Source organism: Theobroma cacao, chromosome 2 (assembly GCF_000208745.1).
Source record: "Theobroma cacao cultivar B97-61/B2 chromosome 2, Criollo_cocoa_genome_V2, whole genome shotgun sequence".
Lineage (NCBI taxonomy): Eukaryota > Viridiplantae > Streptophyta > Magnoliopsida > Malvales > Malvaceae > Theobroma > Theobroma cacao.
The window spans coordinates 23504403-23576491 of record NC_030851.1 but is presented as its reverse complement, the minus strand read 5'-3'; the positions used below and the strand labels follow the sequence as shown (position 1 = coordinate 23576491).

The 72089-nt window shown below is 35.0% G+C and overlaps 1 protein-coding gene and 1 long non-coding RNA gene across 2 annotated transcripts; one reads left to right on the top strand and one right to left on the bottom strand.

The window, feature by feature from the left end:
* LOC108660580 lies at nucleotides 48848-51193 on the bottom strand. Its single transcript, XM_018114706.1, has 2 exons — nucleotides 51187-51193; nucleotides 48848-50473 (listed from the first exon to the last, which is right to left on the bottom strand). The coding sequence occupies exon 2, from the start codon at nucleotides 50465-50467 to the stop codon at nucleotides 49064-49066; it is 1404 nt and encodes a 467-aa protein (XP_017970195.1). The 5' UTR covers nucleotides 50468-50473; nucleotides 51187-51193; the 3' UTR covers nucleotides 48848-49063.
* On the top strand, nucleotides 57502-58834 carry LOC108660881. Its single transcript, XR_001926580.1, has 3 exons — nucleotides 57502-57703; nucleotides 57921-57994; nucleotides 58663-58834. It is a non-coding gene; the product is annotated as an uncharacterized LOC108660881 (long non-coding RNA).

Below are 72089 nucleotides of genomic sequence, written 5' to 3'. Positions count from 1 at the left end.
GATGATGTAGAAGTCCTAGAAAAACAAATAGAGGAAATGAGCTTAGAAAACAAAAAAAATAATGAAAAAGCTCGCCTAGAAGAGAAGATGAAACTCCACCTCTAAAAAATCTACAAATAGTAGAAAATTAGCATGATGATCTACCAAGGAGTTGGAGATTTGTGAGAGATCACCCACAAGAGCAAATAATTGGTGAAATTTCTCAAGGAGTTAAAACTAGGAAAGCAACTAGAGAAACTTGTGACTTTTCAACTTTTATATCTCAAATTGAACCTTAAAACTTTGAAGAAGCTGAAAAAGAGGAACGTTGGATAATGGCCATGCAAGAAGAACTTGATCAATTCACAAGGAGTCATATATGGTCATTGGTACTTAGACCATCAAATCACCCTATTGTTAGTACAAAATGGGTATTTAGAAATAAGGTAGATGAGCAAGGAAATGTAGTTAGAAATAAAGCTAGGTTGGTAGCAAAAGTATACAACAAAGAAAAAGGAATAGATTATGATGAAACTTTTGCTCCGGTTGCTAGGATTGAAGTCGTAAGGTTGTTGCTAGCTTTTGCATGTTTCATGAATTTTAAATTATTCCAAATGGATGTAAAAAGTGCATTCTTAAATCGATTAATTCAAGAAGAAGTATATGTAGAATAACCATCTAGTTTTGAAGACTTTGAAAAATCTGATCATGTTTTCAAACTTCATAAAGCCTTGTATGGATTGAAACAAGTTCTTAGAGCTTGGTATGAAAGGCTTTCAAAATTTTTAGTTGAAAAGGGGTATGATAGAGGCAGCATCGATACTACATTGTTCATTAAGAGATATCTAAATGATTTAATTATTGTGCAAATATATGTAGATGACATTGTTTTTGGTGCAACTAATGAGGCTTTGTGCAAGAACTTCGCTAAGGAAATGCAGGGTGAATTTGAAATGAGCATGATGGGAGAGTTGAAGTACTTCCTTGGTTTTCAAATCGAACAAAGTGAGGAAGGAATCTTCATCAACCAAGAAAGATACACTCACGATATGCTCAAGAAATTTGATATGCTGAAGTTGAAATCAATTTCTACACGAATGAGTCCATCCACCAAACTCGACTTAGATGAAAAAGGTAAAGATGTAGATCAAAAGCTCTATAGAGGTATGATCGACTCTCTTCTCTACTTAATACCAAGTAGACTAGATATTCAGTTTAGTGTGTGCTTGTGTGCTAGATTTCAGTCACAGCCTAAAGAATCACACCTAACAACTGTTAAGAGAATTATTAGATACCTCATAGACACTCAAGAGCTAGGAATATGGTACTTTAGAGACTAAACTCTTAGCTTAGTTGGATATTCAGATGCTGACTTTGCTAGTAGTAGAACTGATAGGAAAAACACTAGTGGAACATGCCAATATTTAGGAAGGATGCTTGTGTCTTGGTCCAGCAAAAAGAAAAACTCAGTAGCACTGTCTGCAGTAGAGGTTGAATATGTATCATTAGGTAGTTGTTGTGCACAAATCCTTTAGATCAAGCAACAATTAAAAGACTATGGAATAAGTATGCATAATGTACCAATATACTATGATAACACAAGTGCAATCAATATATCAAAAAATCTTGTGCAACACTCTAGGACAAAGCACATTGAAATTAGACACCATTTTATTAGAGACCATGTGGTGAAAAAATATATTAAGATAGAATTTGTGAATACTTTACATCAATTAGCAGACATATATTACCAAACCTCTGAGTGAAGATAAATTCTGTGAGATTAGAAGAAATTTAGGGATGATTAGTGTGAACGAATTATAAGAAAACCTTAGGCTCTCACATAGAAAACATAATGCTTTCAGTCGACTAAGGATTTCTCAGTCAACTAAGAGTGGTCTAATAGCCTTAAATAATAAGACTTAGTGAGTTTTAGAGAAAGAAGAGTAAAATTTGGTAAAAATTTGGATTTACCGAGTGCAAAAAGAATGAAGGAAAAATTGTCAAAGGTAAATAACCAAAATTTAGAGGGAAGTTTGAAATTAGAAAGAAATAAAAAAGGGCAGCACTTAAAGGGAAAGTGAGGAGTTTTTTTTTGTAATAATTGCTGACTGCCTCTCATTCTTTCTCCCTTGAATCCCGTTGCTCTAAAAACAAAAACCTAAATCTCCCTGTTTGCCTCTGAAACTGACTCAAACCCTCAAAAATTTTTGCAACCAATATGGCTAGAACATTTCAAAGCAAAGAGATATCAGAGAAAAAGAAAAGGAAAAGGCCAATGGAGGAAGAATCAGGAACTAAAAGTCTGAAGAAGAAACTGAAAATCATGCCTGGTTCAATGAAAGATATATCCGAGAAATTAAGAGAAAAGAAGCAGAAAACTGGCAAGAAGAAAGATACAAAGCCTTCACTCCATAAAGGTATCGGTTCTTTTTCTTCAAAATTTAGGAATAAGTTGCATGAGTATAGATTCAAAAACATCGAGAATGCACCAATCTCTTGTGGAAAGTTTATTGATTGGAAGAGTTTTGAGGAAAATGTCGAAATCTAAACTAGTTTATCTGAGTACTTTGATGAACTAAAACTAAAAGGTTACAGCACCTTTAAGAATAAGTCTTATAGTCCAAGTCTGGTCAAAAAGTTTTACTTTGGAATTGCTTTGAAAGGAAAAAAATTAATAGATTCTGATGATTATGTAGAAGATGGGTTGAATGTTTATCTAAATGGAAAAGAGTTTATTGTGACTACTGAGGATTTAGGGAACCTGTTAAAAATAGAGTATGAAGAAGGTGAATTTGAACTGCCTGAAAAATATGATCCTTCCTCATTGTGGGAGATCATCACTAGAAGGAAAGAAAAATATTCTTCAAAAAGTAATTCTAGTTTGATAACTAGCCCTCATATCATAATTCTACACTATTTCATAGCAGCAAATATACAAGGCAGAAGTGGAAGCCTTAGCTACATCAGCCTCCAAGACCTTTGGCTGATGGAGCATGCTTTCAATGGAGTGTCTCTGAATTTGGGAAGATTTATGATTGAGAAAATGAGAAGTGCCTATAAACTTGATAAGGTAAATCTGCCGTATGGGAATGTGATTACATCCCTTGTGCAGAAGAATGGAATATGGGCAAAGAGGTATGATATGGACTTGGTAAAAACCAGAGACCAAGCTATTCATTTTGGTAACTTAGTTAAAATGGGGTATGTACTTGATGCAGAAATGTTCATTAAAACCTCCAAGACTGGTCTAAGAAAAGAACATAGCCTACTTGCTCAACCTGGAGAAGCTCCCTTCAGATTTTCAAATGAAGTGATTTTTAATTTGCTTGTGAGGATTAATGGTAAGCTGACTGACTAAGGAATGAAGCTTCAGAAAATGGAAGATAAAATCACTGAGTTGGAAAACAAGCTGAAAGAGAAGGAAAACATACCATTTGAACCTGAGGCTGCAAACAGTTCTGCCACATCCAGCACTGCACCTGCACAACAAGGTGTTGAAAGTTTAGCTAAGTTAGCAGAAAAATCTGCTTCTCATGTTGGAAGTTTTGGCATTCAGATTGAAGGTTCCACCCGCAAATCTGCCAGTCTTGCTCTGTAGACTGAGGACTCTCCCCAAGGGGTTGATCAACCAGCCAAAACACCCTTCCCTGAACCTCAAAGCAAAAATAATTCAAAGACAAAGAAACACCAGGCCTTTCCTCCAAACTTAGAGGAAGTTTCCATCATGGATATCTTCCACCAAATGGTTAAGGAAGGACAAGCTGAAAAGGACACTGCTAGGACAGAAACTCAAAAGGATGGTGAAGGTGTAGGAAAAGGAAAGAAATCAGCATCAGTTGCCAAAGTAAAGATAAAAGCAAGGAAAGACAAAGCCACTGCAACACCACCAATTGAGGCAAAACTACCAACCAAAGGCAAGAACATTATGGCAACCAAGATAGCTTTTCTTAAGAAAAGAAAGTCTTCCAGGTTGGCACAGAAATCCAGATCAGTTTTAGCCTCCTCTCCAATCCATGTCTTAGACAAGTCCTCACCAGAACCTTCCCCAAGATAGTCGTTCCCTCTCCGAGAGCCCTCTTCTTTTCCTCTCAACCCTTTCTACAACACTGAATCCTCACCCTCTGACACATCAGATGAATAGAAGCCCCTCCCTTTGATGCTGACAAAAAAGGGGAGTAGAATAGAATGGGTGCAAGAACCAGGAACTAGAGAATAAATTTAAAAAAAAAATGTTAGGGTAAAGGAACCAGGAAGGAACCTAGGAAAGGAAAGAAGATAGAATCAAAGATGAATGAACTTAGAAAAATAGAAGATAGGAAGCAAAATAGTCTAGGGCTAGTTTCGAAATACTTGTTGATTAACTGTTATTTGTGCCATGGTGGCACTTAAACACTCAGTTTTAATTATGTTATTTATGTGGATGTATGTGAAAAATGAATGCTGATATGACTATGTCGCTTAATTGCTAAAAATTGAAGTCTGCTGATATTTTGCTATTTTGGTATTTTGACTGTCATGAACAAAATCTGCTGGTGCTATGCTGATATTGATTTACATGTTAATAAATGATTTTTGTTATGGCATTGTGGATAATTTTTGTTTGAAAATAGATATAGATGGTATGATTAGTATATCAATTGAAACATAAATGAAGTGAACAAAATCTAAAATCAATAAACTATTGACAGCTGCTGGAACAGTGGTGAAAATATGTCAACACTTAAAGCTGAAAGTTTAATGATGATATGCTAATACTTACTTACTGCAAATCACTCTATGTTGCTAAACATATGTATACTTTAAATGTACAATATCACTTTCTATATGACAAGAATAAAACTGACTGAAATAAAATAAGCAAAATATGCACACACTAAGGGGGAGCTTATACTTAGGGGGAGCAATCCTCAATTTTTGCAAGAAACTAAAAAGAATTAAAATGACACTATGCTGTTAATCAATGAATGTTTTATCATCATCAAAAAGGGGGAGATTGTTGGCTCCATTAGTTTTTGATGATAATAAAACATTCCCATTTATGTGTGTCTAATACCTTTACTTGAGTGTGCAGGAAAGTAATATATGAAATTAATTTATTGACTCTTCAAAGAGTATTTTTGAAAGAAAAAAAGGGATAAAATCAATAAGATGTAACTAAATAACAAGGTGGAAGCTTAATGGTGAAATAAGGAAGAACATTGGTTGACCAAATTTCAAATTGGAGAAATGGTGGGCTAAAGAGTTTGAGAAATAGAACCAATTTAGTCAACCAAGTCAGTCGACTAAGTGCCCTCTGCCAGAATTTGCGAACCAGAAATAGAACCAACTTGTCAACCAAGTTAGTCGACTAAGAGCTCTCTGTCTGCAATTTGAACTAGAGCACTACAAGATAGATTAGCGGCTAGAACTCATCCTCAACTATTTCCAACGAATATAAACTGCCAAACTGCCATCAGAGTTGCATCTCCAAGTATAAAAGGGTCTTCCAACAATAAGAAAGAAGTTTTTTGAAGCCTTGAATGAGATTTGAGCTATAGAAAGTAGAAAAAACTAGAAAAGCTTCACTGCACCTTATTGCAGTTAAACGACAATCTTTGTAATAAAGTTCAACACTTCATCTTGTACCATCTAGATCAAGTAAGTGATCATAAGTACTTCTTTATTACTCTCTTGTATTCTTAGAGTGAGGGAGTCACTGTAAAGAGTTGTTCAAGCTTGGGATAACTTGATTGTTGTAGGTTGTGGTTGAGCCTTGGAAAACCACATTGGGTTTTAGTTGAGCCCGTGAAAAACTAGTGTAAAAGGTTTTTGGTTGAGCCTGGTAAAAGCCATTGTAAAGCTTGGTGAAAGCTTGTGAATTTCACCAGTCCATAATGGATTTGTGGGAAAGTCCTTGGTTGGATAATCAAGGTAGTGGATGTAGGTTTTGGACCGAACCACGCTAAATTGCTATGCATTTTATACTCTATTTTTGTTTTCTTAAGTTTTGAAAATTACTTTATAATCTTGTCAAGAGCCAAATTATACTATTCACCCCCATTCTAGCACATATTATCGAGACCAACATCAATGTTATGTCAACACATAGTTAATGTCACATCAATATTGTCAATGCCATGTCGACACACTTAATAGTAAAATTTTAACAATATTAGGTTTTGGACTTATATATATTGACAAATTGGAAAAGCACAAAGACTTAATTGACACAGATTATTGTACAAGTATTAAATTAACATTTTTATTGAGTATAAGGACTAAAAGTATAATTTGAACAAAATTTTAATTTACCTTTTGGTTCTTTATAAAATCTACTTTTTTACTATTTTGTTTTGGGTTTTAGGTTTTTAACTTTTTTAGATTGGTTAAAATTTTTTTTAACCCTCAAATATAAGGTATTTCTAGAAATAACTCTCTCCATAATTTTAACTATTTTTAGTCAAGTTGAACAAAATTACCCTTAATGATGTTACAAGCGATTACACGATGTTACATGCCATGTTGAAAAAATGTTATAGTTACATACCATGAACAAAAATATATTACACGTCATGGTTAAAAAAGGTTGTTACACGCCATGTCAAAAGAAAATATTGTTGTTATACGCTATGTACAAAAACATATTACACGCCATGGTTAAAAAGGTTGTTACACACCATGTTGAAAAAAAAATATTGCTGTTACATGTTATGTACAAAAACATGTTATACGTCATGGTTAAAAAAGGTTGTTACACGCCATGTTGAAAAAAAATATTATTGTTATACGCCATGTACAAAAACATATTACACACCATGTTGAAAAAAATGTTATTGTTACACGCCATGTTGAAAAATATTGTTGTTACATGTCATGTTCAAAAAATTTTTGTTACACTTTAATGCTTAAAATGTTGTTGTTACTTTCAAACCAAAACTTTAAATCCTCTCAACTCTCTTCATTTTTTTTTTTGATAATTTGGCATCGATTAAAGTGTTTTCAACATGTTTTCATAAACCAAACACAAATTTTCTTATCTAAAACACTTATATGGACTAAAAATAAAAAAATTCCCTTTGAAATCCTAAGTTTATAAACTTTAAATTCTTAAGTTTATTGGTATTTAGGTTTGAAATTGATCCAATTAAAAGTTATTTCAAACATTTGTAAGCATTTCTACCATTTTAGTTTCATCCAAAATAACTAAAAATCAAATTGCCCAAATAGCCACCAACCCCAAGCACATCAAAACCATTGCTTGGCATCTTAAAAGCGAGGGAGAGAGAAACTGGGAGCATAACAGACGAATGCCAAAGAGAGAATCGATAGATTTAGAAAGAGTTGGATGGTGAGAGAGAGAAATCGGAAGCACAGATGGGGAGAAATTGTGATGAATGGTTTAATTTATTTGAAATAGTTTTAAGGGTATTTTTGTCAAGTCATAACTAAATATGGCGAAAAATAGTTAAATTTATTTTAATACCCATTTTTAAAATGTCTTTATCAAGGAGGGTTATTTCTTCCAACTTCCCTTCTTAAATTTTTATGCTAACATCTTCCTATGGATGAAAATGTGAAAAAGGTTCAAGGTTTTAATTTATTTTCTGGTTACTTATACAATCCACGCTTTATTGTTCTGTTTAATATCTAGGTTTGTAATCTAAATAGTTTGGCTTTTTGGTTTTCTACGAAGATTATAATATTTGTGTTTCCTGTTTATGGTTCTTAAATTCATGTTTTCTTTTCTTCAATGTCTTTTAAATCTTCCTAAATTTGGTAGGTGTTTGAAATGATCTTACTTCATTTTAGGCGAACCAATCAAATTCTTTTTTTAAACTATTTTTTTAAAAAAAGTTTAAAATTAAAAGTAGTATACTTTTTATTATTTTAATTTCTTCTTTAATATTGTCATTACAATCATTATTACTATTATTATAATTATAATTATTATTTATCTTCCTGAGGAGGCTATGAATGTTCCTTTCCTTTCTATGGACGAAGAGGTGAAAAGATAATTAAAAGACAAATTCTAACAACATTTGTTGGCTCCATTAGTTTTTAATGATAATAAAACATTCCCACACATTTATGTCTAACTATACTACTTGAGTGTGCAAGACAAAAATGTATGTCATTAATAAATTAATCACTCAGAAACAAATATCAAAACTCATAAGAATAAGGAGCTACAATTGACCCACAAAACACAAAAGCCTCTTAGTCAGATAACTAGGGGAGTTAGTCAACTAAAATTCAAAAATGAAGTTGGTCGATCCAAAAATAAAAAAGGTTTAGTTGACCAAGAAGCATAGTTAGTTGACTAAGTGCTCACTGCCAGAAACTTCAATAAGAAAACAGAGAAGACTTAGTCGACCAAGAAGCATGGTTAGTCGATTTAGTGCTCACTGTCAGAAACTTCAATCAGAAAACAGAGAAGACTTAGTCGACCAAGAAGTATGGTTAGTCGACTAAGTGCTCACTGCCAAAAATTGGGATTAGAAGATAGAAAAGACTTAGTCGACTAAGAAGTACGGTTAGTCAACTAAGAGCACTCTCTTAGAAAATTTGAATTTGAATACTAAAAGATAGACTAATGGCTAGAATTGACTCCAAACTATTTCCAACAATCAGAAACTATCAAACACCCATCAGAGCTGGTTTTTTCAAGTATATAAGGCACTCCCAACAGCTAAGAACAAGATTAGATGTTTCCAAGATAAAAAAAAGCTCAAAAATAGCAAAAACTCTCTGCATACTTTTTGCACTTCACTCCAATCCTTGTAATAAAGTTAAGCATTTCATCTTGTACCATTTAGATTTGGTTGGTGATGATAGGTACTCCTTTATTTATATTCTCCTTGATTACTTAGAGTGTGTGAGTCACTCTAAGTGGATTGATCAAGTTTGGGTTAGCTTGATTGGGTGTATAGATTTTAACTCAGCCTAAGAAAAGTTAGTTTTGGGTATTGGTTGATCCCGAGAAAAACCATTGTTAAAGGTTGTGGCTGAGCATGTGAAAAACCATTGTAAAAGCTTGGTGGGAGCTTAGGAATTCCACGTTTATAGTGATTTGGTTTAAATAATCTTTGGTTGGAAGATCAAGGTAGTGGATGTAGGTCTTTGACCAAACCACTATAAATCTTTTTGTATTGTTTTCCCTGTTTTATTTTTCATTTCATTCTTCCTTAAATCATTCCTTCATCTTACATCTAACTTGTCATCATTAACCTTGAACTTGCCTTCAATTAGAAGTCAAGTTTAGCAATATTCAAAAAGATGTTATTCACCCCCCATCTAGCACATTTATTTGGGACCAACAAATGGTATCAAAGCCTATCCTTCATTCTTAAGGCTTAACATCCTAAGGGAGATCTAAATGGCTCTTCAAAAATCTATAGTTGCTAAGGGACAGTCCACAAATAGACCACCTTTGTTTGATGGATCGAACTACCTCTATTGGAGTACTAGAATGTTAATCTACATAAGGGCAATAAACTATGAAATGTGGGATGCCATCACTGATGGACCCTTTATCCCCTAGACCATCAATGTTGTGACCAATGAAATGATTCTTAAGCCAAGGACTAAATGGACTGAAGTTGAAACCAAAAAGATTCAAAAAAACTTTAAGGTAATAAACACTTTACATTGTGCTTTAACTCCTATTGAGTTTAACAAAGTGTCAAGCTGTACCACTACAAAAGAAGTGTAGGACAAACTTAGAATTATCCATGAAGGGACTTCACAAGTCAATGAGTCCAAAATAGCTCTTTTAACCCACAATTACGAAATGTTCAAAATGGAACCTGGTGAAGATATCACCATTATGCTTGATAGGTTCACTAACATCATCAATAAACTCAGTTAATTAGGTAAGCCAATCCCTGAACATGAACTAGTGAAAAGACTTTTTAGAAGCCTACCTAAAACTTGAAAGCCAAAAGTGACTGCCATTAGAGAAGCTAAGGATTTATCTGTCATCACTCTTGATGAAATATGTAGGTCTCTTTTCACTCATAAGCTAGAACTTAAGGAAGAAGAAGAAGAAGAAGACAAGAGAGAAGCAAAAGAAAGAAAGAAAAGCATTGCCTTAATGCAAGCACTCTTGAAGAAAAATTTGATAATTTGTCATGTGATGATTATGAAGAATTAGCCATGGTAGGAAGAAGATTCAGAAAACTTATGGGACAAAGAGATAAGAGGCTGACTAAGAAATAAAAATGAATCCAATAAGAAAGAAGATGTAATATGTTATGAGTGTAAGAAACCTACACACTTCAGATCAGAATGCCCCCTACTGAAAGAGGCAACTCTCAAGAAAAATAGAAAAACAAAGAAGGCTATGGTGGCTGCAACCTGGTCTGATAGTGATGTTTTAAGTTTAAATGTTGAAGAAGAGAAAGTGGAAGAAAGAGATAACCTATGTTTGATGGCCAGAGATCATGAATTTGGGGTATCTTCTGCTCCTTGTGATATTTCAATTGATGAAATTTAAGAAGAAAATGTGTCACGACCTGAAACTTCCATCGAGCCCGTGACAATCGCCACGATGTCCCGATAGACATTCATTACCTAGAATGCTAATCAAAATCTCGCAAGGCTTAACATCAGTTTTCTCGCTTCCCCTATGAGTATTAGTTACTAAAATCATGTTTTAAAGTGATATAAACCAATTTCAATGCAAAAACAGTCAAAGAGAAATTTCAACTACACAAGGGTATTTTGGTCATTTTTTCTAAACATTTCAAAACCAACTAAAACATAGTATATGAGAGAAATTTACACATTTCATAACCGAAAATAAGTTTAGATATCTAAAACATTCATTAAAAGTGAAATGATTACTATTTGAATATAATAAAAATATTCAATAAAATATTCTATTTTCTTATAAAATAATTTTTGTAGAGATATCCGTAAAAAAATTTTTGTAGCGTAAAAGCTAAATAAATTCATACATACTGTAATACAGATAACCAAAGCATAAGATTTAATTTACAGTGACACATGGGTGCACGAACAACCAAAAGTATCAGAAGCGGTAAACCTACAATTTTTGAGGACGCAAGTCCAACTGTAGCCCTCAATGAAATGAGCTATCTACCGACTATCCTGAGCCTGAAATGGGTGAAAAATAGGGTGATGAGATTATATAATCCCCATGAGTAAACAAATACCATCTAAAATATCTAAAGCTGAGTAAATGAAGACAGATAAAATAGATTAGCATAAAAATGATCCATAACATTTCGAATTCATTTTAATAAGATAAAATAGATTCATTTCACCCAAAATAAACAACGAGGCTTATGATTTTCTTAAAAGTTTGGCTCTTGCCAAAATCATTCTCATACTCAGTTATCAGGGATACCTTGGCCTGGGACTATCCCAACCGAGTCCGCCAAGGCTCTTAAAAATTCATTTACACATAAATCATGTTTTTATTTTAAAAACATAGCCGTTCCTTGGCGTTGGCTGAGTTCACCCTGACGTGGTGGTTTGGCATGAAGTGAACTCTAAAGTTGTACCTTGGGAGTTACCCTACGTTCCTATTCGATCGAGGTAAGAATATAACGGGATTCTGTGCCCTTCTAATAGGCTGGTCCACAAAACCCGCCCACTGCAACAAGCTAAACCCACCATACAATAAAATTTGCGGGTAGCATGACATGGCAATTATTTTATTTTACAGCCTCTCAAGGCAAATCAATAGTTCATACATTTTTAGCACATTTACCAATTCAACCATTCATGCCAATATTATCATAAGCCATTCAATTCAAACCATGATTTATAACACAACAATTAGTCTCCAATTACTCCATTTTCAAAATCATCTTTCAATTTCAAGACAATTTTATAAAATCATTTCATTTAATCACATTTTGCTTATAAAACATAAAGATTTACCATTTAAACTCATTTTTCTATCAAATCACAAAAACAAATAAAAACTACTTTAGATAATTAAGACGATAATAGGGTTACTCACTATTTTGGGAGTCGAATTCCGAGTACTTCGATTCTTGATCCTCGGGTACTATCTTTTTACTTTTGCTAGAAAGCTCACCACCTAGACGTAATGCACAATAAGCCATTTACTACATTTGTGCTAAACCATTGTAAAACCAATTCAGGTTTTATACTAATGCATGAAATGGGATGTGAAATACTCGGGTAACTATTTAAATACGGTGTTCAATATAAATTCAATTATGTACCTAAATAAAATGGTATTGGCCTAATTCGATCTATCACCCGATTAATTGGCCAATATGTCCAATTTAACTCCAATTAACTCCATTTTTCTTCCAATTCTCCAAACCATCAAACACAAGTCAAATAGCATAAAATTTAGCAAAATCATCTTCACATTTTCTCTTGAGAATTTCGGCCATGGTGGGTGCATCAATACTGTGATTTTTCCTACTTGATTTTCTCACCGTAATTCATCATTTCCTAACCAATTCACTTGAAATAAAATAAAATCATTATCAATATTCCACATGGAGAATTCGACCAATGAGGGTTATGGAAGAACATGAATTTTTCTTGCTTGATTTTCATGCTACACATCACCAATCAACTAAAAATACTAGAATATCTTAAAATCTAATCAAAACAACCATCAAAATCTCTCTCTAAGTGTTTGGCCAGCAAGAGACCCATCATGAAATCATGTGATTCAACCATGGCAAATGCAAAAGAATGTATGGGAAAGGTAGATCACAAGTCAAAGTCAAGAAATTTTACCTTTGATTGCTTGATTACTTGAAATCCACCAATTTCACAAGAGGGTTTTTGTTCTTTCTTTTCTTCCTTTGTTCTTGCTTTAGCCGGCCATAATAATGAATGTGGAAGAGTTCAAATTGGCTTTATAAAGGAAAATATTAAAGAAATAAAAGCTTGACACTTGTCACCTTACCATTGGTCCATTTTTAAATTCTTAACTATGAAGTTTTCTTTCTCCACCACATAAAATCCTTCAATTATCCATGATAATAATGGGTGAAATTCATGTGTTGGACAAATGTTGGGTGGTGCAAAATTACAATTTTGCCCTTAGGGTGGCAAAATGACTATTTTGCCCTTATCCTAGAAAAAACATCAGAATTAAGATTCTTCACTTCTCAAACTCAAATTATACTCCAAATGATCAATCTTAGTCAACAATTTCATCCAACACTCACATCTTAACCTTGGGTGGCAAAATGACCATTTTGCCCTTGGATCATGAAAATTCCAATTTGACTCCAAATCTGTTCTCGAACTCCAAATCACTATTTTAAGTCATTATGGGGTTTTAAAATTCTCAATTTCATCTTAAAATCTCTATTTGGACTAGTTTGAGGCTTAATTTAACTTAATTGTACCATTTGGTACAATACCATCCTTTAATGATTTCTGAGGTACCCCATTAAGTAAACATGCATTCTTATGTAAGAATGATAAAACAAACATATTATAGAGTTGGGCTTGACAATATGAATGCCTCTATGATGAGTTTGAAAAGCTGGCATCAGAATATAAGGCTTTAAAAAGAAAGACTACATCTCTTGAAAATAATTTGGAAAAGATAAGACATGAGCTCAACTCTATTTTTGAACAAAGAAATTTTCTTCAAACTGAATTAGAACATTCAAAAATAGATTTTGAAGTTCTAAAATTGGAATTGGATAACAGAACTGAAGCTTTGCAAAAAGCAATTGATGAAAATACTGGTCTTAAGAGTTTGATAAAAAAAATCAAGAAAAACCACATATTTTAAGAAAAATTCTAATAATTTCTCATGTAGATGTTATGTTTGTGATAAACTTAGTCATCCATCTTATGACTATTATAGAAGAAGAAGCACGCAGAAAACAAAAATGATTTGGGTTCCAAAAGAATCTTATGTAGCAGCTAACCTTTAAAGACCCATCAAGGTTTGGGTACCTGTTAGGAAAAATTGAAAATCTATCTTGCAGGTTGAGCCAAACCAAGAAGACATATGTTCAAGAGCTCAACTGAAGCAGAAGCAACCATGGTATATGGATAGTGGCTGCTCAAGACATAACTAGAAACGAAATATTGTTTGTTCAACTGGACAAGAAAAAAGGAGGTATTGTATCATTTGGAGATGATTCAAAAGGTAGAATTCATGGTATAGGAACTATTGGTAAGAATTCTCATGCTTAAATTAATCATGTGCTATTTGTTAAAGGTTTGAAGCACAATCTATTAAGTATCAGCCAATTGTGTGATAAAGGCTTTAAGGTATGTTTTGATTCATATAAATGAGAAGTGATAGACATTAGTACCAATAAAATTTCATTCATAGGAAAAAGAATCAAGAATATGTCTGTTATATTTCTTGAAGATCTTGAGCATGATTGTGAGACATGTCTTATGATAAATGATGAAAATGATAGTTGGTTATGGCATAGAAGACTTGGACATGCAAGCATGCATACTATCTCAAAATTAATGAGAATAAATCTTGTTTCTGGATTGCTTGAACTTAAATTTAAGAATGATAAGATTTGTGATGTTTGCCAATTAGGAAAACAAGTTAGAACATCTTTCAAAGCTCAAAAGGTTATTTCAAACACTAAACCTCTTGAACTGTTCCATACTGATCTATTTGGTCCAATCAACATAACTAGTCTAAGAGGTAAATCATATGGTTGTGTGATAGTTGATGACTACTCTAGGTACACTTGGGTCTACTTCCTTGCTCACAAAAATGATGCATTATCTGCATTTGCAAATCATTGTAAGAAAGTTCAAAATGCAAAAGGACTTGTCATTGTTAGCATTAGAAGTGATCATGGAGGTGAGTTTGAAGGAGATGATTTTGAAAACTTTTGCAATGAAAAAGGTTTAGACCACGACTTTTCTGGACCTAGAATACCTCAACAAAATGGGGTTGTTAAGAGAAAAAATCAAACTTTAAAAGAAATGGCTTGAGCCATGCTTTGTGAAAACAATCTACTAAAGTATTTTTGGGCAGAAGCTGTCAATACAGCAGCCTACATTCTTAATCAAGTTTCAATAAGGGCCATGATTTCTAAAACCCCCTATGAATTATACAAAGGCAGAAAACCAAACATTTCCCATTTTAGAAGCTTTGACTGTAAGTGCTTTGTTTTGAACAATGGAAAACATTCCTTTGGAAAATTTGATGCTAAGAGTGATAAGACAATATTTTTAGGGTATGCATTGAACTCAAAAGCTTGTAGAATTTTTAACAAAAGAACTTTAACAATTGAAGAGTCCATTCATATAGTTTTTGATGAAACTAATGCATTGCAAAAAGAATTCCTTGTCGATGAAAATGATGCAAAAGACCTTGAGAGACAAATGGAGGAAATGAGCTTAGAAAACATGAAAAACAGTGAAGAAAACTCTATTAGAAAATAAGCAAAAGCTCCATCCTTAGAAAATCTGCAAAGAGCTAAAAATCAACATAATGACCTTCTAAAGAGCTGAAAATATTCCAAAGATCACCCACAAGAGCAGATTATTGGTGATCCTTCAAAAGGAGTTAAAACTAGACAAGGAATTAGAGAAACATGTGAATTCTCAATCTTCATCTCACAAATCGAGCCTAAAAAATTTAAAGAGATAGAAAAAGAAGAAAGTTGGATATTGGCCATACAAGAAGAACTTGAACAATTTGACAAAAACCAAGTATAAACATTGGTTTCTTGGCCATTCAATCACCCATTTGTTGGTACAAAGTGGGTGTTCAGAAACAAAGTAGATGAGCAAGGTAATGTAATTAGAAAGAAAGCTAGGCTAGTGGCTCAAGGATATAGTCAAGGGGAAGGCATTGACTATGATGAAACATTTGCTCCCATTGCTAGGATATAAGCCATAAGATTATTGCTTGCATTTGCATGTTTCATGAGCTTCAAATTATTTCAAAGGGATGTGAAAAGTGCATTTTTAAATGGTTTCATTCAAGAAGAAGTCTATGTCAAACAACCCCTCAGATTTGAGGATTTTGAAAAGCCTAATTATGTTTTCAAACAACATAAGGCCTTATATGGATTAAAACAAGCTCCAAGAACTTGGTATGAAAGACTCTCAAAGTTCTTAACTGAGAAAGGGTATATGAGAGGAAGTATTGATACAACACTATTTATTAAGAAATAGTTGTATGACTTGATTATTGTTCAAATTTATGTAGATGATATTGTATTTGGTGCTACTAATGAAACTTTGTGTAAGATGAGCATGATGGGCGAATTGAAATTCTTTCTTGGCCTTCAAATCAAACAATGCAAATATGGCATCTTTATCAATCAAGAAAGACACATTCAAGACATGTTGAAAAGGTTTGATATCTTGAAGTTGAAACCAATCAACACACCAATGAGTTCCTCTACCAAGCTTGGTAAAGATGCAAAAGGAAAAAATGTTGATTAAAAGCTTTATAGAGGTATGATTGGATATTTGCTTTACTTAACTACTAGCAAACCTGATATTCAATTTAGTGTATGCTTGTTTGCACAGTTTCAATCACAACCTAAAGAGTCACACTTAACTGTTGTAAAAAAAATCTTTAGGTATCTTTTAGACACACAAAACTTGAGATTATGGTATCCTAGAGGAACATCTTTTAGTCTTATTGGATATTTTGATGTTCATTTTGTTGGAAGTAAAATGGATAGAAAAAGCACTAGTGGCACATGTTAGTTTCTAGGAAACATGCTCGTGTCTTGGTCAAGTAAGAAACAAAACTCTGTTGCACTTTCAACAGCTAAAGCTGAATACATTTCCTTAGGTAGTTGTTGTGCTTAAATTATGTGGATAAAACAATAATTAAAAGATTTTGGAATCACCACGCATAATGTTCCAATATTCTGTGATAACACAAGTGCTATCAACATCTCAAAAAATCTAGTTCAACACTCTAGACCAAAGCACATTGAGATTTGACATCATTTTATCTGAAATTATGTGCTTAAAGGAGACATTAAGATTGAATTTGTCAACACCCGGCATTAGTTAGCAGATATATTTACCAAACTCTTAAATGAGGAAAGATTTGGTGAAATTAGGAGAAATCTAGGAATGGTTAATGTACGAGAGCTTTAGGCAAATTTTTGAGCTCTACTCTAATAAGGCAGTAGATACTTAATTGATTAAGAGAATTACTTAACCAGCAAAAAGCATTCTGTGTTGATATTTTTTTTTTAAATGATAGACTTAGTCGGATAAGAGTAAAACTTAGTCAGTTAAGAAAATAAAATAAAAATAATAAAATTTAAGGAAAAAGAAAAGCATAACGGGTGAAGAAGAAAAGGAAAAATTGCTTAATTGAAAAACAAAATAGAAGGCAAAATTTTGAATTTTGAAAAAAGGGGTAATTGAACACATTTAAAAAAGAGGGAGAGTAATAACCTCTCTTAACTCCTTACATTCTCTTTTTATTCTCTCCCATCTGAAACCACCTCTCACAAAACCAAAACCCCTTCTTTCAAACCTTCCAAACCCTAAGTTTGAAACTGTCCAAAACCAATGGCCAAATCCTCACAACCAAGCGACATTCTAGAAAAGAAGAAAGGAAAGCGACTCATGGGAGAAAGCCCACCGTTCAAGGTCCAAAAGAAAAGGAAGAGGAATGAGCCAGTTTCAGCAACTGAGAAAGCAAGGAAGAAACAAGAACAGAAAACAGCGAAGTCAAAGAAAAAGAAAGAGAATGCACCCATCTCTTATGGAAAATAGAGAATGCACAAAATTTAGAAATAAAACTCATGAAGAAAGATTTAGGAAATTAGAGAATGCACCCATCTCTTGCAGAAAATATATTGATTGCGATAGTTTTAATGAAGTTCCCAAAATCAAAGAGGGCTTGTTAGAATATTTTGAAGAAATGAAAATGAAGAAATTAAGTGTTTTTGAAAATAGGACTTATAGTGCCAACTTAGTCAGAGAATTTTACTCTAGTATTGCATTAAATGAAAATGACCTGGATGATTGAGATGATTTTGTTAAGGATGGTATTAATGCATTTCTAAATGAAAAGGAGTTTGTAGTAACTGCTGCTGATCTAGGAAAACTGCTGGGCATTGAGTGTAAGTTTGGAAATTATGAAATTCCATAAGATTATGATCGTTCATCCTTATGGGAAGTAATCAGAAGGAAAAAGGAGAGATATTCCTCTAGAAGCTATGCAAGTTTTATCAAGAGTCCACAAACTAGGATCTTACATTACTTTATAGCTTCAAAAACTCATGAAAGAGGTGGCAGCTTCAACTATGCGAATCTTCAGGATATGTGGCTAATGGAGTACGCTTTCAATGCAACTCCACTGAATCTAGGAAGATTAATGATTGAGAGAATGAAAGGGACTTGTTGAGTTGACAAAGTGAATCTGGCTTATGGAAATATAATCACTTCTTTGGTAAAGAAAAAGGGGATTTGGAACACTAGATATGAGATGGATCTAGTTAAGAGCAGAGATCAGGCTATCTATCTAAGAAGTTTTCCAAAAATGGGGTTCAAACTGGAAGGAGAAAAATTTATCAAGAACCCCAAAGATACTTCAAGGGATGAGAATCCTACCTCTGCTCAGACAAAGGCAACTCCCTCTCAGATTTCAAATGAAATGATTTTGAATTTATTAATGAGAATTGATGGGAAACTTACTGATCAGTCTGCAAGAATTCAGAAAATTGAAGATAATTTGCAAGAGCTGGGAAATTTGATGAAAGAAAAAGGAAAATCACCTTCTGGTCCTACAATTGAAGATTTCTCAGTAGCACCAAGTTTAGCAACAACAAGACAAACTGCTGAGAATCTTGCTTTTCAAGTTGAAGGTGATGAACCGGAATCTATTCCAACAAGAAAACTAGCCACCCATGAACTTGAAATTGAAGAAAAAGATAGTGATAACACAAAAGTGATAGGATCTTTCAATGACAATTATTCACAACATGATAAGGCACAGACAGATAAACCATCACCCGCAAACTCTGAGGAAATTCAAATTATGGATGTCTTTCACGAGATGGTAAAGGAAGATGAAGCTAAAAACGAAGTGGCCAAAAGCAAAACACAGAAAGCATCAACGCAAAAGCTTCCCCTGAATCAGTTCATACAACAGCAAGGAGTGAACAAACTGGTAAAGAAAAAGGGAATGAAGATGCATCTGCACAAGATAAACCCAAGCCTACTGGAAAAGGCAGAAAGACTATGGCAACAAAGACCAAGTTCTTCAAGAGGAGAATGTCTTCAAGATTGGCTAGCAAAGCAAAACATGCAGTCAAGTCTTCTGTTTAGGATCCACTCCAAGTTTCAGACACATCTTCTTCTGATTCCTCACCACAAAGATCATCACCTATGTCATCCCCAAGACCCTTCAATGTTCATTTTGGAACTAATGAGTCCACTCCCTCTAGCTCTTCCTAAATCAGTAGACCATCCTTATTTTGCTGATGACAAAAAAGAGGAGAAAGTAGAAGCAATTTAGGGGATAAAGTAGAAGTAATCTAGAGGTAATTTAGTGTCACAACCCAAATCTTGAGCCATGACCAATGCATGGGCCCAATGGGCATAGCCCATTAAGCCCAAGAAAGCTTTTTGATATAATTCTGTTCATCATTCTATTAATCATACATGATCATTCCTAAAGCCACATTTCGTAATTCTCAACTATAAGTATTTCAGTAATATACTATGGTAACCAAATACTTACATTTGTATCATCCCAAAATAATGTCATCCATTGCCAACTCATAGTGGCATTATTGATCCAAAATATACATATATTATTTATAACATAAATCTTATCAATTCACATCTAGTATACATGTACACATGTAAAAGACCCTTGACTACCAGTGGAGTGACTTTGGTACAGGAATTGCCACTGAATGCTGTGGAACCTACCAAAAGGAGAATATAAGTGGACACCTCAATCGAGGTCCCAACTACCTCCGAATATGAAAACATGAGGTTGAAAAGAATGAGTATAAACCTAGTGAGTGAACATAGGAAGGGAACAAGCAAATGTTGGCTCCATTAGTTTTTGCTGATAATAAAACATTCCCATTTAATTGTGTCTAATACCTTTACTTGAGTGTGTAGGAAATTAATATATGAAATTAATTTCTTAACTCTTCAAAGAGTATTTTTGAAAGAAAAAAAAAGAGGGATAAAATCAACAACCTGTAACTGAATAACAAGGAGGAAGCTTGTTGGTGAAACAAGGAAGAACATTGGTTGACCAAATTTCAAATTGGAGAAATGGCGGGCTGAAAAGTTTGAGAAACAGAACCAACTTAGTCAACCAAGTTAATCGACTAAGTATCCTTTGCCAGAATCTGCAAACCAGAAACAAAATCAACTTAGTCAACCAAGTTAGTAGATTAAGAGCTCTCTATCTACAATTTGAACTAGAGCACTACAAAACAGATTAACAGCTAGAACTCATCCTCAACTATTTCCAATAGCCATAAATTGTCAAACTGCCATCAAAGTTGCATCTCCAAATATAAAAGGGTCTTCCAACAATGAGAAACAAGTTTTTTGAAGCCTTGAATGAGATTTGAGTTGTAAAAAATTGAAAAAGCAGAAAAGCTTCACTACACTTGTCTGCACTTAAACGCCTACTCTTTGCCATTGTATTTAACACTCAATCTTGTACCATTCATATCAACTTGTGATCATAGGTACTTTCTTTAACTTCTCTTCTTGTATATTTAGAGTGAAGGAGTCACTCTTAGGGGTTGTTCAAGCTTGGAAAAGCTTGAATGTCATAGGTTGTGGTTGAGCCTTGGAAAACCACTTTGGGTTTTAGTTGAGCTCGTGAAAAACTAGTGTAAAGGTTTTGGATGAGCCTGCGAAAAGCCATTGTAAAAGCTTGGTGAAAGCTTATGAATTTAACCGAATTCTTAGTGAATTGTTGGGAAAATCTTTGGTTGGATAATGAAGGTAGTGGATGTAGGTCTTGGATCGACCACTCTAAATTGTTGTGCATCTTATACTCTGTTTTTATTTTCTTTGTTCTAAAAATTAGTTCCTCACCATGCCAAGAGCCAAATTTGTGCTATTCACCCCCTTCTAGCACATATTAATGGGACCAACAAATTGGCATCAGAGCTAGTTCCCTGTTTTTAAGGCTTAACATCCTTTGGGAAGATCCAAATGGTTGAACAAAAAATCATAGTTGTTGAGGGACAATCAACAAACAGACTACCTTTGTTTGATGGCTCTAGTTACCCTTATCGGAGCACTAGAATGTCAATCTATATTAGGGCTATAGATTATGAAATGTGGGATGTCATAACTGATGGACCCTTTATGCCCTCAAACGTGAATGTAGTGACAAATGACTTGATGCCCATGCCAAGGTCTGAATGGACTGAGATTGAAACTAAGAAAGTTCAAATAAACTTTAAGGCCATCAACACATTACATTGTGCCTTGACCTCCATTGAATTTGACAAAGTCTCAAGCTGTACAACAGCTAAGCAAGTGTGGGAAAAACTTAGAATAATCCATGAAGGGACTTCTCAAGTAAAGAAGTCCAAAATTGCTCTCTTAACATATAGTTATGAAATGTTCAAAATGGAGCCTGGTGAAAACATCACCAGCATGTTTAATAGGTTTACAAACATTACAAATAAATTAAGTCAACTAGGCAAGCCTATCCTGAACATGAATTAGTTAAGATACTGCTTAGATGCCTACCAAAATCCTAGAAACCAAAAGTGATTGCCATTAGAGAGGCTAAAGATTTGAACATCATCACTCTCAATGACATTTGTGGTTCTCTTCTCACTCATGAGTTGGAGCTTAAGGAAGATGAAAAAGAAGACCGAAGGGAAGCAAAGGAAAAGAAAAATTGTATTGCACTTAAAGCCAGCATCCTTGAAGAAGAGTTGGAAGAGCTTTCCAGTGATGATGAATTAGCTCTGGTTACAATAAAATTCAAAAATCTAATGGGCAGAAGAAACCAAAGGATAGCTAGAAGAGGTTTCAGGAAAGACCAAGGTGCTTCATGGAAAATAAGAAACAAAAATGACTCCAACAAAAATGAGGAAATGATTTGCTACGAATGCAAGAAACTTGGTCACTTCAAGTCCGAGTGTCCATTGCTGAAAGATGAAACCCTAAAGAAAATTAAGAAATCCAAGAAAGCAATGGTGGCTGCTGCATGGTTGGATAGTGACACTTCAAGCTCTGAAACTATTGATGAAAAATCTAAGGAAAGAGCAAACATCTGTTTAATGGCACAAGAGGATGAACCAAAGGTATCCTCATCCCCCTACATTAATTCTTATGATGATTTACAAGATGAATATGAATGCCTTTATGATGAATTTGAAAAACTTTTTTCAAAATACAAATCATTGAAGAAAAAAGCTGCATTACTTGAAAATGATTTGGAACAAATCAAACAAGAGTTCACCTATGTTTTTTAGCAAAAAAATATTTTGCAAGTTGAGTTAGAACACTCAAAAACAGACTTTGAGTTTTTAAAACAAGAGCTAGAAAACAAGTCTGAAGCCTTGCAAATAACTCTTGATGAAAACACAACTCTTAATTGTTTGAAAAATGAATCTTCAAAAAGAGATGCATACCACAATAAATATTCAGCTAAAGCATTACCTAGATGTTATAATTGTGGTAAACATGGTCATTTGTCATATGACTGTTTTAATAAAAGAAAAGTATAGAAAGTTAAGAAAATTTGGGTTCCTAAGGGATCCTTTGTTGCAACTAAAACTCAAGGACCCATCAAAATATGGGTACCTATAAAGAAAAACTAAAATTCTGTTTTATAGGTTGAGCTGGACTTAAAAGAGACACGTTCAAGAGCGCAACTCAAGAAGAAACAGCCTTGGTACTTGGATAGTGGCTGTTCACGGCACATGACAGGACATGAAATGCTGTTTGCTCAGTTGGATAAGAGAAAGGGAGGAACCGTATCCTTTAGAGATGATTCAAAAGGCAGAATACATGGTATAGGTACGATTAGTAAGAGTTACCAAACTCAAATTAGTCATGTGTTGCTAGTTAAAAGCTTAAAGCATACTCTACTAAGTATTAGTCAATTATGTGATAAAGGATTTAAAGTATGTTTTGATTCAACTAAGTGTGAAGTGATTGATATGAGTACAAATAAAATCTCATTTATAGGAAAAAGGTTGAAGAACATGTATGTAATTTTTCTTGAAGACCTTGATGTGAATAGTGAAGTATGTCTTGTTGCAAATGCTGAGAATGATAGCTGGTTATGGCATAGGAGATTAGGACATGTGAGCATGCATACTATGTCTAAATTAATAAAGAAAAATCTTGTTGCTGGACTATTAGAATTGAAATTTGAAAAAGATAGGATATGTGATGCTTGCCAACTAGGAAAACAAGTTAGAACATCCTTTAAGACTAAGAAAATAGTGTCAACATCAAGACCTCTTGAATTGTTGCACATTGATCTATTTGGTCCAATAAGCACAACTAGCTTAGGAGGTAAATCTTATGGCTTTGTAATAGTTGATGACTATTTTAGATATACTTGGGTATACTTTCTTGCTCATAAGAATGATGCTCTACAAGCATTCTTAAGTTTTTGTAAGAAATTAGAAAATGAAAAAGGACTAGCCATAGTTAGCATAAGGAGTGATCATGGAGGAGAATTTGAGGATGATGAGTTTGAAAAATTTTGCAATGAAAAGGGGTTAGATCACAATTTTTCTGCACCTAGAACACCCTAGCAAAATGGAGTTGTAGAGAGGGAAAAACAGAACATTAAAAGAAATGGCTAGAACCATGTTATGTGAGAACAACCTACCTAAATATCCTTGGGCTGAGGTAGTAAATATAGTAGCTTATATTCTTAATAGAGTCTCAATAAGACCCTTGATTTCAAAGACTCCATATGAACTTTACAAAGGTAGGAAACCAAATATTTCTCACTTTAGGAGTTTTGGTTGTAAATGCTTTGTATTGAACAATGGAAAACAACCCTTAGGGAAGTTTGATGCAAAAAGTGAAGAAACAATATTTTTAGGATATGGATATGCATTAGACTCAAAGGCCTATAGAGTTTTTAACAAAAGGACCCTAACTGTTGAAGAATCAGTCCATGTAGTTTTTGATGAGTTTAATGCTTTTCAAAAAGAAATTCATGATAATGATGATGATATAGAAATCCTAGAAAAACAAATGAAGGAAATGATCTTAGAGAATAATAAAAATAATGAAGAAAGCTTATCTAGAAGAGAAAATGAAACTCCATTTCTAAAAAATCTGCAAAGAGTAGAAAATCAGCATGATGATCTACCAAGGAGTTGGAGATTTGTAAGAGATCACCCACAAGACCAAATAATAGGTGACATTTCACAAGGAGTTAGAACTAGGAAAACAACTAGAGAAACTTGTGAGTTTTCAGCTTTTATATCTCAAATTGAACCTAAAAACTTTGAAGAAGCTGAAAAGGTGGAAAGTTGGATAATGGCCATGCAAGAAGAACTTGATCAATTCACTAGGAATCATATATGGTCATTGGTACCTAGACCTTCAAATCATCCTATTGTTGGTACTAAATGGGTATTTAGAAATAAAGTAGATGAGCAAGAAAATGTAGTTAGAAACAAAGCTAGGTTGGTAGAAAAAGGATACAACCAAGAAGAAGGAATAGATTATGATGAAACCTTTGCTCCCATAGCTAGGATTGAAGCCATAAGGCTGTTACTAGCTTTTGCATGCTTCATGAATTTTAAGTTATACCAAATGGATGTAAAAAGTGCATTCTTAAATGGATTAATTCAAGAGAAAGTTTTTGTAGAACAAGCACCTGATTTTGAAAATCTGATCATGTTTTTAAGCTTTACAAAGCATTGTATGGATTGAAACAAGCTCTTAAAGCTTGGTATGAAAGGCTTTCAAAATTTTTAGTTGAAAAAGGATATGATAGAGGCAGCTTCGATACTACATTGTTCATTAAGAGATATCTAAATGATTTAATTGTTGTGCAAATATATGCGGATGATATTGTATTTGGTGCAACTAATGAAGCTTTATGCAAGAACTTTGCAAAGGAAATGCAAGGTGAATTTGAGATGAGCATGATGGGAGAGTTGAAGTACTTCCTTGGTCTTTAAATTAAGCAAGGTGAGGAAGGAATCTTCATCAACCAAGAAAGATATACTCATGATATGCTTAAGAAATTTGATATGCTGAAGCTGAAATCAATTTCCATACCAATGAGTACATCTACCAAACTTGACATAGATGAAAAAGGAAAAGATATAGGTCAAAAGCTCTATAGAGGTATGATCGACTCTCTTTTTTACTTAACAACAAGTAGAACAGATATTCAGTTTAATGTGTGCTTGTGTGCTAGATTTCAGTCACAGCCTAAAGAATCACACCTAACAGCTGTTAAGAGAATTTTTAGATACCTCATAAACACTCAAGAATTAGGAATATGGTACTCTAGAGACTTAACTCTTAGCTTAGTTGGATATTCAGATGCTGACTTTTCTATTAGCAGAATTGATAGAAAAAGCATTAGTGGAACATGCCAAATTTTAGGAAAGATGCTTGTGTCTTGGTCAAGCAAGAAGCAAAACTCAGTAGCACTATCTACAGCATAGGTTGAATATGTTTCATTAGGTAGTTGCTGTGCACAAATCTTTTGGATCAAGCAACAATTAAAAGACTATGGAGTAATTATGCATTATGTACCGATATACTGTGATAACACAAGTGCAATCAATATATCAAAAAATCCTGTGCAACATTCTAGGACAAAGCACATTGAAATTAGACACCATTTTATTAAAAACTATGTAGTGAAAAATGACATTAAAATAGATTTTGCGAATACTCTACATCAATTAGCAGACATTTTCACCAAACCACTAGGTGAAGATAGATTTTGTGAGATTAGAAGAAATTTGGGGATGGTTAATGTGAAGGAATTATAAGAAAATCTTTGACTCTCACATTGAAAACAAAATGCATTCAGTCGACTAAGAAATTCTTAGTCAACTAAGAGTGGCCTAACATCCTTAAATAATAAGACTCAAGGAGTTTAATGAAATAGAAGTAAACTATGGTAAAAATTTAATTTATCGGGTGTAAAGAGGAATAGAGCAGAGCTGCCAAAGGTAAATAATCAAAAGTTTATAGGGAGATTTGAAAATATAAAGAAATAAAAGTAGGGCAGTTCTTAAAGGAAGATGAGAAGTTTTCTGAGCAATAACTGCTACCAACCTCTTTTTCCCTCTCCTTTGTAACCCGTTGCTCTAAAAACAAAAACCTAAATCTTCTTAGTTGCCTCTAAAATCAACTCAGATCTTCAGAAATTTCTAAAACCAAAATGGCTAGAACATCTCAGAGTAAAGAAGTATCAGAGAAGAAGAAAGGAAAAAGGCTAATAGAGGAAAAAACTGGAACAAAAAGTCAAAAGAAGAAATAGAAAATCGTGCCTACTTCAGTGAAGGAAATAGTCGAGAAACTAAGAGAAAAGAAGCAAAATATAGACAAAAAGAAAGATACAGAATCTTCACTCTAGAAAGGTATCAATTCCTCTTCTTCTTTGAAATTTACAAATAAGCTGCATGAGTATAGATTCAAGAATATAGAAAATGCACTAATCTTCTGTGAAAAGTTTATTGATTGGAAGAGTTTTGAGGAAAATGTAAAAATCCAGACCAGTCTATCTGAGTACTTTAATGAGCTAAAACTTAAAGGTTACAGCACCTTTAAGAATAGGTCATATAGTCCAAGTCTGGTTAAAGAATTTTACTCTGGCATTGCTTTGAAAGAAAAGGAATTAATAGATTCTGATGACTATGTAGAAGATGGCTTGAATGTCTATTTAAATGGAAAAGAGTTTATTGTAACTGCTGGAGATTTAGGGAACTTGCTAAAAATAGAGGGTGAAATAGGTGAATTTAAACTTCCAGAAAAATATGATTCGTCCTCACTGTGGGAGATCATCACTGGAAGGAAAGAAAAATACTCCTCTAAAAGTAATTCAGGTTTCATAATCAATCCACAGATTAGGATACTGCATTACTTTATAACAGCAAATATTCAAGGGAGCAGTGGAAGTCTTAGCTACATCAGCCTCCAAGATCTTTGGCTGATGGAGCATGCTTTTAATGAAGTGTCTCTAAATCTGGGGAGATTTATGATTAAGAAAATGAAAAGTGCTTGCAGACTTGATAAGGTCAATCTGCCATATGGGAATGTGATTACATCCCTTGTGCAAAAGAAAGGAATATGGGCTACAAGGTATGATATGGACCTGGTAAAAACCAAAGACCAAGTCGTTTATTATGGCAGCTTAGTTAAGATGGGGTATGTGCTCGATGGAGAAAAGTTTATTAAATCCTCCAAAACTAGCCTAAGAAAATATCACAGTCTGCCTGCTCAACCTAAACAAGCTCCTTCTAGATTTTCGAATGAGATGATTTTTAAATTGCTTATGAGGATTGATGGTAAGCTGACTAACCAAGGAGTAAAGCTACAAAAAATGAAAGATAAAATCATTGAGTTGCAAAATAAGCTGAAGGAGAAGGAAAACATGGCATATGAACCTGTGGCTACAGATAATTCTGCCACATCCAACATTGCACCTGCACAGCAAGGTTCTAAAGGTTTAGTAGAGCTAGCAAAGAAGTCTGCCCCTCATATTGGAAGTTTTGGCACTCAAAATGATGGCTCTACCTACAATTTTGCCCCTCATATTGGAAGTTCTGGCACTCAAAATGAAGGCTCTACCTACAAGTCTGCCAATCCTGTTTTGCAAACAGAAGACTCCCCACAAGGAGTTGATCAGCTAGCCAAAACACCCTCCCTTAAACCTCAAAGTAAAAATGACTCAAAATAAGGGACTAAAGTAGCTGGTGCAAAAACTAAGAAACATTAGGCTTCTTCTCCAAATTTAGATGAAGTTTCCATTATGGACATTTTTCACTAAATGGTCAGAGAGGAACAAGCTAAAAAAGCCATTGTCAAGACAGCAACTCAAAAAGAAGGTGCAAATGTAAGAAAATGAAAGAAACCTGCTTCAACTCCCAAACTAAAGGCAAAAACAGGGAAACTAGAAACCACCACAGCACCACCAACTGAGGCAAAACAACCAACCAAAGGAAGAAAGACTATGGCAACCAAGACAGCTTTTCTCAAAAGAAAAAAGTCTTTCAGATTGGTAGAGAAGTCCAAACTAGTTTCAGCCTCTTCTCCTCATAGTCCAATTCATGTTTCAACCAAATCTTCTCCAGAATCCTTTCTTAGAAAGTCATCTCCTCTCCGAGAACCCTCTCCATTTCCTTTCAACCCTTTTTACAACATTGAATCCTCACCCTCCGACACATCTGATGAATAAAAGCCCCTCCCTTTGATGTTAACAAAAAAAAGGAGTAGAATAGAATAGGTGCAAGAACTAGAAGAATAAAAATTTTAAAAAAATTGTTAGGGTAAAGGAACCAGGAAGGAACCTAGGAAAGGGAATAAGACAAAATCAAAGTTGAATGAACTTAGAAAAATAGAAGATAGAAAGCAAAAATAGTCCAGGGGCAGTTTTAAAATACTTGTTGGTTAACTGTTATTTGTGCCATGGTGACACTTGAACACTGGTTTTTAATCTTGTTATCTATATGGTTGTTTCACAAATGGATGCTGATATGATTAAGATGCTTGACTGATGGAAATTGAAATCTGCTATCCTTGGTATTTTTACTGCTATTGACAAAATCTGCTACTGCTTTGATATTGAATTATATGCTGATAATTGATTTTTAGTTTGTGGTATTGTGAATAATTTCTAGTTGAAAATAGATATAGATGTTGTGCATAGAATGTCAATTAAATCATGAAGGGAATAGATAAAATCTGATAATTATATGATTGTTGACAGAACTTTGCTGAATTCTCTATAAAAATCTGTCAACTTTCATTGCTGTAAATCATTCTAGATTTCTACACAAATGCATACTCAAAATGTTTAATGTCATTCTCTCTTATGACAAAAATGAAATTGACTAGAGTAAAAGTAAGCAAAGTTTGCACAAACTAAGGGGGAGCAATCTCCATTTTCTGCAGAAAACTAAAAAGAGTAAAAAGACACTATGCTGTTAATCAAGGAGTATTTTGTCATCATAAAAAAGGGCAAGATTGTTGGCTCCATTAGTTTTTAATGATAATAAAACATTCCCATTTATTTGTGTCTAATACCTTTACTTGAGTGTGTAGGAAATTAATATATGAAATTAATTTCTTAACTCTTCAAATAGTATTTTTGAAAGAAAAAAAAAAGGGATAAATCCAACAAGCTGTAACTGAATAACAAGGAGGAAGCTTGTTGGTGAAACAAGGAAGAACATTGGTTGACCAAATTTCAAATTGGGGAAATGGTGGGCTGAAGAGTTTGAGAAACATAACCAACTTAGTCAACCAAGTCAGTCGACTAAGTATCCTCTGCTAGAATTTGCAAACAAGAAACATAATCAACTTAGTCAACCAAGTTAGTCGACTAAGAGCTCTCTGTCTGCAATTTGAACCAAAGCACTATAAGACAGATTAACGGCTAGAACTCATCCTCAACTGTTTCCAACGACCAAAACTGTCAAACTGCGATTAAAGTTGCATCTTCAAGTATAAAAGGGTCTTCCAACAATGAGAAACAAGTTTTTTGAAGTCTTGAATGAGATTTGAGCTGTAGAAAGTTGAAAAACCAGAAAAATCACTGCACTTGTCTGTGCTTAAACGCCTACTCTTTGCCATTGTATGTAGCACTCAATCTTGTACTATTTAGATCAACTTGTGATCATAGGTACTTTCTTTAACTTCTCTTATTGTATACTTAGAGTGAGGGAGTCACTCTAAAGGGTTGTTCAAGCTTGGGAATGCTTGAATGTTATAGTTTGTGGTTGAGCCTTGGAAAACCACTTTGGGTTTTAGTTGAGCCCGTGAAAAACTAGTGTAAAGGTTTTGGCTGAGCCTGCAAAAAGCCATTGTAAAAGCTTGGTGAAAGCTTGTGAATTTCACCAAATTCTTAGTGAATTGTTGGGAAAATCCTTTGTTGCATAATCAAGGTAGTGGATGTAGGTCTTGAACCAAACCACTCTAAATTGTTGTACATCTTATACTCTGTTTTTATTTTCTTTGCTTTGAAAATTAGTTCCACACCTTGTCAAAAGCCAAATTTGTGCTATTTACCCCCCCTCTAGCACATATTAACGGGACCAACAATAAAAGATGCAGGAAGTTTTAAAAAACATGATGCATTTATGTTAAAAACAATGCAATTAGCTTAATTTCTTGTTAAAACCCTCAATTCAGCTCTTGATTATTTAATCCCTTAGTGTTGAAGGATCCATAATCAACAATGAAGTTAAAGAGTGAGAACTACAGTAGATTTCCAAATAAGACAGAAAGTTTCTTTCTGATATGAGAATCAAATTTGGCTGAGGTGAGAACAGTGACTCCCCATGGCAGAAAGTTTCTCTCTGCAGAGAAAATCAATTTGGCTACGGCGAGAACAATAACTCCTAAGGCAGAAAGTTTCTTGTCGTGGCGAAAATCAATTTGGCTGTGGCGAGGATAGTAACTCCTAAGGTAGAAAGTTTTTCACCGCGACGAAAATCAATTTGGCTGTGGAGAGAACAGTAGCTCGTAAGGTAGAAAGTTTCTCACTGCGGTGAAAATTAATTGGTTACAGCGAAAATGATGTTGTAATGCCCTTATTTAGATTCAATTTATATATATTGGCTCGCCCCTAAAGCAGTTTATATATCATAAACGAACCCAATGCTATGGGTAAACATGTATATAAGAATTTATATGAATATATATATATCTACTTTATATATTTATATATGTATCCATATGTAACTTCAAACATACATCAAGGCCATTCCACTCATCCCCAAAATAGTCGACATGGTTTGGCGCATACAACTACCAACGTCACCCCAGCTCATGTTCACTCCCACACCACACATAGCTAATACCATCATGTGCACTCCCACACCGCACATGCACGGTTGTAGTTATCTGCAATATTACCTTTCAAGGTATAACCTACATAACAACATGTAAACAAAATCTTTACACATTGACACTTTCTGCATAATTTATTGTTTGGCCATACACATGGTTACACAATCCTATTTCTTAGGGAAACTAATATTGACTGTCATACAACGATTTGTCACATCTCAAAATCATCATTGCATCACATGCCACAATTCACTTAGTTATTCAACATAATATAGGAAACACATGAATTCATCACATTACACATTTCACAACGTAAGAACATTTCATCAAAGGCTTGTTCCCATGCATGTTTTAAAGAAAAAGACAAATAAAATTTTTCAAGTGATTCATTCAAACGCATATGCATTTATCCCAAAACATTTTAAATGCAAGTTCACTCACTTATCTTTGTTGATTTTCCTTTTTGATCGGCTCCAACCTCAACTAATGCTCCAAGTGGAAGTGTGGGGTCTCATTGGAACCTATTGCACATAATAGCATCACAACCAACGTAATTTTCATGAATATTATTCCGAAGGCTGTTTCCTAAACCAAACTGTACTAGTTTTTCCTAACTAGTTTTCAATCACTATTTGACTAGTCAACTTAATACTAACTCAAACAAATTTCAGAACATTTCTTTCATTACTTCCATTTTCCAGCACCTATATCATCCTTACAATTCAAAATTCTAAACTTAATTAATTCCCTTAGTGACATCTTACACCAACACAATGCTCTTTATCAAACTAGTCATTTGTTTGCACTATTCTAATCACACTAGAAATAAATAATCACATTTCCACGACAATATAACCTTCAACAATAAAACAGCCCTCAAATACAATTATTGGCCATCATTAACAACTTAAAAATCAACCCTAACTCATTACTCACCTTGGTAGACTTGTAGTTGAATTTTCTTAGTGAGGATTAAAGAGGGGAAATTCTTTTAAGAGTTTTCAAGCTATTTTGAAGAGTTTCTCTCTCTAAAACATTTATCTAGTGAGCGAAAGTGCATAGGAAAGACTTTTTAAGGGTTTTTATGGTGAAAAACTAACATAGCATGAAAAATCCTATGAAAAAGTGTACAAAAACATGAGATTTGGAGTTAATATGAGAAAGTTATGGAGGTTTTCATGGATGGCCTCCATGGAAGATGGAAAGCTTGAAATGGGGAGGAGAAATGGAAGGAAGAAGAAGAAAGTGATGGAAAGTGAGGAGAAAGTGCTAGAAAGTAAGAAATTTATACCAAGGTTGACAAAAGTTCCACATATTTATGAAAATGCCATTAATGAGTTGACTTTGCCTGCTTCAAACTTTTTACTCTTTTGATATTGAGAAAAGGTCCACAATGGATTAGAGGTACTCGAGTTCGTGAAAACTTAGAAATTTAGACTTGAGAGCTAAAATTACCATTTTACAACTATTGTGAAAATTATTTTTATTTTAATTTATTTCATTGTTATATATTATTTATTCACTTATTTTACTTACTTGAACCTTAATAATATTAGAAAACCTACTTTTAGGAGCTCACTAAGAAAAATGATAAGATTACCCCTAATCCATGTCTTCGTGTCTACCTTAAGTTACTCATCTATGGAGGTCGAGGTTTCACATTTAACGATCTGACTCTAATGATGCTGGGTTGTTTGTGACACTACGTCATTTTAATTGCTGATGGTTAGGATTTGGATGCTGATAACTTACTTCTGTTATGCTTTTATGTTATCTTTGTTGGATTGTTAATGACATTTGATTTTAAAATGGAAATGGTCTGTTGATGATAATATGCTGATGACAATTAGTTAAAATATTGATAATGCCAAGCCCTACTCTATTATATATTTTTCATGTCATTCATGTGCTTGATAGAATGTTTGCATAAGTGAATGTATCGAAAAATCATTAAAAGTCGGTATTATACCTAGTGGTACAATTAAGTTGATTAAAACCTTGAACTAGCCCAAATAAAGATTTTACGATGTATTTGAGAGTTATTGAATCTTAGAATGTCTTAATATGATGATTCAAAATTTGAGGGTTGATTTGGAGTTAATTCGAGAATTTTCATAACTTGGTGGTAAAATGGTCATTTTGCCACCCAAGGGCAAAATTGGAATGTTTGATGATATTTTGACTAAATTTGATTAATTAGAGCATTATTTGAATTTGAAAAGTGAAAAATTTCAATTTTGACATTTTTTCGAACATAGGGGCAAAACGATCATTTTACGTGCCCATGAGGACGTAATTGGAAATTTTGAAATTTTACACCACCATGACACTTGTCAAACCCATGAATTTCATCCATTATTTTTTTTAAGTGAGAGATTATATGTGGTGGTGAGAAAATGCTTAATTGTTAAGTTTTTAAGCATGGACCAATTACATGGTGACACGTGGTAAATTTTAATCCTTTTATAATTCCCTTTAAAAACCAGCACACACTCTTCCCAAATCAGTCTCTCTTGGCCGGCCAAAGCAAAGAACAAAGAGAAAACAGAAGAACAAACCCTAGGAAGGAAAAGTCCAAGAGAAATTGTTGGATTTCAAGGAATCAAGCAAGTAAAGGTAAGATTTTTTAATTTTAGCTTGTGATCTACCTTTCCCATGCATTCTTTTTCATTCTCCATGGCTGAAATTCAAGTTTTCAAGAGGGAGCCTTTACTGGCCAAACCTAGAGAGAGAAGTTTTGGTGATGAATTTTGCTAGATTTCATAATATCCTAGTGTTTTTACTCATTTTGTGATGTTTGGAAGGAAAAACAAGCAAGAAAATCACATGCCCTTCAATAACCCTCTTTGGCCAAATTTATTAGGTGACATGTTGATGATGGATTTGGTTGTAAATCATGTAATTTAGCTAGGAATTGATGATTTATGGTATTGGATATCGAAATTGGAATGAATTTCGGTTACGATGAATTAGGTCACAATTAAGCTCATTGAGGTACTTTGTGTATTTGGAATATTGGAAGTGTAATGAAGATATTTGGAGTTGAATTGGATGTTTTGGCTAATTAAACAAGGCATAGTGTGAGTTAGGTCGAATGCCAATTCAGTCCGATCATAATTGAACCAACGTAGAACACCGTCTTTAAGTGGTTATTCAGACAATTCTCATTCAATGTCATGCATTCATATAGAGCTTGAAATAGTTTTATAACAGTTTGGCACCAATATATTGAATTACATGTCATGTATTATATATAGGTGGTGAGCCCTCTGATAAGGGTAAAGATATTGTGCCCGAGGACCAAGAATAGGAGTACTCCAAACTCTTGCTATTATGAGTAATCAGATGTTCATATTAATTATCTAAAGTGGTTTATACTTGTTTTAAGATTTTAAAGAATAAGGCACTTAATTTGCAAATTATTATGTTTTACATTTTAAATGTTGGTTAAATGAATGAGATTTATAAATTATTCTGAAACTAAATGTTGATTTTTGAAATAGAGTAAGTGAAGGCTATACATTCGTATTATATATATATATACATGATTTGAATTGATGGCTTATGAAATTGTGGTAGCATGATTGGCTAGATTTGTGGTTTGTGGATTATACGAACTGTTTTTGTTTTACCTTGACAGGCTGGATAATATTATATTAGCCATGTCATGCTGTCAAAATGTTTATTGATTTGGTGGGTTATTTGATTAGCTTACTGTAGTGGGCGGGTTTTTGTGAACCAGCCTATTAAAGGGGCACGATAAACCCCGTTATATTTTACCTTAGTATGAGAGGCGCAAAGGGTATCTCTAAGGTAAGTTTAGAGTTCACTTCACGTCAAACCACCACGTGAGGATGAAACTCAGCCAACGCCAATGAATGGCTATATTTTAAAAGTAAAAACATGTTTTATGGGTATATGTCGTTTTAACATCCTTGGCAGACTCGGTTGGATGCCCGGGCCAAGGTGTCCCCTAGTATGAGTTTTGGCACAAGCCAAGCTTTTAAGAAAATCATAAGCCTTGCTAATTATTTTGATGAAATGTAATTGTTTTATAGGAATTGAAATGAGTTTTGAATGTTATGAACTATAGTATGATGGGATGATTTAACTGTCTCCATTTATTCGACTTTAGATGTTATAGATGAATTTTGCTTACTCACTGGGTTTGTAAAAACTCACCCCTTTTTTTTATCCATTTCAGGCTCAGGATAGTCTATAGACAGTCGATTTTGTCGAGGGTTGCTTTTGGATTTGCATCCTTAGAAATTGAAGGTCTATAGTCTTGTATATTTTCGATTATTTTGGGGCCCACATGTCATTGTAGAATATTTTGTATACCTGACTGTGTGTGCCACTGCATGTATGAATTTGTTTTGCTTTTACGCTACAAAAATTATTTATGTAGAGTTCTATAAATATTGTTTTATAAGAAAATAGAATATTTTATTTAATATTTTTATTTAAATTGAATGGCTATAATTTCACTTTAAATTGATGAATTAGACAACGAAACTTATTTTTAGACATGAAATGGATGTTTATTACTCGTATATCATATTTTTACTAAGGTTAAAATAGGTAAAATGACCAAAATACCCTTGTGTGGCAAAAATTATTTTTGTTTGTTTTTTATTTAAAAATAGTTTATATTCTCTTAAAACATGATATTTAGTAACTTTTGCTCACAGGAAAGATGTAAAATTGATGCAAGAGCCCTGCGAGGTTTCGATTGACATTTCGGGTAATGAATGTCTATCGACACATCGTGGCGGTTGTCACAGGCTCGAAGGGAGTACCGGGTCGTGACAGATAATATTCTGTCAACTATTACTGATTGTTTAGTTAACTTGCATGAAGATAATCTGTTAAATGTCTAAATTTATGCCTGTTATTTTCTTTAAGAAATAGATAAAAACTTGCTAACCTGCAAAGTTGGATAACAAAATAACTTGAAAAGATCATGCATACATTAAGGAAGAGCACACACTCAGGGGGAGAAATTACTCATTTTGTGCAAAACAAAAAGAACTAATAGATACTGTGCTATTAATCAAGGAATGTTTTGTCACCATCAAAAAAAGGGAGATTGTTGGCTCCATTAGTTTTTGATGATAATAAAATATTCTAACTCATTTATGTCTAACTATACTACTCGAGTGTGCAGGACAAAAATGTATGCCATTAATAAATTAATCACTCAGAAGCAAATATTAAAACTCATAAGAATAAGGAATAACAATTGAGCCACAAAACAGAAGCCTTTTAGTTGGATAACAAAGGGAGTTAATCAACTAAAATTCAAATATGAAGTTGGTCTATCTAGAAATAGAAAAGACTTAGTCGACCAAAAAGCGTGGTTAGTCAACTAAGTGCTCACTACTAAAAACTTCAATCAGAAAACAGAAAAAACTTAGTCGACCAAGAAGCATGGTTAGTCGACTAAGTGCTCACTACTAGAAACTTCAATCAGAAAATTGAGAAGACTTAGTTGACCAAGAAGCATGGTTAGTTGACTAAGTGCTCACTGTCAGAAACTGGGATTAAAAGATAGAAAAGACTTAGTCGACTAAGAAGCACAGTTAGTCAACTAAGAGCACTTTATCAAAAAATTTGAATTTGAATACTAGAAGACAGATTAATGGCTAGAACTGACTCTAAACTATTTCCAATAGTCAGAAACTGTAAAGCACCCTCCAGAGCTAGTTTTTTCAAGTATATAAGGCACTCCCAACAGCTAAGAACAAGATTAGATGCTTCCAAGATCAAAAGACCTCAAAAATAGCAAAAACTCTCTGCATATTTTCTGCACTTCACTCCAATCCTTGTAATAGAGTTAAGCACTTCATCTTGTACCATTTAGATCAAGTTAGTGATCATAGGTACTCCTTTATTTTCGTTCTATTTGATTACTTAGAGTGTGCGAGTCACTCTAAGTGGATTGATCAAGCTTGGGTTAGCTTGATTGGGTGTATAAGTTCTAACTCAGCCTAGAAAAAGTTAGTTTTAGGTTTTGGTTGATCCCGAGAAAAATCATTGTTAAAGGTTGTGGCCGAACTTGTGAAAAACCATTATAAAAGCTTAGTGGGAGCTTGGGAATTCCACCATTTATAGTGATTTGGCTTGGAAAATCCTTGATTGGAAGATCAAGGTAGTAGATGTAGGTCTTTAACCAAACCACTATAAACCTTTGTGTATTGTTTGCCTTGTTTTATTTTTCATTTCATTCTTCCTTAAATAATTCCTTCATCTTACATCTAACTTTTCATCATTGACCTTTAACTTACCCTAAATTAGAAGTCAAGTTTAGAGACATTCAAAAAAGTGCTATTCACCCCCTAGCACATTTATTTGGGACCAATAATACTTGCTTTCGGTTTTTCTGCTTTGCTTCCATGCTATATATACCAATTTAGTGCCTTGCTTGTTTCCTTTATTAAGCCTTGTTTGAAGTAAGAAATATTGTTATCTATTCTAAAAATTTTATAACGAGAAAAGTTAACATAATATTTGACAAATTTGAGGGAAAAGTTTTATATTATACATAGTGTTTTGTTTATTTTTAATAAATGAAAAAAGACACATCTTTATTAGAGTGAATCATAATTTTTTAAGTGAAAGAAAGAAATAAAATATTTTTTTAATTAAAAACAAAAGGCAAATGATATAAAAAAGTTCAACAAAATAAAAAATCAATGCGAAATAATATGAAAGAAAGAGCAAAGTAAGAATGTTAAAAAATTTTCATTAAATATTTTTATTACATAGTATACTTTTGAAAAAAAAAAGATTGATTTATAACTTCCTCTAAAACCTTAAATAAGCATTTAGGATAAGTTAAAAATTTTAAACTTTTATAAGTCAAACATCTTTTTTTTTTATAATTATGCAATTTTATTGCTAAATGTCAAAGCCAAATCCTACTTTGGACTTAATTTTACAAGTAAAAAGCTAAAATAAAATAAATACATCAACAGAAAAAATAGCTCCTATATGCAATAAATCTGTATGTATTGATGTACAGTTTCTAATTTTCACCTTGAAGTTCCACAAAGTCGAACCCCTTGAATATATATATATATATATATATATATATATATATAGCATCTTCTGGTACTAAGAGAGCACCTTCTGTAAAATGCAAACGCATACTAAAAGCAACCAAAACCTTTTAAGGTTGTAAAAAAGTGTCAGGGGCCCAACATTTCAAAAGGGAAATGAAAGACATCTCTGAAACCTACAAAGAAAGCATTTTTGAAGCTTGCAAAGCATCTTCAAATTTTCAAAAAAGTATCTCTTATGCTTCAGACAATAAGAATAAAAGACAAAGGCATCTCCATAAAGAAAAAGACAAAAAACATCCTTTGAACCTACGAAGCATCTTCAAAATTTCAAAAATCACTTCTAAAGTTGCAGGGCATTTTCAACAAAATTCAAAAAGAAAAAGTAATTTTCAACACTTCAATCAATATTTTTAAAATCTTCATAAATGTAATCATTAGCACACGGGAAGACCCTTCTATATAAAGCTCCCTTTGTATTCTGAAGAAGTGAAAGCTAGAATTGCTTTTAGAAAAGCTTCTTTGTAAAAACTTTCTTGCAATGAAAATTCTAAACTATTTTCTTTAAGTTCTTCAAATTTTCTTTATTTTAATTGATTTTGAAAGAAACTGGTATTTGGTGTCCTTACCACTTCCAATCAAGTCTTTGACAAAAGTCCAATATTAGATTGATGTTGGTGATCTAGTATCAAAGCCACTCGGAGTAAAAGTCCATTCTGTTGGTGGTCAGGTATCAAACCCACCCAGAGTAGAGGTATTCCTGATTAATTGAAAGCATTTTGTAGCATAAATTTTGTTTTTTGAGTTATGGTTTTGTTGTTCAATTTTCTACCCACGCAAATATACATATCATAAAGAAAATATAATAATGAGTAGAGTGTTGATCCCACAAGGAATTGAATTAATTCTTACTATTAATTACTAAAATTGCACACCTTAATTTTACCCAAACACTAAAATTTGAATTAAAAAAACAAAATTTAAAAGCTAAACCTACCTTAAATTTACTCAACAAAATTATTTTATTAACTTCTAGTGATTACCGAACCTAAGATTATGATGTATCTCAATATTTCATCTGATTATTGTCTCTCTCTTAACTTAGTTTAATGGATTAAGTTGTTAACCTAGAGTCCTAAATTATTTACAAAACTGTGTCAAATTTCTCATAAAAATATCTCTCTTAATTAATTTATTATATGTCTATACAAAATTAAATTGAAGACAGATTCATTAATTTGTGCTATAATTTTGGCTACATATAGCTTATAGGTGTATGTCTACCCTATATACAAATCAAACCACCCAATCAACTAAGTGTATTTGACCATATGCTATTCTATTCAAGGTATACCTAAATCTCCTTCGTCAAGGTTTAACTTAGGTTTTCAATTCAATTTAATTTGTGGCTAGTCAACTAGAAGTATTAAGAACAGAATAAAATAAACAACTTAAATCCATAAAACATAAGCAAAAGAGAGATAAATAAATCAGACTATGTATTGAGTTCAATCATAATCTTAGATAAATGAATTAGTTCCCCATCAAGTCATGCATCATCATCAAATAAAGTTTAAACATTAAAAACAAAACCAAGAAAATAAGAGAATAATAAAAAGATAGATAAAACCAAGAATTGTAATCTTGATCTTCAAATCTTGTTGAATCCTTCGAATCCTTCTCAAGTTCAATGAATTTGCAGCTTGATTCTTAGTTTTCAATTTGGTGTTTCATTTTATCCTAAAAGTCCTTCGAAAGGTTGTTTTTATAAGACTTTGAAGTTAGACCAAGTTAGGTGAAGAAAGAATCAATTCCAAATAGATTTTCTCATCAAATTACGTGAGCCGTGGTCTCGACCAATTAATTAGCAGAAATCATAATTGCTCCAAGACTACTATAGTACTTCAACTTCGACAATATTTTTGACAAACTTCCAAGTCTAACTGGGAAAATTGATAAACATGAAAGTTGTAGATTTTTGTCTTAACTTTCCAATGGTTTAAGAATTATCTCATTTAGAACTCTTCAGAGAGAGTTATAGTTGAAATACAAAAACATATACAGTGGAAGTCTGAACCTCAAAATTGCTCTTCTTATTCCATTAAAATTCTTGTTTCATTGAACCTACAAAAGCATAAATAAATCAATAACAGCCTATCTTAATCACGTTAACACCAAATTAATCATAAAATTAAGTAAGATTAGATTAACTCGACTAAATTAACTAATTTAAATTCATTTAAATAAAACCTACTAATTTTTATGCATTACAACAAGAACTAAGCTAAATTACTATCAAAATTAAGCCCAAATAACTCTATATCATAGGGTTATCACACCTTCAAACTTAGGATTTTGCTAATCCTTGAGCAAAACATAGAAAAGAAACTAACTTAATAAAACAAATTTAGTTAATGAAAACAAAATAAATATAGTTACTACTACTTGAGATAAAGTAAATCAACTCAATGATTCACCATAATTTCCTCAAAAGTATGTCTATCAATAATTAACCTAAGAAAAAAATATAAGCATCATTCAAATTCATATTTCAATTCTAATGCAAGCATATTCTTGAATGGATTTCCATGTGTGTGTGTGAAATCTTTTACCATGAATATCATGACTTTCGAATGAGTTTTTCCCAACATAAATTTTAAATTAGTACTAGAACTCCATAGGTTTACTTTTCATCACTCTCTCCATTAATGTAGACTAATACAAAGGTAGGGATCAATAGGACATTATAAAGCTTGTAATGTATGGCTAGGGTCAAGGTAGGATAAAAGATGATAATTTGGCTCAAATCACCCTAAGCATTTAATTATTCTAGGACCTATATATAAAGCTCTATTTTCCTTCTCTTAGTACACCTTTTCTTCAATGTTTGAAATTTTCTTTCATTCAACACATTTTTTTCTCTCTCTTTTCTTTTACTGACAATATCACAATTGCACACACCCAAACTTGTTTGCTTTGTACAGTAGGTAGTAGGTTGACTTTTAATATTTTGGATTTTTTTTCTTTTTTTTTCACATCAACATCACCTTTCCACCTTTTACAACATTTAGCTCAATCTATATTTCGTAAAACAATATACATGCTTAGGAGTGAGGATTGCAAAATTGAAAATTTTATTATGTATAGTTAGGCTCAATTACTATATAGTTAAACAAAAAAAATAGAAATTAGGCTCAAAGGGGTATACTAGGGATAAAGATTTAACAAGGTAAGTTGTTTAAGCTCAAAAGGTCCAAAGATAGCCTAAATGATCTCCATAACTACGTATTGCCTAGGATTTCGCTTCGAGAGAGAATCAAGCAAATTCTAGAATTCTCAACATAATCTAAAATTCACATCAATATAAACTTTCTCTAAATATTCATAATAATTCAAAGTAAAAGATATAGTGCTCAAAATTATGAAAATCACATCCTAACAATGATACTCAACAAAAAAAAATTTAGCATGAATCCAAACAAAAATCTTATTCACCAAAAGCTAAGAATTCAAGACAACTAGTTATCAGCATTGGATAGAGAAATCATTGAAAAAAATTGGCACAACTTTACCCTAGATTCCTAAAATTCGAATAAATAATAAATTCATTTATCAACCAATCCTAGATTATTTATAAATCTAAATATGCATGCTAATAAAACTAAATCTAAAACTTACACAGAATATTCATCACGGGAAAAATAAATTCACCCCCCAACTTAAACTAACATTGTTCTGAATGTTAAAAAAACTACAAGAAAAGTAAAGAATCCCCTGATGGTTGGATGCATCTAAAGATGCTATAGTCCTCCTCCTCATGTTCGTTATCCTTTGCATAATTTTTGTCACAGCCCAAATACCAAGCCATGACCTGCGCATGGGCCTAATGGGCATAGCCCACTAAGCCCAAGCAAGCCTATTTATGCAATTCTGATCATTAATCCCAACCATTATTTCTAAAACCACATATTGCAATTCTCAATTATAAATATTTCAGTAACATTTTATAGCAATCCAATATTCACATTTGTATTATGCTAACATAGTATCACTCATTTGCCACCTTACAGTGGCATCAGTAATCAAATATACGTATTTGATTTTTAACATGAATATTAGTGGTCTTCATTACTTATACATGTACACAAGCATAAAACTCTTGACTGTCAGCGGAGTGATCGTGGGTGAAGGTACAACTACTGAGATGCCATAGTACTTACCAAGAGGACGAGCATACATAGACACTTAATCTAGGTCCCAACTGTCTTCGAATCTGAAAACATGAAGTTTAAAAAATGTGAGTATAAACTCAGTGAGTGAACATAAGAAGGGAACAAGCAATCGATAGAAAGAATTTGGAAATCATGATGCAATTGTTTCAAAAACAATGCAATTAATTTAATTTCTTACTAAAAACCCCTCATTTCACACTTTGATCAATAACCTCATAGTGTTGCAAAAACCCACGATCAATCCATGAAGTTAAATGGGTGAAAAATAGGTCAAAATCAAGCAAGGTAACAAGCATGGCAGCAACTTTCTCGCTGCAGTGAGAAATAGTCTCAGTTTACATATGTTTCAGTTTTCAAAGCATATCTCCCACTATAGAAGTCCAATTGACCTGATTTTTAGACCATTAAGAATATAAGAGGCATGGATACAACTTTGATGTTTATTACTTTTCCCATTTTGGATGGGAAGGTGGTCAAAATCTTTGTCGAAGTGAAAGAACTGCACTGGAACCTGAGAGATATGCTTGAACTGCACCACAACTCTTATACATCATCATGCATACCATCCCACCACACTCAACTCAATGCAATATCATCATCATGTGTGAACTTCCTACTCGTACACTTCAACATCATCATGTGTGCACTCCCTAATCGTACACTCTATCATCATCATGTGTGCACTCTCTTCTCGCACACTCTATCATCATCATGTGTGCACTCCCTACTCGCACACTTCAACATCATCACACAACATTATTCATCAATACAAAACATATATTCATATATATACCTACCAACATAATATAGAAGCACATGGATTCATCCTTTTACACATTTTACATTTTTCACAACATCAAAACTTTTTATCAAGGGCTTGTTCCCTGGCACACACTTTTAAAGAAAAGTTGGACAAAATCATTCAAATGTTCATTCAAATACATTACATTTCCTAAAGAAATTTTGAAATGCAAGTTTACTCACCGGTCCTGTTGATTCTTTTGCTTGACTTTAACCTAAACTAATACTCCAAATGGACATTTGAGACCTTGTTGGAACCTATACACACACAACATCAAAACCAACCTAAATTGGCATTAATATAATCCAAAAGCTCTTTCCTAATCGAGTTCCACTAGTTAATCCTAACTAGCTTCCAATTGCCATTAAATGGCTAGTTGATCACACTACTCTAGTCACCCTAAGAGTGAATAAACAACCTCAATGATAAAACATTCACAAACCCCATTGTTAGCCATTATCAACAACTAAAGAAATTGTCACGACCCAAATTTCGGGCCATGACCGACACAAGGGCCCCTTGGACATAGTCCACTAAGCCCAAGAAAGCCTAATAATCTGACATGTTCATCATTCTACCAGAAATTGCTAAGTCTCATTTCATAGCTTTGAATCAAAATTGTGGTAGACATCGCCAACTTATACTAGCATTACTCATTTAAAATACATACATTGTCTACAACACGTATTCTAATAAATTACATTAAGTTGTCTATACATATCAAAAGGAGACTCGATGTCCAGTGGAGAAACTCGACGAATGTACAGCTACTGAATGCCGAGGCACCCACCAAAAGATGGATACAAGTCTACAAGGACACCTCGTCCTAGTTACTAGTTGTTTCGTGATCTGAAAACATGAAGTTGAAAACAGTGAGAATAAACCTAGTGAGTGAACAAGAAAGGGAACAAGCAACAACAAGGGAGAATTTAAAATCATGATGCACTTGTTTCAAAACAATGCAATTTAGTTCCATTCATATTAAAAACCCCTCTTCAAGCCCTTAAATGATTAATCATTTGAAAATCATTAACCCATACATAATGAACCATTTGAAAAATGAAAGCTTCAATGATACGCAAGCAAGTCAAATACAACAACGAATCTTTGCTGTGCTGCAGCGAGAATGCCTTTTCGCTGCAGCAATGCTGGGATTAAGTTATTAACCGAACAAGGGTTTCTCAACTGGCCGAGGGTTTCCCACTAAATCTCCTCATTTTAAACTTAACTCATTAATCCTAAATGTTGGAAGTCTATGCTTAGATATGGTAGCAAAGAAGTGAAAAATAGGGCAGCAAATGGACAAGATAAGAGACAAAAACAGAAAGTTTTTCGCTGCAGCGAGATTTTGGTCATAAAACATAAAGTTTCTTGCTGCAGCGAGAATAAATTTCGCTACAGCGAAATTGTGACCCAAAAATAGAAAGTTTTTCGCTGCAGCGAGAATGAATTTCGCTACAGTGAGAAGCTACAGTGTCATTCTCGCTGCAGCGAGTTTTTGGCCAGTCTACTCCTCCAAAACCTGAGAGTTTCTCGCTATAGCTAGAATCAATCTCGTTGCAACGAGAATCAGAACATCAAGAAAAAGGTCTCCTTTTCCCTTAAAACAAAGCCATCCTACTAAATAACAAAAGCAACATATAACACATGCAAACTCCCAAATTTCAACAAATCAAATGTTCACATTTTCGCATTTACAACCATATACCATACATGTGTATATATATATATATATATATATATATATCAATCATCTTGAACATCCTCCAATCATCATCATCTCATATGCAATAGCTTATGCACACTCCCACTTGCACATAGCTAAGTCAGCAAAGGCTTATGTGCACTCCTACTCGCACATAACTGGGTCCACATCAACATACAAATAAGCACCTAATGCATATCATGCATATTATCATATTTTGATAACACATAATCCATTGTACATCACAATTTCACAATATAAAATCACTTCACCAAAGGCTTGTTCCCAAGATACATTTTCAAAGACAAGTTGGATAAAATCATTCATATTCCCCAAAACAATTTGAAATGCAAGTCCACTCACCTGTATGTTGTTGAGCCTTTCACTGACTCTAATTTGCCCTAATTGTCCAAATGGGATGATGGGGCTTCCTTGGAACCTACCATCACATTAATATCACAATTATGTTAATTCACATACTATAAACCCTAAAAGCTATCTCTTAGCTAGCTTTCACTTGCCACTTCAAATGGCTATCTATGTTCATTATCTAAATCACTATAAAATGAATGAACATCCTCAACAATAAAACAACTCATAATCTAAATTTCTAGCCATTATCCATAGCTAAAAACCAAGCTTAGTTCATCACTCACCCTAGGGTTCCTTTGTAGTGGAATTCTCTTCCAATAGCTTCCACACCAATGGGGTAATTCTCTCTTTCTCTCTCTAGAACACCCAACTAGTGAGAGATAGTATAAAAATAAGACTTTTCAAAGGTTTTAAGGAGAGAGAGTGGAAGAATACAAGGGTTCTAGTCATAAGGGCATAAAGGTACGAAAACTAATGTCACGACCCGGAACTCCCATCGAGCCAGTGACAACCGCCGCGACGTCCCGATAAGCACTCATTACCCCGAATGCCAATCGAAATCCCGCAAGGCTTAGCATCAACTTCCGCATCTCCCCGGTGAGCGACAGTTATTAAATCTCGCATTTCAAGAAAACATAAGTTGGTTCCAACTCAAAACAATAAAATATTATTTTCTAGCTCACAGGGGCATTTTCGTTAATTTTTTTTTTAAAATTTTGAAATCCGAAAAATATAATATGTAAGTGGAAACACATATTTCATGATTTAAATTAAATTTTGAAGTCTAAAACTTTCGTTTAAAGTAAAATTATAGCTATTTGAATATAATAAAAATATTAAATAAAATATTCTATTTTCTTAAAACATAATATTTTCAAAGTCTTCCTAAAATAACTTTTGTAGCGTAAGAGTAAAATAAATGTATTCATATAGTAATAAAGATAATTAAAGTATGAAATTTCGTTTACAGTGACACGTGGGCCCCTAACTAACCAAGAAAATGTAGAGCTACGAACCCTAACTTCCTATGATGCAACTTTGAGATTAATTCTCGTCTTAATCAACTATCAACAAACTGTCCTGAGCCTGAAAAATGGATAGGAAGAGGGGTGAGATTAAATAATCCCAGTGAGTAAACAATTACCATCAAAAGCATCTAAAGCCGAGTAGATGGAGACAATATAAAAACGTTATATCTCAATAATGTTCATAACACAAAATTCGTTTCAATCTATACCAAATAATTTCTTTTCATCAAAATTTCCCCGACTTATGAATTTTTTTAAACTTGGCCCCTGCCAATATCATTCTCGCGGGTACCTTCGTCAAGGTATCCCACTGAGACCGCCAAGGCTGTTCAATGACCCATACCCATAAACATGTTTTCACATCTGACACACAGCCGTTCCTTGGCGTTGGCTGAGTCTCACTCTCACGTGGTGGCCCGAACGTGAGGTGCACTCAAATCATACCTCAGGAGATACTTCACCCAACATCTCCCCCCGGAGGTAAGTATATAATTGAGTTACCGTGCCCCTCTCATAGGCAGTCCACGGAAACCCCCACCACTGCAGTGACCGTTTAATATACCACCAGACCCATAAAAATTCCAGTAGCATAATATGGCGAATAAAATGTAATCCAGTCTACCGAGACCAATCCAAAATTGTTCATATATTTCATGCCAACCCCAAAAATTTAGCCATCATGCTACCATAGTGTCATAAGCCCCAATTTCAATAACATATAAAATCATAAATTTCAACACAGTCTCCATATACTCAATTTTCCCAAAACAATATTTGATTTCAAAACCAGTATAAATCTCATTTTTATTAAAAAACATTTTAATTGGAAAACATAATATTTTATAATTTAAATTCACCATTCAATAAAAGCATCAAACAAGTATAATTACTCTAGATATTTAAGACGATAAATTGTCCACTCACAGTTCTAGGAGTCGATGTACTCCTAATCCCAGTCTTCAAGCACAATTTTGGTACTTTTACCAGTGTAATTTGCTCACCACCTATCCACAATGTACAATACATAATTCACCACATCAATGCTTGACCATTATAAAATCAATTCAGGCTCGGTATATATGCATGATATGACATGCAACTTATCCGACTACCGCTTAAATGCGGTGCTGACCTAATTCGGCCTATTACCCGATTAAATTACTAACGCGTCCAATTTAATCTCAAATTAATTTTTTTCAGTTTCTATACCTCAATTGCACCCAAATTGACTTAATGTCCCTCGGTGTGGTGCAAATTATCAGTCCTGATAGCAAATTACGAAAATACCCCTAATGGGTAAAAATTCATATTTTTGCTCCGAAAATTTCCATTATTTTTCTAGACTCATAATTCATCATTATTCATCATAATTCCTCAAATAAACATCAAGATCATCAGCCAATATTCCCCTAGAAAATTCAGCCAATAATGGTAATGGAGGAAAATAAATTCTTTTCTTGTTGTTTTGTTCCTAAATATGCTAAACTAACTTAAAACACTAACATAACTTAAAATCAAATTAATCTAACAAGTTTCTCTCTCCTAACCCATTTTTCCAGAATTGAATTCATCCTCAAATCACATGATTCAACCATGGAAAATGATGGGAAATGCATGGGAAAGGTAAAGCACAAGTCAAAATCAAGAAATTTTACCTTTGGTCACTTGTTTCCTTGAATTTTCACCAATTTTTCCTTGAATTTCTCCCCCTAGGTTTTTGTTTTTCTTTTCCCCTTTGTTTTCTTGCTATGGCCGGCCATAATGAAGAGAAAATGGTGGTGTGGGCTGATTTTTATAGTTAAATAATATAATAATCTAAACTTGCCACATGTCACTACATTATTGGTCCATTTTTTAAATTCTTATCTTTTAAGCTTTAAATCTCCACCACACATTATTCCTTAAAATATCCATAACTTAGATAAAATTCTCAAACTTATCCAAAGTCTTGGTGAAGTAATTTTTGATATTTACACTTTTGCCCCCGTAAAAATCAAAAATTACATTTTTGCCCCAAAAACTGAAAAATTGCCCATAGACATATTTTTTATCCCTTATACTCATATCATTCCCCAATTTGTCAAATGTGATCTAAATTCTCTCAAAATCTCAAATTTTGTCCGCAGATGGAAAAATTACAATTTTACCCCTATATAGTGAAAATTTCAATTTGACTCCGAATTGATCCTCGAACTCCTAATTACCATTTTGAGTCATCCCTGAACTGTGAAACTCTTAATTTCACCTTAAAATTCCTATTTGAACTAGTTCGAGGCTTAATCGACTTAATGATACCATTAGGGGCAATATCGTCTTTTAACGATTTCTCGAACTTCCTAAATATACAAACATTCTATCGAGCATGTGAATGATATTATAATTATTTTACAAAGCAGGGTTTGACAACACTACCCCCCTTAAAATAAAATTTTGTCCTCAAAATTTCACTTATTAACTCAAAGAAAAGGCGGGGTATTATCTTTTATTCGATGCTCAACTTCTCCTGTTATCTCCTTTATAGGGAATCTTAATTCACTAAAAATCATTCTTTATTTTAGTTAATCACAATATCAACCCCACATATGTGTATATGCTTTATAATCCCATTTATGCATCCAAGATCTATCTTGATTTAATCATCGCATACGATGCAGTATCATAATTCCTCAGAGTCATCCCTTTGTCCTTAATCATCTTTCGTGCCTCTATATTGCTTTGTATCCTTCTTGTATTTCGACATCAATTTATTGCTTAAGATTTAAGTTCATTTGAACTTTGTATACCTCAAGTATTTTTGAGTTCTAATTTCCACAATATAGTAAGAAATTCTTACAACCATATTCCATATGAACTCATTTACTATATTATTCTTGAAACCTTTATTTACACGTCCATCACTTGGTATTTACATCCCCTATCACTATTTTACACCTTCGTCTAACTTTTCACTCACTTTCTCCAGATCGGACTCGTGCTTCATCTTCCGTTACAGCGAAAACTCTTGTTGAAGAACGAGTCAATGGCCTCAAAGGTGGTTGTGCTGGGGTGTTGCTACCCATTTCAGATCGTACAGTTACCCCCTGCCTCGGGTGTACTCCAGAGGAATCTCTCCTCTGCATATCCGTATGAGTTAGTGGGGATGGAGCAGCTACTGTAGCCCGTCCTAACTGTGGGCAGTCACTCCTAATGTGGCCCGGCTGGTCACAATGAAAGCATCTTATGCCCCAACACTCCCCAACATGATATCTCCCACATTTTTCGCATTTATTTAAACCTCCAAAACTCTTCTCGGAAGTACTACTCATCCCAGACCTACTAAATCTCGGAGGTCTCTGCTGTAACTGTGAAAGTGGGGGTCGAGGAGATATCACCGGAACAGAAACAGTACTCTCAGAAGTAAATGTGTCCTTACCTCTTTTGGGCAGTTGACTAGAGGATACATTCGGGTTTCTCCTCTTTGCAAACTCAGCTCGCATTCTCCGATTTTCATTCGTGAGTTTTTCGGCCCTTAAAGCCATCTGTACAACTTCTTTATGAGGCTCCCGGCCTGTCACAGTCATCCTCTCTCTGATCTCGTTACGGAGCCCTTCTTCAAAATAACTAGCTTGATCTTGCTCAGACTTCACCAGGTCTGGCACATATGACATCAGCTCGTTAAAACGAGCCTCGTACTCTTCTATGGTTAAATTCCCTTGTTGTAAACTTAGGAATTCTCTCTTCTTCTCTTTTTGATGAAAGTAGGTGTAGTATTGACCGTCGAATTCTTGTAGGAAGTCTATCCAAGTCAACGAAGTAATGGAACGTGATTTTACCGAGCTCCACCATGTACGAGCCCTCTTCTCTAGTAATCTTGTGGCCACCATTAACTTCATATCATCATCCAATTTCATATCCACAAATGTCTCCGTTACCTGAGTAATCCAATCTTTAGCTGCGGTTGCATCCAAATCACCAACAAAAGAAGTGCAACCCAGCTGCCTAGCTTCCTTAAGCTTTTTGGAAATGGAGACATCTGGCACTGGTGGTGGAACAAGAGGTGGTGGTGGTGGCACTGGAGATACTGCTGGGGGAACAGTATGAGGGACTCGACCAGCTTGAGCTTGGCCCATAATGACATTAAGAAAAGCTGCTAATGCCTGGACTGCCTCAAGAGACATGGCATGAACACCAGGAGTAGCAGTAGGTGGTGGAGGAGGTGGAGGAATCTCAGTAGGCTCAACAGCAGGTGCTGCTCGAAAAGTAGGTGCAGCAGACTCCCTTTCCACGGGATCTGGCTGACTAAGTCTAGCACGGCCTCTTCCCCTCCCTACTGACCTATAGAGAGGTGGACGCCCACGTCGAGGAGGCATGGTACTCTACAATAAGAAATGGAATAGACTTAGATGACTTTAAATTCTATATGCAACTAACTCGATATAACCTAACTTAACTTGACTTACTTAACTTAACTTAACTTGGGCCACGCAGTGTCAGTGTGGATTTCTTAAAACAACTTTAAAATCAAAAACTTTGAAATCCAAAGCTTTAAAATCAAAATCTTTGATCTTTAAACCATGCTCTGATACCAACATAATTGTCACGACCCGGAACTCCCATCGGGCCCGTGACAACCGCCGCGACGTCCCGATAAGCACTCATTACCCCGAATGCCGATCGAAACCCCGCAAGGCTTAGCATCAACTTCCGCATCTCCCCGGTGAGCGACAGTTATTAAATCTCGCATTTCAAGAAATCATAAGTTGTTTCCAACTCAAAACAATAAAAATATTATTTTCTAGCTCACTGGGGCATTTTCGTCATTTTTTTTTTGAAATTTCGAAATCCGAAAAAATGTAATATGTAAGTGGAAACACATATTTCATGATTTAAATTAAATTTTGAAGTCTAAAACATTCGTTTAAAGTAAAATTATAGCTATTTGAATATAATAAAAACATTAAATAAAATATTCTATTTTCTTAAAACACAATATTTTCAAAGTCTTCCTAAAATAACTTTTGTAGCGTAAGAGTAAAATAAATTTATTCATATAGTAATAAAGATAATTAAAGTATGAAATTTCGTTTACAGTGACACGTGGGCCCCCAACTAACCAAGAAGGTGTAGAGCTACGAACCCTTACTTCCTATGATGCAACTCCGAGATTAATTCTCGTCTTAATCAACTATCAACAAACTGTCCTGAGCCTGAAAAATGGATAGGAAGAGGGGTGAGATTAAATAATCCCAGTGAGTAAACAATTACCATCAAAAGCATCTAAAGCCGAGTAGATGGAGACAATATAAAAACGTTATATCTCAATAATGTTCATAACACAAAATTCGTTTCAATCTATACCAAATAATTTCTTTTCATCAAAATTTCCCCGACTTATGAATTTTCTTAAACTTGGCCCCTGCCAAAATCATTCTCGCGGGTACCTTCGTCAAGGTATCCCACTGAGACCGCCAAGGCTGTTCAATGACCCATACCCATAAACATGTTTTCACATCTGACACACAGCCGTTCCTTGGCGTTGGCTGAGTCTCACTCTCACGTGGTGGCCCGAACGTGAGGTGCACTCAAATCATACCTCAGGAGATACTTCACCCAACATCTCCCCCCGGAGGTAAGTATATAATTGAGTTACCGTGCCCCTCTCATAGGCAGTCCACGGAAACCCCCACCACTGCAGTGACCGTTTAATATACCACCAGACCCATAAAATTTCCAGTAGCATAATATGGCGAATAAAATTTAATCCAGTCTACCGAGACCAATCCAAAACTGTTCATATATTTCATGCCAACCCCAAAAATTTAGCCATCATGCTACCATAGTGTCATAAGCCACAATTTCAATAACATATAAAATCATAAATTTCAACACAGTCTCCATATACTCAATTTTCCCAAAACAATATTTGATTTCAAAACCAGTATAAATCTCATTTTTATTAAAAAACATTTTAATTGGAAAACATAATATTTTATAATTTAAACTCACCATTCAATAAAAGCATCAAACAAGTATAATAACTCTAGATATTTAAGACGATAAGTTGTCCACTCACAGTTCTAGGAGTCGATGTACTCCTAATCCCAGTCTTCAAGCACAATTTCTGTACTTTTACCAGTGTAATTTGCTCACCACCTATCCACAATGTACAATACATAATTCACCACATCAATGCTTGACCATTATAAAATCAATTCAGGCTCGGTATATATGCATGATATGACATGCAACTTATCCGACTACCGCTTAAATGCGGTGCTAACCTAATTCGGCCTATTACCCGATTAAATTACTAACGCGTCCAATTTAATCTCAAATTAATTTTTTTCAGTTTCTATACCTCAATTGCACCCAAATTGACTTAATGTCCCTCAGTGTGGTGCAAATTATCAGTCCCGATAGCAAATTACGAAAATACCCCTAATGGGTAAAAATTCGTATTTTTGCTCCGAAAATTTCCATTATTTTTCTAGACTCATAATTCATCATTATTCATCATAATTCCTCAAATAAACATCAAGATCATCAGCCAATATTCCCCTAGAAAATTCGGCCAATAATGGTAATGGAGGAAAATAAATTCTTTTCTTGTTGTTTTGTTCCTAAATATGCTAAACTAACTTAAAACACTAACATAACTTAAAATCAAATTAATCTAACAAGTTTCTCTCTCCTAACCCATTTTTCCAGAATTGAATTCATCCTCAAATCACATGATTCAACCATGGAAAATGATGGGAAATGCATGGGAAAGGTAAAGCACAAGTCAAAATCAAGAAATTTTACCTTTGGTCACTTGTTTCCTTGAATTTTCACCAATTTTTCCTTGAATTTCTCCCCCTAGGTTTTTGTTTTTCTTTTCCCCTTTGTTTTCTTGCTATGGCCGGCCATAATGAAGAGAAAATGGTGGTGTGGGCTGATTTTTATAGTTAAATAATATAATAATCTAAACTTGCCACATGTCACTACATTATTGGTCCATTTTTTAAATTCTTATCTTTTAAGCTTTAAATCTCCACCACACATTATTCCTTAAAATATCCATAACTTAGATAAAATTCTCAAACTTATCCAAAGTCCTGGTGTAGTAATTTTTGAAATTTACACTTTTGCCCCCGTAAAAATCAAAAATTATATTTTTGCCCCAAAAACTGAAAAATTGCCCATAGACATACTTTTCATCCCTTATACTCATACCATTCTCCAATTTGTCAAATGTGATCTAAATTCTCTCAAAATCTCAAATTTTATCCGCTAGTGAAAAAATTACAATTTTGCCCCTAGATAGTGAAAATTTCGGTTTGACTCCGAATTGATCCTCGAACTCCTAATTACCGTTTTGAGTCATCCCTGAACTGTGAAACTCTTAATTTCACCTTAAAATTCCTATTTGAACTAGTTCGAGGCTTAATCGACTTAATGATACCATTAGGGGCAATATCGTCTTTTAACGATTTCTCGAACTTCCTAAATATACAAACATTCTATCGAGCATGTGAATGGCATTATAATTATTTTACAAAGCAGGGTTTGACAACTAAAGCTAGAGAGAGAAAATCATGCAAGCTGCATATCAAGCTTCCATGGAGGTTGGAAGCAATGTGAAAGAGAAGAAGAAGAGGAAGACAAGCTATTGGAAAATGGGAGAAAAAGCTATTGGAAGAAAGATATTTATAGCCAATCTTATCCATTCCCTTGAAATTACCAAATTAACCCTCCTCAAATCTTTTATGCAATCTTTTTGCTCTTTTGAAACTGGGACAAGGTCCATAATGGTCTAACATGCTCGGGTTCATAAAAACTTAAAATTTTTAATCTGCGGTGAAAAATGACCATTTTGCCCCTACCGTGAAAATCATCAAAATTTTGGTTTTCTTTCCATTTTACCCCTAATTTCACCATCCATTTATACCTTAGGCCTACTTAGGCCATAATATTGTTTAAGAATCTTACTTTTATGGGCTTACTAAGGAAATGATGAAATTACCCCTGATCAAGGTATCACGTATACTTCCCTTTACGAGTCTATAAAGGTCAAAGTCTCACAAAAATTTAACACTAACTTATACTCACCTTAATGGTTTTTGTAGTTGAATTCTCTTTCCAAATTCTTCAAGCTAACAAGGGAAATCACTCTCTCTGTCTCTACATGTCCAACTAGTGAGAAGAAGATGGAAGTAAGACTTTTTAAGGGTTTTAAGGTGAGAGAGTGAAAGAGCACAAAAGGTTCTATGAAAAAGTGCTCAAAAGCATGAAACTGAAGCTAAAGAGAGAAAGTTATGGAAACTTTAAGGGAGGCTTCCATGAAGATGAAGAAATATGAGAGGGGAAAGGAAGAAGAAATGGTTGGAAGCTGCTGGAAATTGCTAGAGCTTTAGATATTTATATCTAAAGTTTATCCATTTCTCACTTAAATTACCAAAATGCCCTTAACATGGTGACTTTGTCTTCCTCTCATCCTTTGTGCAACCTTTTACTCTTTTGGCACTAGGGCAAGGTCCATAATAGTCTGGAAATACTCGAGTTCACGAAAACATAAAAATTTAGATCTAAGATGCAAAATGACCATTTTGCCCCTATTATGGAAATTATCATTATTTTTATTTTCTTCATTTATTTACCATCATAAACATCATTTATTCATTCCTTAGGCCTATTTAGACCTTAATAGCATAAAAAAACCCACTTGTAGGAGCTCACCAAGAGAAATTACAAAATTACCCCTGGTCCACATTATCGCTTTTACTTCTAGTTATGTGTCTATGGAGATCAAGATTTCACAGGTTCACTTCTGAATTACCCTTTTTAACTCAGTAATTAACCTAAATTGGCATTCGTAAACTTTATTAACCACCGTATCAAAATATGGTGTACTACAATTTTTCTTATTGTCCTCTGCCTCATTTGCACCCTAACGAAGATTAGGTGCCAGTGGAAAAGTAGACATGTCCACTCCCATAAAAACACCATAAGCTCGAAACACGTGGTCCATATGTTGATTAATTTGGGTCTTATAAGTCATGTGTTGCTCAAATTGTTGCCCAAGGTTCTCAACTATGTGCTCAAGATTCTCAATTCTTTGGGTCATTGCCAATTATTGGTGTCTTACTCGAGGGGGTGAAGGATGGTGTGTAGAAGAAGAAGTACCTCAAGTGGAATTTTGGGATTGGCGGAGGATAAGATTGAGATCAATTGGAAGTTTGGGTTGCAACAACTCCTCACTAGCATCCTAAGTTACACCAGCTTGCTTGCACAAAGCTATAATTAGATAAGGGAACCACAAGCCTGCACATTTTGATTATGTAGTGTGAGTCATGGCTTTGTAAATTACGTGACCAATATCAATTGTGCGTTCAGTCATGATGGAATGAATAAGGATGGCTCGATCTTTTGTAACATCACAAAGATGGGTAGTAGGAAGCAATTTAGAAGCTACAAAATATAACCACATCTTAGAAGTTGGTTTCATCACAGTCCTCTTGAATGAAACTGGTGCATTGTTGAAGAATCACCATTGAGCACCCTCATCACAGAGCATTTTAATGATATCAGCCTAATTCTCATGCTTAGCCAAATATTGACCATATCCATCATTTTAAATATTAGGAGTTTCATAAAATTCATTAATGGCATGGCTCGAGAATGGAACTAATTTACCTCGCACAAAAACAAAATCATCAGTGGCCTCAACAACATTAGCATAAAATTCTCTTACCAGAAGGATATTTGTAGCTGTTGGCGAGGCACAAAATTTGTCAGTGGTAGCCATCAATCATTGGTTGAAGGTCAAGGTGTGTAAACCCTTGATCTAGTCCTCGTTCAGGTATAGCAATTTTGTTTACAAGAGAACTTGCATGTCTAGCTACAGCTTCAGCTGACACAAATCTAATATGATCAAACGAACCACTAGGATTTTGGCTTGCCCGTTTGGGTGCCATTCTCAAATTTCCTATAATTAATTCTCAACCAAAAGAAAAGAAAAGTACCAAGAAAACATAATAGACCACCCACAATATTAGCCCATATGTCTTCTAATCATGATAAAATAATACCCATAGTATAAAGTAAAAATCCACTAATTACAATATTTCTAAACTAGTAGGCATAAAATAAAAAAAAATTTAAAATCAAGAAACTTACCCATATTCCCCAATTTTGACTTACCCTTGAAATTTAAAACACAAATCTAAACGATCTACCATACCGATAAAATAACTAAGCACAATGTCTCAAGAATCATTAACACCCATCACAAATTTCCAACAAAATAAATAAGGTGAAGCAAGTCAATAATATTTCTTAAAAAAAATAATAATAAAAAAAAATAAAAAAAAAATATATAAATAAATAGAAGAAATATTGAAACTTACTTGAAATCTTGAGCAAAAGTGTAGAAAATAAATGTGGGTAATGGGTACGGAGGAATTAAGGTGAAAAGGGAACAATGGTGAGTGGAAGAGTAGAGGAAAGATGGAGAGTAATGGGTAGGAAGAAAAGAGTGAAAAGTGCAAAAAATTTATTCTGAGAAGGGAGGGGTAGTTGTGCTGGTGTGAAAATGAGGGGGAGGGGGTTTATATGGGAAAGGAAGGCTGCTTATTGTTGGCTGCCCATGAAGGGTTTATGGGGTAGTGGGCTGTCCATTGTTGGTAGCTCACATTAGAGGGGGCCATGGCCTACCCTTTAGGGGCACCACTGTAGTACCCCGTACCTTGATATGGTGGCTAACAATGCTAGTTTTATGTTATTTATATTTATTTTATGTTTTTATAGGAGTAGGATCAAAAATAATTTCAATTGGTGAAGAAAGGTGCACAATAAACTATTGCTCTATTTGCATATGTTTCGGTTTTTCAAGTATATCTCCCATTAAAAAAGTCCAAATGACATAATTTTTGAACCATTAGAAATCTAAGAGGTAGGGCTACAACTTTGATGTTTACCACTTTGCCCAGTTTTGACGGGAAGGTGGTCAAAATCTTTGTTGAAGTGAAAGTACTACACTAGAGGAACAGAATTTGGCAGAACCTTTGAGCGCCATGGCGTTGGAAATTGAGAGCTGCGGCCCTCACTGTAATTTTCACAAATAATAGGTTTATGGGATTTTTGAAGCTAGGACTTTTTGGGGCTATTTAAAGGACCTCTTTCATAGGATTTTGGACCTTTTCCCAATGTTAAAAGAGTAAAAATATTGCACAAGAAAAGGAAGAAGACAAGTGGCCTTGTTAAGGGCATTATTGTAATTGCATGAGAAATTAGATAAGCTTTAACTATAAAGATCTCATCTTTTCTAGCAGCTTCTACATATCTCCATCAACTTCTTCTTCTTCCTCCTCCCATCTCACGTTTCTCTCATCTTCCATGAAAGCTTCTCTCAAGCTTCCATCACTCTCTCAGACTAAACTTAATTTTCATGCTTTACACACCCTATTGTAGGGTTTTTCATACTCTTTTACTCCTTCACCTTAAACAAACCCTTAACAGTCTATTTTCAATACTTTCTCTCACCAACTGAACTTTGTAGAAAGAGAAAGATAGGTTTCATGTTAGCTTGAGGACTCTTGGGAAGAAATTTCATTACAATCACCATGGTGAGTGATGAATTAGGACTAGTTTTAAGTTGTGGATGATGGCTAGTAATTAGAATTATGAGTTGTGTTATTTTCTGAACTTGTTTATCTACTTCTAGCCAATCAAATGGCAATTGGAAGATAGATAGGAAGGGCTATTGAAGCTTGATTTGGGAAACAGCTTTTGGAGTGATATTAATGTAAATTGGATTAGCTGTGATGTTTTTGTGTGTGATAGGTTCCAACAAGGCCCCTCAGCCCCATTCGGACCATTAGGGAGGTTAGAGTCGATTAATGGTTCAACAAATACCGGTGAGTGAACTTGCATTTCAAATGTTTTGGGGAAATGTTTATGTGTTTCAATGAATCATTTGGGAATTTTATTGGTTTTTGCTTTAAAATTTCCTGGGAACAAGCCTTTTATAAAATGTTTGATGTTGTGAAATGTGAAATGTGTAAAAGGATGAATCCATATGTTTTTGTATAATGTTGATATATATATATACTATGTCATAAATGGTACCATTGTGTGACAAATGCAACCGTGCATGTGCGGGGTGAGTGTGCACTTGTCGGTGATGACGGTGGTGAGGGAGATGGATGGTGATACTATCCAACTATGTGCACGATGTGGTGGGATGCACATGAGCTGGGTGAGATGCACATGATGAATCTTGAAAATTTACCGTTATTTGTAAATTGATTTTATTGCAACGAGAAACATTCTGTTTATACTGCCTTACTTAGATAATTGTTGGAAATTTCCCTTCTTTCCAATTTCATGCTGAATACGGTTCCTTCATCATTAAATGATTTTACAACCAAGGGTTTAATGGAGGGATTTTAATAAGAACTAAACTAAATGGCATTGTTTTTAAATAAGTGCATCATGTTTTCTAAACCATTCCTTGTCACTGCTTGTTCCCTTCCTATGTTCACTCATTGAGTTTGTACTCACGTTTTTAAAATTCATGTTTTAGGTTCTTTGAGCTAAAGGTGACTGGATCCTAGGACGAGGTGCTCCTCCCTATCCATTGCTCGATAGGTTTGTCATGATACTAAGTGTTAGCACCCACGCCCAAAGTCACTCTGCTGACGGTCAGAGTCTTTAAATGTGTACATGTAAACTGGATGTAACTTGCTAAAAATCATTCGGCAAACTATTTATGTATATTTCGATTAATGATACCATTATGAGTATATACCCAAATTTTATGAATTGATTTTAATGAAGTTATTATTTGAACATTATGATTTATAGATCTTAAAAAGAGAGTATGGATGATACATGGACTAATGTACAAGTTCATACAGGAAGGCTTGCTAGGGCCTAGTGGGCTATGCCTATTGGGTCCTTACGCCGGTCATGGCTTGAAATTGGGCAATGACGACCACGACCCACGTTGGACCTGACCGCAAGGTTACGGCCTAGCTTTGCAAGCATTGCGGCTGGAAATTCTTACTATCATTGGGCCACGGCCTTCCTTTTGGGGATCTGTGGCCCTAGTGATTACCTTTCTTTCTTTTTCTTTTGTGATTGGTAGCCCACTAAACACGAGGTCACAACTTACACCTTAAATGCACTACGGTCCACGTTGACGTGATCCAAGAGGCCATGGCTTGGCTTCGAGTGCGCCAAGGCTCGTGTTGTGGATTTCTTGCTACGCCGCGACTGTGAGACCTTAACCTCTATAGGCTTGTAACTAGGCATAGACACAATAACATAGGCCAGGGCTAGTTTCGTCATTTTCTCTAATAAGCTCCCAGAAGAAAGTTTTATGATATTTTAAGGTCTAAATAGGCATAAGACCACATAAATGATGTGTAATGATGAAAACACGAAGAAAACTAGAAATGATAATAATTTTCACAATAGGGGCAAAATGGTCATTTTGCACCCCGAATCAAAACTTTTAAAAGTTTTGCAACCCGAGCATGTCTAGACCATTATGGACTTGGTCTCAGTGTTAAAAGAGTAAAAAGATTGCAAAAAGGGTTGCATGAGAACAAGCTAACTAGTCAAGTGCATTTTTCGTAATTTCAAGGGAATGGATAAATTTGAGCTATAAATATCTTCTCCTTCTAGCAGCTTCTTGAAATTCCAGCAGCTTCTTCTTCTTCTCCTCTCAATTCACGTTACTTCCAACCTCCATGGAAGCTTGATATGGAGCTTTCATAATTTTCTCTCTCTAGCTTTAATTTTCATACCTTTGTGCCCTTTTGATTAGAATATTTGTATTCTTTCACTCTCTCACTTCAAAACCCTTGATAAATCTTATTTCCATACTTTATCTCACTAGTTGGGCATTTTAGAGAGAGAAAAAGAGAATTAAACCATTTGTTGGAAGCTATTAGAAGAGAATTCAACTACAAAGAAACCTTAGGGTGAGTGATGAACTAAGCTTGATTTTTAGCTATGAATAATGGCTAGTAATTGGGATTATGAGCTGTTTTATTGTTGAGTATGTTTATTCCTTTTATAATGATTAAGATAATGAACATAGATAGCCATTTAAAGTGGTAATTGAAAGCTTGCTAAGGGATAGCTTTTAGGGTTTATAAGTATGAGTGGACATTATGGTAATGTTAATTTGATGGTAGGTTCTAACGAAGCCCCATCACCCCAATTGGATCATTAGGGGAATTAGAGTCAGCTAAAGGCTCAACAATATACTGGTGAGTGAACTGCCTTCAAAACTTATTTGGGAATATAATGTACTTGTCACACATTTGAATGATTTTGTACAAACTTTTCTTAAAATAAGTGCCTTGGGAACAAGCTTTTGCTAAATGGTTTTGTGTTGTGATATACGGTTGCTATGGATTCTTGCACTATTGCATCATGATGATATATATATATGTTGTGCATGATAGTTGACATTGTGTATGATGATTATAATCGTGTGTGTGCACGATGTGGGGGAATGCACATGCCGATGATGATGGTGCTGTGAGAGATGGATGATGATAGTGCCCGTGTGCACGATGTGGGGGGATGTACATGATGGCACTGATTGTGCACGATGTGGGGGGATGCACGTGATGGCACCGACTATGTGCATAATATGGGGGGATGTACATGAGCTGGGTGTGATTATGATGATATGGGTGTTATTTATGTATGTATGCATATTTTTACTTATGAAATGAAAGAGCATAAAAATGATATATGATTGAAATGTATGTGAAATTTGATACATTGCACTTCGGGGATTTCCTGTGTTTCATGTTGTCGGTGTCATTTTAGCAGGATTGCTTTTATTAAGGGAATGGAAATCTTGTTCATGTTGCTCTATTCTGGCTGCAGCGAAAGTCATTCTCGCTACAACAAGAAACTTTCGGGTTTTTGAGAGCCTCACCAATTTAGTTCTTGCTGCAGCGAAAACACATTCTCGCTACATCAAGAAAGGTACTATAGCTTCTCGCTGCAACCAGAAACATTCTGTTTTAGGACCAAAATTTCACTGCAACAAGATTCATTCTCGCTACAGCGAAAAACTTTCTGTTTTGTTTCCTTTTTAGTTCGGTTTCTGCTCCATTTTCCATTTCTTTGGTACTATAGTTAAGCTTGGACTTCCAACATTAAGGAATAAGTGAATTAAGTTTAAAATAAGTAGGTTTGGTGAGAAACCCTCGGTCAGTTGAGGAACCCTCGTTCGGCTAAGAACTTAATCCTAACGTCGCTGCAGAGGAAAGGCATTCTCGTTCAGCTAAGATTCATTGTCGCATTTGACTTACTTGTGTATCACTGAAGCCTTCATTTTTTTCAAATTATTTGTTATGTATGGGTTCGTCATTACCAAGTGACTAATATTTAAGGGTTTAATGAGGGGTTTTCAATAAGAACTAAACTAAATTGCATTGTTTTAAAACAAGTGCTTCATGATTTTAAATTTTCCTTTTTTGTTGCTTGTTCCCTTCCTTGTACACTCACTGGGGTTTATACTCACCGTTTTCAACTTAATGTTTTCAGATCACGAGGCCGTTGGTAACTAGGTCAAGGTACCCTTGTAGACTCGACTGTTGGTAGATGTCTTCCCATTCAGTAGTTGTACATTCGTCGAGTTTCTCCACTGGACATCAAGTCTCCTTTTGATATGTATAGACAATTTAATGTAAATTATTAGAAGATCNTCCTTGTACACTCACTGGGTTTATACTCACCGTTTTCAACTTAATGTTTTCAGATCACGAGGCCGTTGGTAACTAGGTCAAGGTACCCTTGTAGACTCGACTGTTGGTAGATGTCTTCGCATTCAGTAGCTGTACATTCGTCGAGTTTCTCCACTGGACATCAAGTCTCCTTTTGATATGTATAGACAAACTTAATGTAAATTATTAAGATACATGTTGTAGACAACGTATATACACTTGTTTTGTATGCCAGCATGAAGTGGCAAATGTTTAATATTATCTTGACCCTAAGTTATGAAATGTGACTAAGCAGTTTATGATGGAATGATGAACACGTCTGATTATTAGGCTTGCTTGGGCTTAGTGGACTACGTCCATTTGGCCCATGCGCCGGTCATGGCCCGAAACTTGGGTCGTGACAATATTGGTATTGGAGCTCTAGGTTTGTCTAGGTCCTAAGACTTCCTTTTATTGGTCCAGCGGAGAGTCGGGTCTTTATGTGGGAACTTCAGTTGTGAAGTGTGAACCGTGACACATTTTATGACCAAGGGACAGCATAGATTCCCTATCTTAGAAACGACCTTTTGCCTTAAGTATGATTATAAAATGTGTTTAATAATAGATGTTTGCTCTTGTCTAGGTAAGAATACCGTCTAAGACACAAGCCGCCTCAAGACGGATGAGGGAGCAAGATGCTTCTATCGAGTTAACAGTTAGGCCAGAGGCATCTACCCTTAGGGGGCGAGGTAGACGTGGCAAGGCCACTAGGCTGGTGAGGGTGGATACTCTTGCGAGTAGGCGAGAGGAAAGACAGTCCTCAGGTGATGTAGAAAGACACCCAGCTGGGGGTATTACCATTGAGGATTTGGCGGCAGGCCTACAGGGAGTCAATCGGGTTGTAGAGGTGATGGTGACCCGTATGGAGGATATACAGAGGGTAATAGAGGGGTGACCTATAGTGCAAGAATCCCTTAGCTCCCAAGGACAGGCCAATCTCCAACATCATGAGGTCGAGAGGGGACATCTAGATATTTCTCTTCTTGATTTTCTCAAGCTTAAGCCTTCATCATTTTCAAGGTCTGATGCATCAGAGAAACCCCAAGTTTTCTTAGACAAGATGGAGAAGATTTGTAAAGCCTTAAGGTGTTCTAGTGTCCAATCAGTCGAGCTAGCTGCCTTTCAATTAGAGGATCTAGAGTAGGAGTGGTATAGCTCTTTATATAGGGGTAGACCGACAGATGCAGAATCGTTGACTTGGAGTGTCACGACCTAGTACTTCTCTCGAGCCCGTGACAACTGCAACGATGTCCCGACAGACATTCATTGCCCGAAATGCAGACCGAAACCTCGTAAGGCTTTTATATCAGTTTTTCTCACCTCCCCTATGAGCGACAGTTGTTAAATATCATGTTTTGAATGATTATAAACTATTTCCAAATCAAAACAATAGAAAAATAATTTTTGTCTCACAGGGGCATTTTGGTCATTTTTCCTCGAAAGTCTCAAAACCAGCTAAAAATATAGTATGCCAGTGGAAAACACATATTTCATAATCAAAAATAAGTTTAGATATCTAAAACATTCATTTAAAGTAAAATTATAACTATTTGAATATAATAAAATATTCAATAAAATATTCTATTTTCTTATAAAACAATATTTATAGAGTTATCGGTAAATAATTTTTATAGCGTAAAAGCTAAATAAATTCATACATACTGTAATACAAATAACCAAAATATAAAATTTAATTTGTAGTGACACATAAGCCCACGAACGACCAAAAGTATCAAAAGCGTAAACCTACAGTTTTTGAGGATGCAAGTTCAACTGTAGCCCTCAACAAAGTGAGCTATCTACCGACTATCCTGAGCCTGAAATGGGTGGAAAGGAAGGTGATTAGATTATAAAATCCCAGTGAGTAAACAAATACCATCTAAAATATCTAAAGCTGAGTAAATGAAGACAAATAAAATAGTTTAACATACTGTAATTCATCACCTTTCAACTCATTTCAACCAAATAAAATCAATTCATATAAATCGAGTAATCAACATGGCTTATGAATTTCTTAAAACTTTGGCTCGTGCCAAAATCGTTCTCATACTCAGTTGTCAGGGGTACCTTGGCCGAGGGCTATCCCAACCGAGTACGCCAAGGCTATTAAAAAGTTATGTACGCATAAATCATGTTTTTATTTTGAAAACATAGTCGTTCCTTGGCATTGGCTGAGTTCACCCTCACGTGGTGGTTTGGCGTGAAGTGAACTCTAAAGTGTTAACCTCAGGAGTTATCCAATCATGCCTCTCATACTGAGGTATGAATATAATAGGGTTACCGTGCCCCCTTTAGTAGGCTGGTCCACGAAACCCATCCATTGCAGCGACTAATCAATAACCCACCAATTCAATAAAATTTAACAGCATGACATGGCAATTTTATCATTATCCAGCCTATCAAGGCAAACAACAGTTTATACATTTACAACACAAATACCAATTCAGCCATTCATGCCAATATTGCCATAAGCTAATCAATTAGAACCATATATTCACAATTCATCAAATGGTCTCCAATTACTCTATTTTCAAAGCCATCATTCAATTTCAAGACAATTTATAAAATCATTTCATTTAAACACATTTTATTTATAAAGTATATAGATTTACCATTTAAACTCATTTTTCATAAAATCACAAAATCAGATAAAAACCATTTTAGATAATTAAGACGATAGTAAGGTTACTCACTATTTCGGGAGTCAAATTTTGAGTACTCCGATTCTTGATCGTCGGGTACTATCTCTTTACTTTGGCCAGAATGCTCACCACCTAGATATAATGCACAATAAACCAGTTACTACATTTGTGCTAAATTGTTATAAAACCAATTCAGGCTCTATACTAATGCATGAAATGGGATGTGAAATACTCGGGTAACTATCTAAATACGGTGTTCAATATAAATTCAATTATGTACCTAAATAAAACGGTATTGGCCTAATTCGATCTGTCACCCGATTAATTGGCCAATACATCCAATTCAACTCCAAATAATTCCATTTTTCTCCCATTACTCTGAATCATCAAACACAAGTTAAATAACTTGAAATATGGTAAAATCATCCTCACATTTTCTCTTGGAAAATTCGGCCATGGTGGGTGCATCAACATTATAATTTTTCAAGCTTGATTCTCACACCATAAATCACTAATTCCTAACCAAATCACTTGAAATAAAATCAAAATCATCATCAATATTCCACATGGAGAATTCAGCCAATGATAGGTGATGGAAGAACATGAATTTTTCTTGCTTGATTTTCATGCTACACATCACTAACTAACTAAAAACACTAAAATTCATTGAAATCTAAGCAAATCAAGCATCAAAACCTCCCTCTAAGTGTTCGGCCAACATGGGTATCCTCATGAAATCATGTGATTCAACCATGGAAAATAAGAAAAAATGCTTAAGAAAGAGAGATCTCAAGCTTAATTGAAAAAGCTCTCTCCACCACTTAAATTTTCTTAATTATCCATGATAATATTGGGTAAAATCCATGTGCTGGACAAGTGTTGGGTGGTGTAAAATTACAATTTTGCCCATAGGGTGGCAAAATGACTATTTTGCCCTTATGCTCGAAAAAATGTTAGAATTAAAAATTTTCACTTCTCAAACTCAAATTATACTCCAAATGATCAATCTTGGTAAAAAAATTTCATCCAACACTCACGTCTTAACCTCGGGTAGCAAAATGACCATTTTGCTCCTAGGTCATGAAAATTCCAATTTGACTCCAAATCGGTCCTCGAACTCCAAATCACCATTTTAAGTCATTCTAGGGTTTTAAAATTCTCAATTTCATCTTAAAATCTCTACTTGGACTAGTTTGAGGCTTAATTCCACTTAATTATACCATTTGGTACAATACCGTCCTTTAACGATTTTCGAGGTACCCAAGTAAGCAAACATGCATTCTTATGTAGGAATGGCATAATAAACATATTGTTGAGCTGGGCTTGACATGGAGTGAGTTCAGTATAGCTTTTCTAGATCGATTTCTATCACTCAGTGTACGTAATGCCATAACTAGAGAGTTCGAGACTTTGGTACAGACTTCGAGTATGACGGTGTTAGAGTACGACATCAAATTTACGCAGCTGGCTCGCTATGCACCCAATCTCATTTCTACTGAGGAGATGAAGATTCAGAGGTTTGTGGATGGGTTAGTGGAGCCATTGTTTAGGGTTGTGGCATCTCAAGATTTCAATACCTATTCCGCAGCAATGGATTGTGCTCAACGGATTGAGATGAGGACTAGTGAGAGTAGGGCTACGAGAGATAGAGCAAAAAAGGCCAAGACAGAGGGATATCAAGGTCGTAGAGATTTCAATAGTGGGATGTCATCTTTTAGCCGTCAAGGTCCACAAAGGGACTCATGATTGCCCTCGAGAGGGAGTGACTCGCTCGGTGTTAATGTTAGGGCAGGACAGAGAACCTTCAGTTTTGGGAGGCGGCAAGATTCTAGATAGAGTAGTCAAGTCACCCACCCTTGTGATATTTGTGGGAGACGATATAGTGGATGATGCTTCTGTAATGATAGAGTTTGTTATGGGTGTGGTCAACCTAGACATATTATGAGGAATTGCCCGATGGCTCATCAATCGCAAGGTTTTACTCGTGGCTCCACCCAGCCAGCTTCATCTGCTCCTTCAAACGTCGCCTCGTCTGATAAGGAAGCTAGTGGATCTATAGGTAGAGGTGCTGGTACTTCCTCTCAGGGCAGGCCATCTGGATCTAGATGTCAAAGTTTTATCGGTAGGGGCCAAGCAAGGGTGTTTGCTTGAACACAGTAGGAGGCCTAGACATCCAATGCAGTGGTCTTAGGTATTCTCTAAGTTTGTAATATGAATGCTCGGGTACTATTTGATCCTGGTGCTACCCATTCTTTTATCTCTCCATGTTTTACATCTCGTTTGGGTATAGATCATGTAAGGATAAAAGAACAATTAGTGGTGTCTACTCTTTTAAATGACGTATTTGTGGCAGAATGGGAATATGAGTCCTGTGTAGTATAAATCAAGGATAAAAACACTTTGGTGAATCTAGTGGTGTTAGACACCTTAGACTTTAATGTGATCTTGGGGATGGATTGGTTTTCACCTTGCCATGCTAGTGTGGACTGCTATCATAAATTGGTTAGATTTGATTTCCCCAGTGAACCATCATTTAGTGTTCAGAGGGATAGGAGTAATGCTCCAACCAATTTTATATCGGTCATATCTATTAGAAGATTATTACGACAAGGTTGTATAGGTTACTTAGCTATGGTAAGGGATACTCAAGCGAAGGTTGGAGATGTAAGTCAAGTGTCGGTGGTGAAGGAGTTCGTGGATGTATTTCCCGAGGAGCTACCAAGGTTGCCTCCCAAGTAGGAGATTGAATTTTGCATAGATTTAATTCCCGACACTAGACCTATATCCATACCACCATATAGAATAGCACCTGCAGAGCTTAAAGAGCTTAAGGATCAATTAGAAGATTTGTTGGATAAAGGCTTCATCCGTTCTAGTGTATCCCCATAGGGAGCACCGGTGTTATTTGTGAAGAAGAAAGATGGGTCACTTAGGCTGTGCATTGATTATCGACAGCTTAATAAAGTGACAGTGAAGAATAAGTATCCTCTCCCAAGAATAGATGATTTATTTGATCAACTACAAGGAGCACAATGTTTCTCTAAGATAGATTTGCAATTTGGGTACCATCAGTTGAGGATCCGAAATGAAGATGTACCAAAGATCGCATTTCGAACAAGGTATGGGCACTATGAGTTCTTGGTGATGTCATTCGAGCTCACGAATGCTTTTGTGGCCTTTATGGATTTGATGAATTGAGTGTTCAAGCCTTATTTGGACAAATTTGTAGTAGTGTTTATTGATGATATCTTGATCTACTCGAGGAGTAGGGAGGAGCATGAGCAGCATCTTAAGATAGTGCTCCAAATTTTGAAAGAACATCGATTGTATGCCAAGTTCTCCAAGTGTGAGTTTTGGCTTGAAAACGTTGCATTCTTAGGGCATGTGGTATCTAAGGACCGGGTACAAGTTGATTCAAAGAAAGTTGAGGCAATGGAAAAATGGCCAAGGCCAACCTCAATTACGGAGATTAGAAGATTTTTGGGTTTAGCTGGCTATTATCGTCATTTCGTGAAGGACTTCTCCAAAATAGTTGCCCTTTTGACTAAGCTGACACGTAAGGATACAAAATTTGAGTGGTCTGATGCTTGTGAGGATAACTTTGAGAAGCTTAAGGCATGTCTCACCACAGCTTCAATATTAAGCCTACTGCAAGGCATAGAGGGTTATACGGTATTCTGTGATGCATCGCGAGTTAGTTTAGGGTGTGTATTAATGCAGCAGGGGAAAGTGATTGCGTATGCATCAAGGTAACTTAAAAGGCATGAGCAGAGTTACCCCACACACGATTTAGAAATGGCAACGATCGTGTTTGCCTTAAAGATTTGGAGGCATTACTTGTATGGTGAGACTTGCGAGATATATACGGACCACAAAAGTTTAAAGTATATATTTCAGCAAAGGGATCTTAACTTGCGGCAACGTAGGTGGATGGAGCTGCTAAAGGATTATGATTGTACTATTATCTACCATCTCGATAAGGCAAATGTAGTGGTGGATGCCTTGAGTCAAAAATCGATGGGAAGTCTAGCACATATTTCTACAGATAGGAGATCCTTGATTAAGGAGATTCATAGCTTAGGAGACATGAGAGTGCATTTGGATGTTTCAGAGGCAAATGCATTGCTAGCACATTTTAGAGTGAGGCCTATCTTAATAGACCGGATCAAAGAAGCACAAAGTAAAGATGATTTCATGGCTAAGGCCTTAGAGGATCCTCAAGGAAAGAAAGGGAAGACGTTTACCAAAGGCACAGATGGAGTGTTGAGGTATGGAACTAGAGTTTATGTGCCGAACAGGGATGGACTGAGGAGAGAAATATTAGAGGAGGCTCACATGGCAGCTTATGTGGTATATCTAGGGGCTACAAAGATGTATCAAGATTTGAAGGGGGTGTATTGGTGGGAAGGACTTAAAAGAAATGTAGCTGAGTTCGTCTCCAAAAGCCTAGTTTATCAGTAGGTTAAGGCCGAGCATCAAAGGCTTGTAGGGCTATTACAGCCGTTACCCGTGCCTGAATGGAAGTGGAAGCATATTGCCATGGACTTTGTAACGGGTTTGCCTCAAACTAGTGGGGGTTACGACTCGATTTGGATCATAGTAGACCGGTTAATGAAGTCAGCCCATTTTCTTCAGGTTAAAACTATTTATGGTGCTGCCCAATACGCTCGAGTTTACATGGATGAGATAGTACAACTACATGGTATCTCCATTTCTATAGTATCTAACAGAAGAGCTCAGTTTACTAGTAGGTTCTGGGGAAAGTTGCAGGAAGCGTTAGGCACTAAGTTGGACTTTAGCATGGCTTTCCACCCGTAAACCGATGGCCAGTCTGAACGGATGATATAGACATTGGAAGATATGTTGAGGGCTTGCGTGATAGACCTTGGGGTCAAGTGGGATAAATATCTACCCTTAGTAGAGTTTGTCTACAACAACAGTTTCCAAATTAGCATCCAAATGGCACCATTTGAAGCATTATATGGACGGAGATGTAGGTCACCCATTGGATGGCTAGAGGTGGGAGAAAGGAAACTCTTGGGGCCTGAGTTGGTGCAGGATGCCACCTAGAAAATACACATGATTCGACAACGGATGTTAACAGCACAAAGTAGACAAAAATCATATGCTGATAATAGACAGAGAGACTTGGAATTTCAAGTGGAGGATCACGTATTCCTGAAGGTCTCACTAAGTAAAGGGGTAATGAGGTTTGGCAAGAAAGGAAAATTAAGCCCTCGGTATATAGGACCCTTCGAGATCTTAGAAAAGGTTGGAGCGGTGGCTTATCGTTTGGCGCTACCACCAGACCTCTCGAATATTCACCCCGTGTTTCATGTGTCCATGTTTAAGAAGTACAACCCGGATCTATCACATGTAATACGGTATGAAACCATTTAGTTGCAAGATGATCTAACTTATGAGGAGCAACCGGTAGCTATCCTTGATAGGCAAGTTAAAAAGCTCCGTTCAAAGGATGTAGCCTCAGTGAAAGTACTGCGACAAAACCACACTAGTGAAGAGGTAACGTGGGAAGCCGAGGAGGAGATGCGAACCAAATATCCACACCTCTTTGATACTTAAAGGTATGTTATCTTGTAGCTGAATTTAAATTCGGGGACCGAATTTCTTTAAGTGGGGGAGAATGTGTGACCTCAACCTCTATAGGCTTGTAATTAGGCATAGACATAATAACATAGACTAGGGGTAGTTTCATCATTTTCTTTAATAAGCTCCCAGAAGAAAGTTTTATGATATTTTAAGGTTTAAATAGGCATAAGACCGTATAAATGATGTGTAATGATGAAAACATGAAGAAAACTAGAAATGACAATAATTTGCATAATAGGGGCAAAATGGTCATTTTGCACCCCAAGTCAAAACTTTTAAAGTTTCGCAACCTAAGCATGTCTAGACCATTATGGACTAGGTCTCAGTGTTAAAAGAGTAAAAGGATTGCACAAAGGGTTGCATGAGAACAAGCTAACTAGTAAAGGGCATTTTCATAATTTCAAGGGAATGGATAAATTTGAGCTATAAATATCTTCTCCTTCTAACAGCTTCTTAAAATTCCAGCAGCTTTTTCTGTTTCTTCTCCTCTCAATTCACATTACTTCCAACCTCCATGGAAGCTTGATATGGAGCTTGCATAATTTTCTCTCTCTAGCTTTAATTTTCATACCTTTATAATCTTATTTCCATACTTTTTCTCACTAGTTGGCCATTTTAGAGAGAGAAAGAGAGAATTACACCATTTGTTGGAAGCTATTGGAAGATAATTCAACTACAAAGAAACCTTAGGGTGAGTGATGAACTAAGATTGATTTTTAGCTGTGAATAATGGCTAATAATTGGGATTATGAGCTGTTTTATTGGTGAGTATGTTCATTCCTTTTATAGTGATTAAGATAGTGAACATAGATAGCCATTTAAAGTGGCAATTGAAAGCTTGCTAAGGGATAGCTTTTAGGGTTTATAAGTATGAATGGACATTATGGTAATGTTAATTTGATGGTAGCTTCTAACGAAGCCCCATCACCCCAATTGGATCATTAGGGGAATTAGAGTCAGCTAAAGGCTCAACAATATACTAGTGAGTGAACTGCCTTCAAAACTTATTTGGGAATATAATGTACTTGTCACACATTTGAATGATTTTGTACAAACTTTTCTTAAAATAAGTGCCTTGAGAACAAGCTTTTGCTAAATAGTTTTGTGTTGTGATATGCGATTGCTATGGATTCTTGCACTATTGCATCATGATGATATATATATGTTGTGCATGATAGTTGACATTGTGTATGATGATTGTAACTGTGTGTGTACACGATGTGGGGGAATGCACATGCCGGTGATGATGGTGGTGTGAGAGATGGATGATGATAGTGCCCGTGTGCACGATGTGGGGGGATGTACACGATGGCACTGATTGTGCACGATGTGGGGGGATGCACACGATGGTGTCGGTTATGTGCACAATGTGGCGGGATGTAAATGAGTCGGGTGTGATTATGTTGATATGAATGTTATTTATGTATGTATGCATATCTTTACTTATGAAATGAAAGAGCATGAAAATGATATATGATTGAAATGTATGTGAAATTTGATACATTGCACTTTGGGGATTTCATGTGTTTCATGTTGTCAGTGTCATTTCTATAGGATGGCTTTTATAGTGGGAATGGAAATCTTGTTCATGTTGCTCTGTTCTCGCTACAACGAAATTCATTCTCGCTGCAGCGAGAAACTCTTGTGTTTTTAAGAGCCTCACCAGTTTGGTTCTCGCTGTAACGAGAAAGGTACAGTAGCTTTCACTGCAGCAAGAATGAATCTCGCTGCAACGAGAAACATTTTGTTTTAGGACCAAAATTTCGCTACAGCTAGAATGAATCTTGCTGCAACGAAAAACTTTCTGTTTTGTTTCCTTTTTTATTCGGTTGCTGCTCCATTTTCCATTTCTTTGGTACCATAGTTGAGCTTGGACTTCCAACATTAAGGAATAAGTGAATTAAGTTTAAAATAAGTAGGTTTGGTGAGAAACCCTCGGTCAGTTGAGGAACCCTCGGTCAGCT

Bases quoted from the DNA above. Each gene is read 5' to 3' on its own strand.
- LOC108660580 (XM_018114706.1), bottom strand. From the start codon at position 50,467: ATGCCTCCTCGACGTGGGCGTCCACCTCTCTATAGGTCAGTAGGGAGG.